This window comes from Vipera ursinii (genome assembly GCF_947247035.1).
Source record: "Vipera ursinii genome assembly, chromosome: 5".
NCBI classification, from domain to species: Eukaryota; Metazoa; Chordata; class Lepidosauria; order Squamata; family Viperidae; genus Vipera; species Vipera ursinii.
The window spans coordinates 67,720,637-67,792,725 of NC_139518.1; the positions used below are offsets into that span (position 1 = coordinate 67,720,637).

General features: G+C 41.7%; 1 protein-coding gene across 3 annotated transcripts; it reads left to right on the forward strand.

Annotated features, from left to right (window-relative positions):
* Positions 1-1,444: 1,444 nt before the first annotated feature.
* Positions 1,445-56,400, forward strand: PWWP2B (PWWP domain containing 2B). 3 transcript variants are annotated; one of them, XR_014492734.1, is made up of 7 exons: positions 3,880-4,915; positions 5,040-5,464; positions 31,430-33,086; positions 43,718-43,978; positions 50,872-50,992; positions 51,789-51,919; positions 56,040-56,400. XR_014492734.1 is itself a non-coding variant. In XM_083364544.1 (4 exons), the coding sequence occupies exons 2-3, from the start codon at positions 5,322-5,324 to the stop codon at positions 33,066-33,068; spliced, it is 1,782 nt and encodes a 593-aa protein (XP_083220670.1). In that variant the 5' UTR covers positions 1,445-1,483; positions 5,040-5,321; the 3' UTR covers positions 33,069-33,086; positions 43,718-45,093. The 3 variants fall into 3 exon arrangements, 2 of the variants coding, with proteins under 2 accessions (XP_083220670.1, XP_083220669.1); XM_083364544.1 differs by lacking the exons at positions 3,880-4,915; positions 50,872-50,992; positions 51,789-51,919; positions 56,040-56,400 and adding an exon at positions 1,445-1,483 and having other exon boundaries at positions 43,718-45,093; XM_083364543.1 differs by lacking the exons at positions 50,872-50,992; positions 51,789-51,919; positions 56,040-56,400 and having other exon boundaries at positions 43,718-45,093.
* The last annotated feature ends 15,689 nt before the right edge of the window (positions 56,401-72,089 follow it).

Below are 72,089 nucleotides of genomic sequence, written 5' to 3' on the forward strand. Positions count from 1 at the left end.
ATGTACAAATGAAACTAGCTGAGTGGTCCTTGGTGTTCTCTGAGCTAGGTTGTTTTCTTGCAGACATTTCATTACTCAAACCAGGTAACATCACTGATGATGTTACCTGGTTTGGGTAATGAAATGTCTGCAAGAAAACAACCAAGGTCAAAGAGCACCAAGGATGCCTAGTTTCAACCCTGAACTACAAAGATTCTCCTTTATTGGAACCAGCTGATGCCTTAATAATTAAAAGCAGGGCTTTTTTTCTCATAGACCGCTCAGAACGGAGTTCCGGCACCTTTTTTGGATGGAACCTTGTAGGGTAGGCAAGGCGGGTTGTATGACATGTGTGAGTTCCGGCACCTTTTTTCTTTTACAAAAAAAGCACTGATTAAAAGGGATATATAAATAACAAACCAAAGGAGTGACCTGGCTAACTTTCCTACATTGGTTACAAAAGAGACAGTTCTTAAGGATTTTGTGAGAAGGGACAAAGGAAAACGAAAATAAATCAAACTCTAGGACAGTATTTCAAAGGATTAAAGGTCAAGGTGGTTAAAAGTAAAAAGAAGGAATATAAAGTAGGTTTATTTGATCAAGGTTACATAGTTATGTTATCTCTGGTAATATTTAATGGGCTTTGGTTAACTAGAACTCAAGAATGAGATTTGAAGGATTTGTTTAGAGATAAAAGATAGGATATGGGAAGAAGAGATTATTTGTTGTATTCTGATGAGTGATGTCACTAAAATTGTTTATACTTATGATGAAGAGAGAAGTCATATATATTTTTTTATTATTTTTCCTATTTTTCCTCTTTCCTCACTATTTTTTCTTGTTATGCCTTCCTTGTTTTTAGTTTGTATTAATTCTTGCCTTTTTAACCGCAATGTTCAATAATTAAAAAAAAATATTATAAAAAGAAAGGAATTGTTGGGGCAGAGGGAATGAAAGACTCTTGACCAGCTCTTTTTAAGTTATGATCACTGTTAAAGAAAAGAAACCGGAGAGGAGAGAGCGACATCGGCGGCGGGTGAGGGGAGCGGGAAGGTGGTTCAGAGCTTTTCCACAGCTCGAACAAGCAAGCCTTCGGGATTCACTTAAGCCTTATCGTCTGAATACACAAGGATTTCAAAGGGGGGCGGCGATGGTTTTGCAACGTTTTTATTCAAGTGCTGCAGCCAGCGAGACTGCCGCCTACCCCCTTGGAGCATGTTTCCAGAAGCATCCAGGAGGCCTGGAATGTGCCTTAGGTTTAAGGTGACTGTTGCCCCTGCCTCCGCCCTGCTATCTGAGGTTACCTCAGCGTGTCAGCTTCGGCTCCAGCAGCTTGCAAAGGAGGCGACTCCAAGGCTGGGCAGGAGCCACTTTGAACGAGGAAGTGCCGCGAGAGATCGCTAGGCGGCGCCTGACGGAAACCATCAGCCACACATAGTAACCTCCGCGAATTGTCAAAACATTGCCATGGTTAAAAGGGCCGGAGAGAGAGACAAGTGATCAGGTAATGCGAGCCACAGACTTTTTTTTTTCTCCCCTTCTTCCTCCTCGTTGTTTCGGTTTTTCCGACCGCTTCTCATTTGCGAGGGTTTAACGTGTACCGGTTGGGGTGGTGCGTTTTGCTCGTTTTCCTCACCTTTCTTTTGGGAATGCATCCTTCGTTGCTTCTTTTTCTTTGATTTTTAAATCCACAGCCAGGCTGTTGAACCAGGTGGGAGTTCTTAGGCATGAATGAAGCAAAGCTTTCTCTGGCCCCTCCTCCCCTTCTTGAAGAATGAAACAAAATTAAGCCTTAGACTATAAATGTCCTCCCATTTGCAGGCTGGAGTTGATTTTATAGCTTGAAGAACCCACTAGGAAAAAAAAACTGACGGAGAAAATACAGTGACTATAGTGGTCACACTTACTAAAGATTTAAAATAGGGGAGTGTGTGAGCGTCATCTGGATTCAGCAAGCAGTGGCTTTGCTTGGTTCTGTTAAAATTATGTGGCAGATAGAGCTTAAAGGGGGAAAAAGATTGAAGGAATAAAACCTTTACAGATATTTCAAATAAATTGAAACACATTTTCTACACTGTCCAGGATTTGCTTCACTCTTAACACCTTAAGCTAAAAGTAGACTGATGAATCCTCAATACATTTTTATATTGCATGCAATGTATTTTTTTTTAAAGAGGATAATCTAAAATCTACAAATCATATTGTCTAAATTGAAATGTGATGGTTCTTATGCCTTTCCCCCCCCCAATCTCTGCTTTATATCAATTAGTTTGTGTTTTGAACAAATGTGTTTAGGGTAGTGAGATTGCTTTAAAGATAAAATTGCTTTATTTATTTCCTTTAAAAAATTGCTTACATTTAATAATGCCATTTAGATCTTTCTTTAACATGGAGTCGTACATGCTGGAGATAAAATGCTACATTTCCATAAAGTTTTTAGTCCACATCAATGTCACTCATCTGATAAATTTGATTAAATATTGCAGGAGTGAACAGATTTTTGACAATACTGTAGATTTGTATTTAAAGAGCTAATTCAGCACTGGCAGAAGCAGGAAAAGATTGGTGACCTTGGACCTCTTTTGAATGTAAAGGGGGAGGGGGAAGCAGCTCTCCCCTCTTTGTGGCACTGTGCTTAAGCCTGACAAAATAATCCTATACAAGACCATGTGATTCTATGTCATTCAGTTCTAAGAAAGATTTGGATCCTTCTTCCAAACTCAAGCAAAAATCTTCAAATGTCTCTAGGAAAAAGCTTAACCCTTCATAGGTTTAGTGAAAAAACATGCACATTTCTACTTATTTTTGCTATATTACCATCCAAGGTAGAGAAATGGATCCAACCTATTACAGTTTTAATTTTTCACCCACTGATTGTAACATAAAAAGATTATAACATAGCAACATTTTGGCTTATACATTTGCTTTATAATATTATGGAAGAAGGATGGTCACGTTAACATATTATACTACTTCTGAGTGATTTATGAAGATAAGGCTGTCTGAGCATTTTTCTTGCACTATTACTGCTGACCTACAATACTGTCCCTCCCCCCCCCACACACATACACACTTTTCCTCCTTGAAAATGATAGTGAAGCAAGGCCAACATAAATCCTATTATTGCTACTTCCTGAACCAAACCTATAAATGACAATAAACCATGAAGTCCAGAGTCATATAGGAATACTTTGAAATGTTGCAAAGCCATCTTTGGAACTGCTGTATCACTAAGCATTCTTCATGAGGAAACAATTTGAATACATTGGTCCTTTGTAGGAAGCTTTTACCATCAATCTATAGAAGTTGTGAAAGGTCCATTTCTGGAGATTTTGAAGAAACAATGGAACATCCACCTCTTGTAGATGATTTAATTGGTTTTCCTGCATATGCCACAGAGGTGGACAAGTTGATCCTTGTAACTTTTTCCAATTCTGCACTTCTAAGATTATATAACAGAAGTCAGAGTCCCTACAATTGCCAGACTCCAAAGACATGATCAACTTTTCTTACAGTGTTAAAATCAAATCAAATACAGTGCTTCTCATGCACCCTTTCCAGTTCTAGATTTATCTGTAACACAATGACAAGACCTATATACAGACTTTAGAAACAAAAATCTCAGAACTATTTTTGCAGTAAATCCTTCAGAACTCAGTAATAGTTAAGGTGCAAATTACTGGATTATCTTTTGCCCCCTGAATATTTAGGACTCTGTGCTATGCTGCCTCTTCAGAATGTCTGCTTTGAAAATCTCCTGAATTTATAGAAGAAAAATTACCTGGAAATCAATTGCTTCCTGTTTCTACTTGCACACTTAAATATAGTTATTAAGAAGCTCACTGAATACTATAGGACTTAGCAATGTAAGTTATATAGCCAAGTAAGTACTCATAGAATGGTACTGATATATTTCCTGTAAAAATTACAATTCTAGTCAAACTTGCTGAAATGTAAGAAACACACTGAATACTATAGGACTTATCAATATAAAGATATATAGCACTGGACACAGTGGAACATAGATCTGGAGAGAGAACTGCTCATTAGTCAGTTTTAAATATACGGCACAAAAAGAAAATATCACTGTTCCTTAATCTTGATTTCCAAGTATAGAGTTGTTCACATATTTTATTTGGGGATGATATTTAAAGTAATTGGAAACAGCTTATGCATGAGATGAAACACATCTTGTCTGAAATTTTATAGAAATTAGGGAGGACGGCCTAAAGAGCATGGAAATTAACTGAACTCTTCTGGAGTAAGTAGGATAAAAGCTATTCATGGCTACAATCCAGTCCATACTTCCTTGGAAATAAAATCCACCGGTTTCCTTCCAAATACGCACATACTGTACAGGCATGTATGCGACACACATATTTAGAGACACACAGAGGAAGTGTTCAAATTAATCCGCTCCAGATTTGGCTGAAACAAAATGGACTCAGCTGGCAATCGGAATGCAAGGGCTGAGCCTATGTTCTGCTGGTAAAACCAAAAAAGATGGTTTGTCGGTATTTTTTATTTATTTTTTATTTTAATTCCATTTATATCCCGCCCTTCTCCGAAGACTCAGGGCGGCTTACAAGCTTAGCAGCAGCAGTAGTAGTAGTAGCCACTATCAGAGACGGAAGAAGACATTTTACTTTACTTGGGAAGGGGTCTAGAAATCTGGATGCCGGAGTAGCCCGTGTTTTACCCACCCGCTCCAGGTAAAACACTCTCTCCTTTGCAGCGGGACTGGAAAAGAAAGGCATCCCCGCCTGCTTAAACCAACAGAACGGCCCGAATTTAATCTCTTGGCTTTGCTTGACTGTCAGCAACAGTACCGGGACGGAAGCAGTTTAGCCTGGATAAATCGCTTGACCCCCTCCTTGTAGGCGTAAGCGTGATACTTCTCAAGCGTGGGCCAGACGGGAAACCTCGTTGCTAAAGGGTAACTCCGCTTGGTAAAGCTGGAGGAGAGGGGGTGTGGGGGGGTGGTGGGTGGTGGGGGTGGGGGTAGGAATCCAAACACCACCTGGTTCCATAAGTAACCCTAATGTCGCCCATTGTTTCAGGATTCCGCCGTGGAACGTTCCCGGGAGGGAAGCCTTGTGACGTCAACGCACCTACTAATCCTCCCGGTTGAGGGGGAGCCTGGAGCCATGAGGTCATCGAAGCGGCCAGTGTAACTATCCCGAGAGCAGCGCCAGCGCCAGCGGCAGCAGCGGCGGCGGCGGCGGCAGCTTCAGCGGCGGGGGAGGGGAGCCTGCCCAAGCCAAGGCCGCCTTGGGGATCTCGCAGCCGCACTCCAGCTGCAACCCGAGGCTCTGGCAAAAAAAAAAAAAAAAAAAAAAAGCATGGAGGAAGCTGACACGAAAGAGCTGCAGGTCGGCTCCTGGCTGCCGGTGCTGGTGGAGCAAATGGTGAACGATACCCTGGTGGTCACCTTGAGCTGCGGGGAGAGGCGGTTTACCGGGATCCTTCTGGATTGCACTCAAAAGTAGGAGCGCGAATCGCTTGGGCGATGATTCTCTTTTGCCCTCTCCTTCCCCCACCCCCCCCCGTCTCCAAATAGAAAAGAAAATATAATTTCGGGAAAGGAAAGAGAGAGAGAGAGAGAGAGAGGAGGGGGGGGGAAATCGTAGCTGAGAAGTTGACCGTCCCTACTAGGCCTTGGCTGGCTGGAGGGCGAGGACAGAGCAGCTGGGCGAAAGGCCGGATTAGGCCATAATCAGATTAAAAGAGTTGCATGGCTCATTGCATGGGTGGGGGGGGGAAGGGAGAAAAAAAATCAGGGAGGGGAGAGGAGTTAAACGGTCACGTCGATTCTCTCTCTCTCTCTTTCTCTTCCTCTCCCCTCCTCTTTTTTATTTTTTTTTATAATGGCATATTTTAGTTTCATTTTCTGTTCGGAATCCAGCGTGGAAGAAAAGGTTCCTCTTTCTTGAAAAGAAAAAAAAAAGTCAGCTTTCTAGTTTGCGCCACTGTGCAATCATGTCCTCCCTTCAATTGACGTTTTCGAAGTGGCTGTGGTGCTTTTCTGAAAAGACTGCTGAAATGAGCCATATTTTCCTATGGGGTTAGGCCCTTAAAAAAAAGGTGTGTCTCTCTCGCTAGAGTGTGTTTGTGTGTGTGGGGGGGGGAAGGGAAATTATTGTCTTTACCTTTCAGGAACAGACTCCAGAAGAAGATCAGGTCGCCTCCTTTTGCAAACCTTACAACTTTGCTGAAGTTTTTTTTTTTTGCTCCCCTCTATTCTTGAGGAGATTTCATTGGTGCTACATATATGGACTACTGCTGATGTAGCACAATAATGTTCTCACGAAGACACACGTTGCCATAATTACAGATTTCTTTTGTTTAGGAGATTCTGCACACTTCAAAAAGCTTTTTATCTTGAGTTGAAACTGCCCCAGCTTGCCATTTCCCCCCCCCCCTTTTCACATTGAGCAAGAAAGATGGGCCTCCTTCAGAGAGGGCTTGCACGCCTGAGAAACATAAAGCATACATAAATGCAGAGTAACAGCAAAGCTTATTTCCTTTCCTGTTTTGCAGTTCAGGATATATTCCCTTATTTAATGAAACAACCAGTGCCTATAGTGTGGTTGAGTTAATAATGTAATACTTCCAAAACTGCATCTCTCTCATGTAGCTTCCAAACAAAAGAGTTGCCTAGATTGGCTATTACAGGAGATGTAATAGTTTGATAAAAGTATACAAATAGCTCTATAAAGGCAGAATATCTGAAAAGGTGAAACTTGGCAAGCTGTCAGCGCTAGAAAAATGAACTTAGCCTACTTAGTGGCCGTCTATTTAAAACATTTTGTATTGTTTCTTTCTGAACAATTGGAAATAATCTTTCTCCCTGTGCTTGGTATGCATGCCTTCCGTACAAAACAAAATTTCAAATCTGTTGGCAGGCAAGATTCCCAAAGCCTGGGGTTGTCTCCTTACCAGTGAATTTTCTGAGTAGAAATTATAAATAAATGCCTGCCACTTTTGAAGGCCCCAAATTCATTTTTCTTAATGAGGACTCCATCTTGGCGACAGCTTCTCCATTTCCTCCCCCCCCCCCAGCAACATGCATTCATTAGCCTTTGACAATTATCTGCAAGGATTATCTAATTAGCAGATACGCCAGCGTCCATTAACAGTAAGCAGATGTAACTTAACGTAGGGCTCCTTATAAATTTCAAACCAATAAGTTTGTATGTAGACATAAATTTTCTGTTTAAAATGTATGATAATATGTTTAAGCTAACTGGGAGTGCTGTGTTACTCTCCTTTCCTCCTGATGGCTAAGTTAATGTTGCTGATGTTGTTAAATAGGCACCAAAGCCTTGCTGCAGCTGTATTGATTTCTTTCTGGCACTTGAGACTGTGAAGCAAATTAAAATGGCATGATGCACTGGGAATCTTTGCATATGAGCAGGTTTGCCACAAATTGCAAGGATGCAAAAACTAAGGAGAATTAAATATATATATACTAATTTTCACAGGCCAAATACAAGGAGAATAATTATCTGCTACATTGTTATTATGAGCTGTGTTATGCTTCTGTATCAGTGTATTCCTTTCTCTAGATGCGTGGCTCATAGATTTGAGAGTCTTTTTAAGATCCATATGGTTAAACACTCTGTGGGAGTGAAACAACCAGGGAGCTGGGGCAGAGCCCAAATATGAGTCCTTTTCCTCTCTCGTTATTCTGCAGGAAAAAGGTAACTCTTACCTAACATCCCTTGCAAGGGTGGTTTGAGTTGAAGGTCTAACGCGAAGTTAGCCTTATAATGGGCTAAAGCCCTAAGACTGCAAATTGTTTGCCCCCATTTTAAATGGTGTGAAACCATTGGTCTTGGCAGTTTACTTATTGCTTACTACTCCAAGGGACAGCATTTCTCTTCATGTAGGAAAACCCCTTTTTATCACTACTGCTCAGGTCTTTTTATCTGTAGAGTCCCAAGACAAGGTATACCGTTAGCCCCTCCCTATGCTATATGAGCAGTTTTATACAGTTTTATTGCATTATTGCATCCACCATCTTAGCTCATTTTATATTTACTGGATACATAATAGTTTTCCAGAAAAAAAAGTTTAAGGAACATCTGTGCTGACATTCCTGGCTTGGCTGGAGAATTGTTTGCCTTTGAGGAGACCTTCCTAAATAAATTGGATCTTTCAGTTCCTTAAGTGGAAGGCTTAAATAGCTTTATCTCATGATTTCTTTTCCAAACCACCCAGACAGTTCAAAAGCTTGATGTGTATCCATTCTGAACGTGCTTCCCCTCCTCCTGGTTTTTCTAACCTCCATCTGATCTTTCTATTTGGAAGGATAAGTTGCTTCAAACTAGTTGAATATATTCCTTATCAGATGGTAAAAAATATTTCCACCCAGCTATTTTTAATATTCTAGAGTCACTCTGCTTATTAATATGTAGTATTGAATGTTGATCATGCATTCCCAAATATTCCAGTAAAGCCAGAAGCCTAGATGGTTAAATGAAATAAGGGAGAGGAAAAATCTAAAATAGACAGCATTGAAACAGCTCAGCAGACAGTAAGAAATTAAAGGCAAATTAGAAGGAGGGAGAAAGAGGCCTGGAACATAAATCAATGCAGATGAAAGCAGACTAACAAATTGTTTGAAAGGAAGTATCTAGAAAGGAAAATTAAAAACTCGGGAATGAAGAGCTTGAAGTGTTTAAAGGTAACATTCCTGAAAATGTGGAAAACGTTAAGAGTTTGATTTAGGGAGGAGCTTGTCCTAGAACATTTTTTTTAAGATTTCCAGTTCAATAGCAGCATATCAATATTTGTGAGCCTGTTCCCATCATACTGCTGAAGAAGCCTGAAATAATAGTGGATGGAGATGGAACTTCATGTAAAATCAGTTCCTGCACTACCAACGCCTTATTTCCAAATATCTTTACTTAACACCACATTCTACTTAAGGGGATCATAGAAGTTGCCTTGCAGACGTGTGTGTGTGTGTGTGTCCCCTTTATTACCCACCAAGACTGTCCCTTACAGCAGACATGTCAAACACAAGGCCCGGGGGCCAGATCCGGCCCGCGAAGTGGTTTCATGTGGCCCGTGAAGCCATCCTGGAAACAGTGAGGGAACGGCCCCCACTGCCTTGGCCCTGGCCCAGAGACCCTCCTTCTGCCAGAGACCCTCAGATCTGTCCCACTCCTGCCCAGGCCCCCATAGGCACCCTTGATGCGAACGATGTAGAGCTGGCCACGCCCACCCAGTAGGCCATATGCACTCTAGCCACGCCCACCCAGTAGGCCACGCCCACCCAGGCCACACCCACCCGGCCCCCTGAGGGCAACCACAATGCTGATGCGGCCCTCAATGAAATTGAGTTTGACACCCCTGCCTTACAGGGATCATTTGTGCCTACGCTCTGGCTTGTTCATTCCCCTTCCTTCAAGAAGCTGTGAGCAATTTTGCTGGGAAGAGAGTCAGCCTTCTTCCGTCTAGCAATCTATTGCCGACTGCTGGTTTCCCATTATGAGAAAGGGTGACTTCAGGCAGTCATGGGAAAGGGGAGGATAGGAAGAGAAAAAAGTGCCCTCCCTCTCAGCAATACTTGCTCAGTCTTTTCTTCCTGCCTGCTAATTGCAGAGGGAAACAAACGATCTTAAGCTGGGTTATTGAAAGGAAAGAAAAAGCAGGAAGGTTTTTTTTTATAGCCCTGCAATCCAGCCCCACTACAAGCTGCTGTCTTCTTCATTGGGTTTAGCAGGAGAGAAATTAGGGAAGTGGTCTCTGTTAGCCAGCCTGATTAGCTGGCTTCCTGGGAGAAGCTGGTAGTGCTTTGTGTGCCAGGATAAAAACTACTTTGGGGGTGGGGAGGTTGATTTAGGACTAAATATATCTTGCTTAGTTAGCCATGCTTTAGTGGGGCTTTCCCTCCCCCTTTTTTTTTTGATAAAAATTCGGAGACAGAGATTAATTGATTTTCTGCAGGCTGGAAGTATGGGTGTGTTGTTGATTCCCAAAGAGAGGGCTTTGTCCTTCAGGTGATTTAATTATGCACAGGACTGTTTAAATTGCATTTAACTAATAGTAACTGATATTAGAAGGAAGCTTTTTCAGTTGCTAACCATTCTGGATCTCTGCTGGTAGAGAAATTTGCATCTGATGTTGCTTTCCCTTCTGGTGAGATTCCATCTCTGGCTGTCTTTTCATATTTCAGCGGTGATTAAGAATGAAATAAAATTCTACTTATTTGTATATTGTTCGGGACCCAGAAGACATGAGTCTGCTCCCAAGTCAGCTGTTATTTGGGGTGGATTTCTTGATCACAAGAAAAGGGAACAGCAAGTTCTCCTTTCACAAGTGCGTTGATGTAGAGCAGGGGTGTCAAAAAAACTGCCGGCCCATGGGCCAGTTGCATCCTGCGGAAGCTGCGCCCCCTCCAGCTCCGGCAATGCAAAAAAAGTTACGGCACATCATGTGATATGGTGAGTTTGTCCCCCATGATATAGAGCAGTGATGGCGAACCTTTTAGAGACGGGAGTGCCCAAACTGCAACCCTAAACCCACTTATGTATCGTCGGGTGCCGGGTGGGCGTGGCCCATTGGGTGGGCGTGGCCCATTGGGTGGGTGTGGCTGCAGTGGTAACGGCAGAGTGGGTGGGCCTAAAAAGTTCAATCAATCAATTCCAACTTTGTGAGATCTTTTTTTTTTCCCCACAAGAAGTTGAAACTGATTGATTGATTGAACCTTTTTTTTTTTTTTGCACAGGCGGCGGAGGCCTAAAGCGAAAAGGTTTTATAAAACCCAGCTGAACGCCTAGGACTGGGGCGACAGCGTGTGTGCCCACAGAGAGGGCTCTGCGTGCCACAGGTTCGCCGCCACGGATATAGAGGGCACTAAGAACCCAGATTTCTGTTTCTACCTTTCTTCCAACTTCAGGGTAATCCTCAACTTATAACCACAACTGGGACTGGAACTTCCATTGCTAAGTGAGGCCATAATTAAGCAAGTCATGCCTGATTTTATGACCTGTTTTGGCACAGTTCGTAAGTGAACCGCCCTAGTTAATCTGCGGTTGTTAACCGAATCTAGCTTCCGCCATTGACTTTGCTTCCCCCATTGACTTTGCAAAGGGTGATCGCATGACCCCGGGATATTGCAGCAATTGTAAACACATGCCTGTGGCCAAGCGCCCAAATTGTTATCATGGGACTGCAGAGATACATGTAGTCCTCAACATACAACTGTTCACTTAATGACCATTCAAAGTTACAATGGCACTGAAAAGAATGACCTATGACCATTTTTCCACACTTATGACCATTGCAGCATCCCTGTGGTCATGTGATTTACATTCAGACACTTGACAGCTGACTCACATTTATGACGGTTGCAGTGTCCCAGGATCACGTGGTCCCCTTTTGCGACCTTCGGACGAGCAAAGTCAATGGGGAAGCCGGATTCACTTAACAACCGTGTTGCTAACTTAATAACCACAGTGATTCATTTAACAGATGTGGCAAGAAAATGGGGCACGATTCACTTAACAAATTTCTCCCTTAGCAAAATAAGTTTTGGGCTCAATTGTGCTCGTAATTTGAGGACTACCTGTACTGCAATGGTCATTACTGCAAGAACCATTGCTGACTTTTTTCAGCCCCGCTGTAACTGAACAAGTAGGGGATGTCTGAATAGCTGGTGCTTTTGTTTTGCCTATCACAGCAGTTCCCAAACCTTTCTATACCCCGCACCCCTAGAACACTTCTGGTATATTCTCGCACCCCCTTACAAAAGTTCGAAATAACAGCAACAAATTATGCATATATGCTATAATTTTGAAATTTCTAAACCCGTCTTCCCAACCCCTGGAATATCGTTTTACACCCCCCAGGGGGTGCAAGCACCCCTGGTTGGGAATCCCTGGCCTATCGGAAGACCAGGAAACAAAATTTGTTGGATAGATCTACTATCATTTGTTATACGTTGGCCACATGTGAAAATATGTTGAACCCATTTTACATCATCTCTAGAATTTTTTTTAAAGAAACCATTATGCACAGATATTTTTCTGCATGACTAATGTTTCACCAAAAATAAGAGGACAATGAGGGAAAATGAACTACTGTGTCCACCTATTCCTTCTTTGGGCTAGACTAGTTTCAACAGCATTTGCTGATTCTATGGAGAAAAACAATAATGGAGATTTTCTCCTCTTTTCCTTGGATGCTAGATTTCTAAAAACAATCTGCAAAAATTTGATCAGCAGTCAGATAACTCCTAACCTTACCTGAACTGCAGCATGCCTTAATCCACCATTATTGTGAATAAACTTGTAAGCCCTTTCTGTTCATGTTTCCTGGGAGGTAATTATTGCAACTTACTCCCAAGTAAATGTGCATAGGATTATAACTTTCCTGGTGCTCTCTGGTGGCTTGTGAATTCTAGGAGCTGTCAGGTTATAAGCAATCAAGATCTGTCAGGTTATAAGTAATTGGTATGACAATGGGAAGGTAGCAACAGAGTAGCAGACAAAAATAACATGCATATTAAATTAAATGACAAATGTAGCAGGGTGGCGGAATCATATACAGCAGTAAAGAAGTAGAAGCTTTTGTTCCCCCAGCCAGAAAGGGATTTGTGAAAATATTTAAACCAAGGGTCGGGGAATTTATGGACTTCCAAATGTTGCTGAAATACAGTTTTCAGCAGCTCTAGTCAGAGTAGCTAATGATGCTCTTAGTATCGGGCAATTACTGGAGGAACACATATTCTGATCTTCTATAATCTCAGTCTTTCCAGTTCTAAGCCAAAATACTAGCCGTTGCATCAAAAACTTTCCAGGTGGGTAGTTGATTTGTCTATTTCAGCCTCTGCTGACCTACTCTCCAAATATGTTGGACTGTAAACCTACTGGCCAATGGATGGGAGTGACGGGAAATGTAGACCCACCCATCTAAGGTGGGCAGCTTGAACTATAACCTCCACCCACAGAGGTCACACTTTCCTCCTGCATATGCACAAGTTACTCCAGGGTTTATCGTTGTGATAGGCTTGATTCCTGTATCTTTTTCAGGAATTCAGAAATTTGTACAGTGAGCAGGTTGGACAAGGATGGAGGAGGTGGCATCATAGCATCCAGCTGGAGATAACATGCCTACAACATACAACATGTTTATGAAAATGCCTGAAGGGAGTCCTCATGTGCTAATAAGCATTCAAAATGGACATGCATGCAGTTGGAAAAGTAGTCACACACGCACACCTTCATATGTGCGATTGTTGTATTTTGTTAACCAAGTCATTGTTTATAAACACTGGTGGGCTTATTGTTATGTCTGAATTGGATCCCATTAGATTCTTCATCTTAACTATTTTCCCCAAACTGACACCTTACAAATATATTGGACTTCAGCTCCCAGAATCTCAGCAATGCCAGTCTGTCTGGGGGTATGCCAAATTGAAAGAGATTAGGTTTGTGCTGCATGTGAACCTAGTCATTGTGTAGTGGGAAGAGTTTTGGGAAGCCTCAGCTCTAGTCCAGATTTGGTCATAAATCTCTGTCACCTATGGCTCGTACTAACCTGCCACATCCTAACACACATCTGAACAGATTGTTGTGAAGACAAATAATATATTGACTTACCATAAGCTATTTTGAAGGTGAGTTAGGACATCATTGTAATAAATCAGTTCTTATGCTGCAAAAAGCTGGATAGTGAGTATATTCTGAATATTGTTTAGGGAAGAGTGAATGGTCGTTTTGTCACTGTCTGCTCTCTCTTACTTCAGTGCAAATTCTACAATACAATACAGATCTGAAATCCATATCAATGAAGGCATTTCAAAATCGGCATCTTCCTTGGGTGATTAAAGCTGTGAGCAATGAGGGCAGGCGAAGAGGTTCCTTGATTGCCTTCAGTGTAGATTCTCTTGTGTAAACAATAACCTTGTTGGGCCAAGTCATTTTTTTTTTAGAATTTAATGATGTTTTGAGTGCTCCTGTAAAATGGCTGCCATGTAGGATTACATATTCATAAAATGGCTGTCCTGATGGGTTGATAACCTATCAGGTTATTCTCTGCCACACACTGGCTCCATACGACATTCCTTGCCATCCATATTTACCTTTCTCTTTCTTTTAGAGGTGAGCTCACACTCACCCAAAATGCTTAACCTTTTTAGCTGATCAACCCAACCTGTCTTATTTTCTTTACAGTGTCTGTGGCATCTCCTTCTAGCCCAGGACGTCCATGGTATACATATGGTATTGGACGGTGGCCCTCTGCTTTGCAACATGCATGCCTCCCACTTTATCTTTTTTTTTTAAGTGAATCTTTTAAAGATAAAATCAAATGGGACGGGGAGTCTGGGATACAGTGAAGGAACTATCCTGAACACATGGGCATCTGGTTTGCTTGTCTTTGTCACAGTGGAACAATTGTGAGAGAGCTGCTTTCAGTGTGTGTGTGTCTCTCGGTGTGTGTGTACTATCACAGATACACACAGGCACACATAATACCACTGCTTAGGAAGAAAAAAAAAGCCAAGGCATCTGAATTCCACGGGCTGAAATGTTTGTAATAACGGTGTCAGTACATGGTTTAAGGCACGTTTCTCCCCCCCCCCTCTCTGGATGAGGACTGCAAGCTTTGAGAGCACAACTTGCAACCTTTACGGGCAAGCTTGATTTTAACTGCTACTCACATTTTTTGACATAAAGGGCTGAACAAAACGGCAAGCGGGAAGTCAGGCCGAGAAGTGGGAGCAGATGTCTTTAAAATGAAGGATTGCTCTTTTTAACAGATATTTGACACATCTTTACCTCACATCTGTGGGAGGGGAAAAGGGGGGGCAGGATAATGAAAGCGTCATCAGGGTGTTAGAATCAGAGTGGTAAAGGCACTTTGATTTGGTTTCAGGAGTAGATGAGGTGCTCTTTCGCTGTGCTTGCTCCTCCTCTAGATGATGCTGAGCTCCAGACAAAGTTCCGAGTTCCAGAGAGGATTCCCATTGGGAGAAGCTGCTCACCAGAGCTTGTGATCCTGGCAGTTGAATGAGAGTCCTAGTATTGTCTCGGATCACATAACAATCTTGGATGTTACAAGCGTTAGTAGCAGTGATTGCGGAGGGATTTACTCCTTTACACAATGTCAGTGGGGAAGCTGGTGTTAAGTCACAAGTCGCTGTCATGTGATGTTGCACTGAATGATAGCAGCAGAACTGCCATTGTAAATCAATCACAGTCATTTGATGTTTTGCTTAATGACCTGTCACTTAGCTAGGAAGTTGCCAGACCCAATTTCTATTGTTAAGTGAGGACTAAGTGTAATAAAGCATATAAAAATATTCAAGAACAGAATTTCAGCAGAAGATTCAGGGATTCAGAATTCAACAAACGTTTATTTATGAGCGCATTTAAACCCGCAAACATTGATATATACCGATACCTGTATGGTACTGATTTTATGACTGAGGCTGGTTAACAGCCATAACTGAACAAGTTCTTGGGTACTTGTACTAAGCATGTCCTATCAGGTGAATGTACAACATATCCCAGGTAGATGTAGCTATTTCAGCAGAAGACTGCATCCAAACAGAAAAGTTTGAAATACTTGAAGCGTCATAGGAACAGATTGAATATACATCTTCAGTTTCTGAGAATATGAAAAACTAAAAATGGACTCTCCACGCCCTTGTTCTTCTGATTATCAGAGCCATAGAAGTGCCATCAGAAGAGCTCTCCTCCAAAATACGTGGTTCCTTGAGGCTTCATATTTTTCACACTTGTTAAGTTCTGATCCTTGTCGTGACCCAGTAGTAATGGGTCACTGTTTTCTTCCTAGGCTATGGTATCTGTCTGCTCAAAGTCTTCTAACTCAGCAGCCCCCAACTTTTTGGGTGCCAGGGACCAGTTCCGTGGAGAGAGGTTTTTCCGCAGACCGGAGGACATGGTTTCATGTGCTGCTTACATCCCGTGCGTGCCGGGCTGGAGCTTCACTCCTTCACATGGCCCCGATTCTGGTGTGCTATGGACCAGTGCCAGTCTTGGGCTTGGGGACCCCTGTTGTAGCTAATGGTGGGATTCAAATATGGGAACAACCGGCTCTCTGTGTCAGTGCCGCTTGCGGAGGTCCATTCTGGGCCTGGGCAACAAAGAATTAGCTACCAATTCTGCCGAAGTGGTGCGAACCGGCTGAATCCCACCACTGGTTACCTCCCTCCTTTTGACCCTGTTTTCTCATGTAAAAAAAAAAAAGCTGATTTTTTTGCTGCTGCATCCCCTCTCCATGATCGGACAAAACACTCCAGGTTTAGTGGATGGCTTAATCATGTTGTATGTCAATTTCATTTAGTAGCTCTTAACTGATGGGATAAGTTAGAAGGGCTGTGAAAGGCTCAGGGGGCTTCAGAGTAATCATCTTGGACTGTTGTTATCTGACCTGGCATAAAACAACATCTCAGGCTTCAACTACTGGTTGAAAATATTGAAAAGGGGTGGAATGTGATTGTCCTACATATTTTGAAAATAAAGTTGGAGGGGAAAAAAAAGAATGATTGCCTTCCAGATGTTTTGGGTTACAACTCCATGGGCCATGCTTGACGGAATTAAAAGACCTATAAATAAAATATCTGGAAGGTAGCAGTTTTCCTATCCTACATAGAAGTGTATACGTGGCTGCAGATGCATGTAGTGTGCATGCATCATTTTTTCAAGGTAGTGCCTTCCTGCTTAAATACAACATAGGACTTTTTTTCCAATTTCACCTATCTTTGTTATGACCTTGATAATATTTCTTTTGTAAGTTAAGACGTGGCTGAGTGGCTTTTTCTGTTGGGTGAAACTGTACAATAGTACTGATGTCTTCAGAAGCAGTTCTGAATCTAGAAAACAACTAGATTTTGTGCAAAGAGAAGAAAAATAAAATCAGATTTTGAACTGGCAAGTAGGCATTCTAAGCTCGTGATTATTGTACCTTAAATATTAATTTATTTGCTTAATTCAGTTCTGTTCTATGTTTCCCCCCCAAAAAATTAATTATTTTGCAAGAGATTGGGCGGGGGGGGGACATACGATATAACTGAAAGCAAATTGATTTGTGGAAAAAGGCTTTCCAAATCAACGCTTCAGGTATTATTCAATGCTAAAGCGAAAAATGCGTTTGGATTAGACAGGGAGCTGCAACAGAGCTGGCCAGCTATTGGTAGATGGCAAGAAGTGCATTGGTGCATTGTGTGATGTATCCAAAATGGGGCAGAAAGAGTTCCTTGGAGGTGGTTCTTTTTATATCTTACATTCAATTGTCAAATGTCTGGTACTGTGATGCTTCGTATGTTTTCTATCACAAATAGAAAGTTATCATGTTGTTGATTTCCTTCATGACCTCTCGGATAGACTACTGCAACCTCTCTACATGGGGCTGCCCTTGAATACCACTCGGAGGCTCCAGCTGGTGCAGAATGCGGTCGCGCGAGTTGTGATGGGGGTCTCCCAATACCCCCATGTAACACCTCTGCTCCGCAAGCTGCATTGGCTTCCAGTTGTCTTCCGGGTGAGATTCAAGGTGCTGGTGATGACCTATAAAGCCCTAAATGGCATGGGTCCGGGTTATTTACGGGAGTACCTTTTGCCGGCGTTAACTTCCCATCGTCCTGTGCGCTCCCACAGAGAGGGCCTCCTCAGGGTGCCGTCGGTCAGGGATTGTTGACTGGCAGCCCCCAGGGGGAGAGCATTCTCTGTGGGCGCGCCTGCCCTCTGGAATCAGCTTCCAGTTGAGCTTCGGATGGCTCCCGACCTTGGCTCTTTTCGCCGCGACCTGAAGACTTGGCTATTTGAACTTGCTGGCCTGGACTGAGGGATTGGGATTTTAGATCTTAAATTTAAAAATTTTAAATTTTGGTACGTGTTTTATTGTTTAGGGCCTTTTTGGTATAATTTCATTTTAATTTTTGTATATTATGTGTTGTTCATAGTGTGTTAATTGCCCTGTACACCGCCCCGAATCCCTTGGGAGAGGGGCGGTATATAAATCCAATTAAATAAATAAATAAATAAATAATTGTCATGAGGGGCCAGGAGCCCAAATCATTGCAGTTTAGATATTGTTTAGGTAGTCCTTGAATCAAGGGCCACAGTTAGGACCAGAATCTCAGTCTTTGAATGAAGCAGTCATAAGCAAGACATCATATGATAGCTTCACTCAGTGACTGCAAACCCAGTACTCCTCATTGCAGTCATTAAGTGATTTGTGGTTTGTTAAGTAGCAGAGTCCTAGGTAAGGAACATGTTTGTTTAGGGGAGGGCGATCCTAGGAGGCATACAACTGTCTGTCTGCTCAGGAGATGCAAATCCTTCCTGCCAAAATCCAAGAAGGACTTGAGCTGAGAGGCACTGGAATGCAGGCCTGCCACAATTCCCTCCCCCCCCCCCCCCGCCAATCTCCCAGGAGACTCTATTCACTTAACAATCCCCCTGAGGCACCTTTCCTTACCTCAGTACCACTTTGCTCTGGAGCTGAAAATCCTCTCAAGCTTGCGGTCTTCCCTGACCTCTTCCCCATTGACTTCTGGAGGGAAATTGGCAGAAAAGATTGCAAATGGCGATCACATGATCACGGGGGAAACTTGGCAACCCATCACAAGTGTGAACAGCTTGCTAAGTACCCAGATCACAATCACCTGACCGTAGGTGTGCATGCAACATTTTGCATGGTCGGAAGTGCTTTTTACCTGGCCATAAAGCGCCTTTTCTGAGGCCACCGAATCCTTTTTCACCTTGCTGTGTTTATGAGTGTCCAGTAAGCTCAACTGAAAATGTTAGGAAAGCAAATTTGATTCCTTGGTGAGATTGTAGGTGTCAGGTAGAATGGGTTTGGAAAGAACCAGGATATGAGGATAAGTTGTATTAATCACCTTAATTACAGGCTATACGATGCATCTTAGCAGACTAATTTTAAGGAGACATTTTTATGGAAGCCTCTTGATCTGTGTTACACAGAAATTCTTTCCCTAGGCATAGAAACTATGCATCTGAGTGTTGTTGCTGGCTGAGTTCGACCCTTGAATTGCAGATCTGAGACAAAGTCATTGCTGCAGACCCTCCACAAAGAAAGCTGAGGCTTCAGATGCTGCCAACACAGTCAGCCAGTCCAGTGTCTTGTCAGCTGTTTTCTCTCTGTTGTACTAATATTGCAACAGCTTTTAAATTTATTTATTTGTTTGTTTGTTTGTTTTGATTTATATACCGCCCTTTTCCCGAGGGACTCAGGGCGGTTTACAGGGCAAATTAAAACAGTACAATATATACAGGTTAAAATAAAATTAAATTAAGTAGCCCCAAAATAATTAAAACCTTAACCCAAAACCCTCAGTCCAGGCCGGCAAGCTCGAATAGCCAAGTTTTTAGGTCCTGGCGAAACGAGCGAAGGTCGGGGCCCATCCGGAGTTCCACAGGCAGCTGATTCCAAAGGGCAGGCGCACCCACCGAGAACGCTTTCCCCCTGGGGGCCGCCAGCCGGCACTCCCTGACCGGCGGCACCCTGAGGAGGCCCTCCCTGTGGGAGCGCACAGGACGATGGGAAGTTGATGCTGGCAGCAGGTGCTCCCGAAGATAGTCCGGACCCATGCCATTTAGGGCTCTATATGTCATCACCAGCACCTTGAATCTCACCCGGAGGGCAACTGGAAGCCAATGCAGCTTGCGGAGAAGAGGCGTTACGTGGGAGTATCGGGAAACCCCCATCACAACTCGCGTGGCTGCATTCTGCACCAGCTGAAGCCTCCGAGTGGTCCTCAAGGGCAGCCCCATGTAGAGAGCATTGCAGTAGTCTATCCAGGAGGTCACAGGCACATGAGTGACTGTACGTAAGGCGTCTCGGTCCAGATAGGGCCGCAACTGGCGAACCTGGGCAAAAGCCCCCCTGGCCACGGCTCCTATATGATCTTCCAAACTGAGCCGTGAGTCCAGGAGGATGCCCAAGTTGCGGGCCCTATCTACGGGGGGGTAACACCTCACCCCCCATAATTAATGATGGAATAGACTGGTTAATCCGAGTTGCCGGTATGCACAGCCACTCAGTCTTGGCGGGATTAAGTCATTCTTCTATAGATTTGCAGATTCCTTTTTTTCTCTGTAAAGGATGCTTTATTCAACTGTCTGAAATATATAAGGAATGCCGCATGGGGACATGTGAATTTCAATAGAATAGCAAGTCATTATCAAAATAGTGGATGCAACGTGAAAAGCATAAACCAGGTGCCTAAAATGTAGATTAATAGGTTGGTTTTTCAATATTGATGTGGTAAAATCAAGACTTCTGAAATAATCACAAAAGCAGGAGAGCATCTCAAAAACCTTACAAACCCAAATTGCCAGTGCAGGATATTCTGTACCATAACTCCTTGGAACCCACCTCAGACCTTTCACTGTTGTTTCATTGTCAGACCTTTAATTCTTACAGGGCATTGATTCTACAAATCCTGAACCCTTTTATTCAAAACCTGTCCTCTGCGCCAGTGTTAATTAACCCATAGAAGACATGCTGGCTGTTCCCAGCCCTGTCCTTATTATTTATTTATTTATTTATTTATTTATTTATTTATTTATTTGGTTTATATACCGCCCTATTCCCAAAGGACTCAGGGCAGTTTACAAGGCAAAATTTAAAAACAATCCAATATAAAATTAAAATAAAATTAAATTAAGTCTAGCCACAAAAATTAAATCACAATTTAAAAACATTAAACCCCTCAGTCCAGACCAGATAGCTCAAAGAGCCAGGTTTTTAGGTCCCGGCGAAATGAACGAAGGTCGGGGGCAGTCCGGAGTTCCATTGGCAGTTGATTCCATAGGGCAGGCACGCCCACAGAGAACACCTTCCCTCTGTGGATCGCCCGTCGGCAATCCTTGACTGGCGGTACCCTGAGGAGGCCCTCCCTGTGCGAGCACACAGGACGATGGGAAATTTATTTATTTATTTTATTTATTTAGTTACATTTATATACCGCCCTTTCCCTGAGGACTCAGGGCGGTTTACAGGGAATTAAAAAATCCACCATACAAAAGTTAAAAAACCAAATTAAAAAATATTAAATTGACCCTGTACACTTAAAACCCCAATTAAAAATTTCTCCTCAGCCTGGGCCCGAGAGCTCAAAGAGCCAGGTCTTCAGGCCCCGGCGGAATGATCGGAGGTCGGGGGCAGTTCTCAGCTCCACCGGCAGCTGGTTCCAGAGGGCAGGCGCCCCCACTGAGAAGGCCCTATCCCTGGGTGTCACCCGCCGGCAATCTCTTACCGGCGGAACCCTGAGCAGACCCTCCCTGTGGGAGCGCACTGGGCGAAGGGCGTTTGATGCCGGCAGCAGGTGTTCCCTCAAATAGCCCGGACCCAGGCCATGTAGGGCTTTATAGGTAATAACCAGCACCTTGAATTTCACCCGGAGGGCAACCGGAAGCCAATGCAGCTCACGGAGTAGAGGTGTTACATGGGAGTATCGGGAGACCCCCATTACAACTCGCGCGGCCGCATTCTGCACCAGTTGAAGCCTCCGAGTGGTCTTGAAGGGCAGCCCCATGTAGAGAGCATTACAGTAGTCCAAACGGGAGGTCACAAGCGCATGAGTAACTGTGCGTAGGGCGTCTCGGTCCAGATAGGGACGCAACTGGCGCACCAGGCGAACCTGTGCAAAAGCCCCCCTGGTCACGGCTCCTATGTGGTCTTCAAGAGTGAGCCGTGAGTCCAGGAGGACGCCTAGGTTGCGAGCCCTATCAACAGGGGGTAACACCTCACCCCCCATTGTTAGAGGTGGAATAACTTGGTTAACCCGAGATGCCGATATGCACAGCCACTCAGTCTTGGCGGGATTGAGACGAAGCCTGTTTCTCCCCATCCAGACCTGAACCGCCTCCAGGCACCGGGACATCACGGAGAGGGCATCACTGGGTTGGTTCGGGGTGGAAAGAAAAAGTTGGGTATCATCAGCGTACTGGTGATACCCCACCCCAAAACCACGAATGATCTCGCCCAGCGGCTTCATATAGATGTTGAACAGGAGAGGCGAGAGGACCGACCCCTGAGGAACTCCACAAATGAGAGACCTCGGGGCGGATCTCTGCCCTCCTGTCAACACCGACTGCGAGCGGCCCTGGAGGTAGGAGGAGAACCACCGTAGAACGGTGCCTCCCACTCCCAACCCCCTGAGACGCCGCAGCAGGATACCATGGTCGATGGTATCGAAAGCCGCTGAGAGATCTAATAGGACCAGGACAGAGGAGGAACCCCTGTCCCTTGCCCTCCAGAGATCATTCACCAGCGCGATCAATGCCGTCTCCGTGCTGTGTCCGGGCCTGAAACCCGATTGGTACGGGTCCAGATAATCAGTTTCCTCCAGGAACAGAGGGAGCTGATGCGCCACCACACTCTCAACAACCTTCGCCAGAAAGCGAAGGTTGGAGACTGGACGGTAGTTGTCTAAAGCAGCCGGGTCCAAAGCAGGCTTCTTGAGAAGGGGTCTCACCACCGCCTCCTTCAAGGGGGCAGGGAAGACACCCTCCTTCAGAGAAGCAGTTATTACTGCATGGAACCAGCCTCGTGTTCCCTCCCGAGCCGCATAAGCTAGCCAGGAGGGGCACGGATCCAACAAACAGGTGGTGGTGCTCAGTCTCCCCATGATCCTGTCCACATCATCAGGGGAAACAGGGTCGAACTCAGTCCAGATAACGTGCTCAAGACCGCCTGATTCCTCCACATCCTGACTCTGCCCGGTCAGAGTCCAGGCCGGTCCGGATCCGAGCGATTTTGTCCGCCAGATGATGACTAAACTCCTCGGCCCGTCCCTGTAAGGGATCCTCTCTCACCTCCTGGTTAAGGAGGGAGCGAGTCACCCTAAACAGGGCGGCTGGGCGATTATCTGCGGACGCGATAAGGGCGGCAAAGTAGTTAGACTTCGCCGTCCTTATCGCCGCAAGATAAGACCTTATAAAGGTTCTTAACTGCAATCGGTCGGATTCGGATCGGCTGGATCTCCAACCGCTCTCTAGACCTCGTCTCCGACGCTTCATCTCCCGGAGCTCCACAGAGAACCATGGGGCCCAACGGGATCTGCGCCGGGTCAGAGGTCGCATGGGTACAACGCAGTCAAGTGCCCTGGTGGCAGCCGTTTCCCAGGCTTCCACCAGAGCATCGACTGGGCTGTGGGTAAGGGTGATAGGTATAGGCCCAAGCGCCCTCTGGAATCGATCCGGGTCCATTAGGAGCCTGGGGCGGAACCACCTGGTCGGTTCCGCCGCCCAGCGGCGGGGGGTGGCATGACGGAAAACCAGCCTCAGGAGGTGGTGATCTGACCATGACAGAGGGGTGATGGACGGGGAGCCCCCTCCCAGATCATCCAACCACTGTCCAGACAGGAATAGCAGGTCGAGAGTATGATCCCCCACATGAGTCGGGCCCTCAATAACCTGGGTCAGGCCCATGGCTGTCATGGAAGCCATGAACTCCCGAGCTAACTCCGACGCCCCTCCCAGTGACGGCAGGTTGAAGTCACCCAGGACTATAAGCCTGGGGAACTCCACCGCCAACCCTGAGAGGGTGTCGAGCAGCTCAGGCAGGGCTGTTGCCACACAGCTGGGCGCCAGGTATGTAAGCAACAAACCCAACTGAACCCGAGAACCACATCTCAAGAGGAGGGATTCACTCCCGGCCATCTGGACAATGGTGGCCTCCCGGGGACACAATGTCTCCCGAATAACCACTGCCACCCCACCACCCCTGCCCTGAGCCCGTGGCTGGTGCAGCACCCGGAAACCTGGCGGGCATAACTCGGTGAGAGGCACCCCTCCCTCCGAACCCAACCAAGTTTCCGTGATGCACGCTAGATCCGCACCTTCCTCCTCGATCAGATCATGGATGAGGGGAGCTTTGTTAACTACGGATCTAGCGTTAAAATAGACCAACCTGAGCTCAGGGGCCTGATCACCCTCATCCCCGGGTAAGAGGGTGCTAACCGGAGGGTCGGAGCGCGCCACCGCTCGGAGATAGCGGGGGCGCGATCCCAGGTGTCGATATGGCCCTCCGCGCAAACACCTGCTGCCATTCCCTAGCGCCGTGGGGATTTGAAGCCCCATCCCCACATTCCCAGGAACCAGCATTCCCAGACGCTGGCAGCAGGTGTTCCCTTACATAATCCGGGGCCATGCCATTTAGGGCTTTATAGGTCATCACCAGCACCTTGAATCTCACCCGGAGGGCAACCGGAAGCCAATGCAGCTCGCGGAGAAGAGGTGTTACATGGGAGTATCGGGAGACTCCCATCACAACTCACGCGGCTGCATTCTGCACCAGCTGAAGCCTCCGAGTGGTCCTCAAGGGCAGCCCCATGTAGAGAGCATTGCAGTAGTCTAGCTGGGAGGTCACGAGCACATGGGTGACTGTGCGTAGCGCAATCTTTTGTTGACATACTATATTTCTCTTACTATAATTGCTCTGCTTGGACATTGTTTTATTTCACCCTGGTCCTTGCACGGTCACTGTGCTGGTACTGCAAGACAGTTGACAGTTTGGCTCTGTTTAGGGTCATCTCCCATCTCCCCCTACCCCCCAATAAAAGTTCATTGCAGCTGGCCAAAATGTGAACTGTGTGATGTATGAAATAAACTAGTGGGTTAATGAGATGGCACAAAAGAATTATATGTCAGTGAGAAATAAGAAGAAGCTAAGAGGAAAAGGAAAACAAGGCATGTGATCATTTTGTAGTCCAACACCACCAATTTTGGGCATGTGATTTCTCCACTGAATACATTCCTTGATCCAAGTGTGCCAGCTCCTGTTTCTGCCTAACAGAAAAGACATTTAGTCTGTTGTCTGAGAGAGCAGTTTCTTTGCCCCTAGATGATGAACGCAGAGCTTTAGCTGATGACCATGTTTGAGAAACAGGGCTTAGAGTTTGGCTTACATTTTAATACAGACTGTAAAACAAAGCTTCTAATTGAGATGGCGTCTTTTTATTAGATAATGATGGTGAAAATGTTGAGTATTCTTTCTCCCTTACCAGTATGAAAACACCATACTCAATTTATGAATAAGATGGAAAAAACAATATTAAAACACCATACTCAATTTATGAATAAGATAGAAAAAGATTCCATACAGCTTAATATATGTTTATATCACACGGTCATGAATGATGTGAGGGTAGGCAATGTGGAAGAACATCTGAGTTGGTATAGCCCAATCAACATTGCCTATCTTCACATCATCCATGACCGTGTGATATGAACATATCAAGTTGTACGTACTTATGGGTTAAGTACAACTGGATTAGGAACACCAATAGAACATAATTTTATCTTAACTTTCCCCCCAAATATTTATATTGTAGCATGTTCCAAATCTCAGTTAAATTCATCAGTAAATTCTTTGGGTTGTATTGAGTTAGAGGCACGTTTGGAGTTTGTATAATGTGATTGGGCTTTAAAGTTCACAATTGTTGCCAAAAGATCTGAGTTTGGAGTCCTCAGTTCCAGCAAGCATTAAAGTTTCACTAGAAAATGTAGTTAATAGGTCATCCAAGCTACTTCCTTCTTTTATCATTGCTAAGTGCCAAATTGCTTCCAAATTAAAAATTGCCTCCTCAACATTTCAACCATTACATCAGGGGTCTTCAAACTTGTCCCTTTTGTGACTTGTGGACTTCAACTCCCAGAATTCCTCAGCTGGAGTGTCTAGCTGAGGAATTATGGGAGTTGAAGTGCACAAGTCATAAAAGGGCCAAGTTTGAAGACCCTTGCCTCAGGGGAGTCAAACTCGTGACGTCATACGACATGTGATGTATCGCAACTTTTTTCCCATTGCCGGCAATGGGGTGGGCGCAGTTTTAGTGTGATGCATCCGGCCCGTGGGCCGGCAGTTTGACACCCCTGCCTTACATTAATGTCATTGCTGTGTTGAGACTAGTAATGGATTATTTTGAATTTAAACTAAATCCATCATATATTTCTGTATAGAGTTGGTCATCCTTCTTTGTAAAGCTCATTGAGAGTATTGCTATTTTTGAAATGGCTTGAGCAAAAATAAGGAAGATGGTACAGGTAATCTTCATCATACAACCATTGGTCTAGTGACAATAGCATTGAAAAAAAGTGTCTTAGGATCATGCAATTGTCATTTGCAACCTTCCCAGCTGGCTTCTGACAAGCAAAGTCAATGGGGGAATCCAGATTTGCTTAACAACTGCCTTGCTGAGCCCCAGAAATGTTGGCTGCAGTTGGGGTTGTAAGTCAACGACTACCTGTATATTGTGTTTTTAGATACATATCTTGGCACCTCTCTTTAAAATCCACGTTCCATTCAAAGGTAATACGGAAGCTCCCTTATGGACAATGAAAACTCAGACTTTTTTATAGCATTTCCTTTGCAGTTGCCAAAATGAATTCTATAGTGTAATTTTTCTCTTAAACTCATGCTACTTCAGGTCAGGTTACATTCCCCAGTATAAAGCTGTTTCTTCTTCCTATTGAAATGCTGTTCCTCCTGTAACATTTTAATTTGTTCATATTTATTTATTTATAGGGCTCATAGGCTTCTCCAATTAGCTGATCCAGAGTAATATGCAATTTCCCAATGCATAATTTGGATTAAAAACAACAGATACAAATGAAATTAAAAGCAGCACCGTATAATGTAATCAATTATAAAGCAGATTCCTGATCAGACTTTAAAAACCAACTCATATTCCAGAGGGATAGTCATTACAACCCCCCGTGGTTGTTATGACAACCTCTACCAATTTCCCCCCAGTTTTCTGAAGACCAGGAGGAAAGAGACCAATCACTTGTCGAGGAAATGTTATTCCTGACAGTTGGAAACAATGTGCTTCCTTGGCACCTGAAAGTGGTAATTTTGAATTTAGGGGGCACTTAGAGGATCTGCCCTCGTAGTCTTTTTTGGGGGAGGGTAGATATTACTGGGAACAGGCAGTCCTATAGAGAGCCAAGCTCTGAAGCAGGGTGGACTTTCAAGGTGACAACCAGCACCTTGAAATGTACCCAGAAGCCAATTGGCAACCAGGCCATCTCTCCAAGTATTGGTGTTACGTGGGGGTCCGGAAGTCTACCCATAACTGCTTGAATTGTTGCATTCTGGGCCAATTGTAGGCCAGCTGTAAGGGCAGCCCCACGTAGAGAAGATTACAGAAGTCCAATTAAAGGATGGCAAAAGTATGAATGACGGGAGACGTTCGCAGGAGAAGTTTCTATTTATTTATTGGTTAAATTTATTGGCCACCCGTCTTACAACAAGGTAACTCTGGGCGGCTTACAGTTACATCTAAGATAAAAGATAAAAAGTTAAAATCAAACAAAACCAAAGGCAGAGGTGGAGTGGGGGAGAGGTGGGATCTGTTATTACTTAGTCAGCCATCTCCATTGCACTGTTCCCCTACTGGGACCCCAAGCCGACTGGCCAAGCCACATCTTTAGGCCCTTACGAAAAGATAGGAGGGCTGGGGTCAACCTCACACCCAGGGGGCAGGATGTTCCATAGGGCAGGAGCAACAGCAGAGAAGGCCCTCCTGCTGGACCCCACTGGCTGGAATAAATGGGCTGACAGGACCCGCAGCACGACTCCTCTGCTGGCATGAGTGGTATGGGCCAATCCTGTACAATTGCCACAGTACGATGGAGCCTCTTGGCCACAATGGCACCTGAACCTTAAGCAGCAGCTATGAGTCCAGGAGGACTCCCAAAGTGCAAATCACCTGCCCCAGGGAGTACAATCCCATTCAGAGTTAACAGCAGAATCTCCTTGGAGTTGGTGGTCTTTCCAAGGCGAAGTCACTTTTATCAGCCTGGTATGGAGTCTCGACTAGTTCTTCCCCAGCCAGGCTGGGAGAACCTCCAGGCACCCAAACAGCACTTTTAATAGCGCTTATTTGATGATTTTGAAACCAGTCCATGTTGTTCCAGTCCCTTCCCCAACTGCCTCGAGATGATCTTATATGTGTCTGGAGGTACTTTTTTGATGAGATCTGTATCGGCATCCACTTGAAATTCTTGAAGTCAACAGTCCTGCTGCAGTACCTTTAGTTAACCAAATAGCTTTTTAATTCTGGGGAAAAAAAATTGTCCCAAGCATTTCAGATGCATTTAATTTGGCCTGCTTTTCCATTGAAAAAGATGACGGTGATCCAAGTCTTAATTTCAGGCTATATCATGGACTTAATTAAAAGCTTACGCCTAAAAATCTGAACTGTCTGCAAATTCTCAGCTGCAGTGTTTTGTTTTTCCCCCCCAAACTATACTTGCTATTTTCTTTAAAAGGTTCTACTGTGATCCCCCCAAAGTAAGACCTAACCCCAAAATAAGCCCTAGCTTGATTTTGTGTGTGTGTGTGGGGGGTGGGGGGTGGGCCTAATATAAGACCTACCCCCAAAATAAGCCCTAGTTTGGGGGCAAGGCCCAAGCCTAAAAATCAAGCTAGGGTGGGGGTAGAGCTTTCCGTTGTAGCCAGGCCTCCCATGGATTAACAGTTGCTTTGCCGGCCCACTTCTTCTGCGGCCGAAGGAGCAGCTTCATTCTGCAGCTGAAAATGGCTCTCCGGCCTGCATTTCACATTCAGAGGCCTTTCCGGAAGGCCTCTGCAGCCAAGAACCGAGCTACGGATTGAATCTGTAGCTCGGTTTTCGGCTGCAGATGCCTTCCGGAAAGGCCTGTGACTGCAGAATGCAGGCCCAAGCTCCATTCTCAGCTGCAGAATGAAGCTGCTCTTTCAGCCATAGAAGAAGCAAGCTGACTGGGCAAGGTGAGTGGAAAAGATCGCCCCCACTTCTTGGAAATAAGACCTGTTGCCTCTTTTGGAGGCAAATAAAAAATAAAAAAATAAGACCAGGTCTTATTTTTGGGCAAACAACGGTATCAGAAAGTGTTATTTTATAAGCCTTATTTTCAACAATTGAAGTCTGCTTCCTGTAGACTGATCTAGCTCAAATACAGGCAAATGAATCAGCATCAAAGGGGAAAAGTTAAGTTTAAAGGAAATGCTTATGAGAACTGGTCATGTTTGTTACTGGTTCCCTGTGTACAGCAGAGATTGCTAATAGGAATTCTGTCAGACCTGTCACAACTTAAACCTCTAGATAGAAATGATCCTTGGCTCCCTTTGTTGAGAAATTTATAGTTTTATTAGAGGTTGGGTATTGCAGTATTGGGGACGCAGTGGGTTAGGACGCTGAGCTTGTCGATCAGAAGGTCGGCAGTTTGGCGGGTCGAATCCCGAGTGCCGCGTAACAGAGTGAGCGCCTGTTACTCGTCCCAGCTTCTGCCAACCTAGCAGTTCGAAAACATGTAAAAATGCAAGTAGAAAAATAGGGACCATTACGGTGGGAAGGTAACAGCGTTCTGTGCACCTTTGGTGTCTAGTCATGCCGGCCACATGACCACAGAGACGTCCTCAAACAAGTGCTGGCTCTTTGGCTTTGAAACGGAGATGAGCACCGGCCCCTAGAGTCGGAAACAACTAGCACGCATGTGCGAGGGAACCTTTACCTTTACCTTTTATTGCAGTATTGCATAGCCAGAACTGAGAATCAGGCACCAAAATTTGTAAGTTCTACTTTTCCCTCCCATAACTATTTCTCATTGGCCACCCCAGTGTAAGCAATAAGATTCATGCAAGTTGTTTTCATAATGGTCAGTCCAGCAGGGTTTGCAGCCCACTCCTCCTCGTAGCTGGGTGACCTTAAGGCAGCGTATGGAAGAGATACAGCACTATTGTTTTCCCAAGCATTCCCCCTTCATTCTTCGTCCCCACAGTTCATGGTAGTCTGTCATAGCAGCGAAACACAAGCCATCATAAAGTGGCAGCTGACAAATTCATTTGAAAAGGAGATAAATGTTTGTGTGGGGTTTAAAACATTTTCTCACCACATGTAGAGTAAATGTCTGTCTTGTTTATGAGGGGGATGTCCAAACTCCCCTTCTTACACCTTTGTTTTCCCTTGAATTTCCCTTAAAGGACCCACATAGACAGTGAAGTTTGATTGTTTAATGACTTTAAAAGTTGGACTTCAGATGACACATCTCATGGTAACTGGTGTGGATTCAATATGAAGTGCAAGGGGTGTGGTCCTGCTAGCAGTCACAAATAGGGACATTATGGATTGGCTTTTGAACAAAAGAATACACTGCAGTTTTGCTCAAATCTTTTTTCTAGGTTGCTCCAATATTGCTCATCTTTGTCTACCCTGGTATAAAAGCAACAAATATGAGTAGAATTTAAGTTTTGTGATAGGGAAATACCTGTTTTTTTCTATAATAGAACTTGATAACCAGCTGACTAGGTGCTATAGTGTTACAGAAGTGGAATAATTTACTACAGGTAGTCCTTGACTTACGACCACAATTGAGTCCAAAATTTCTGTTGCTAAGGAAGACATTTGTTAAGTGACCTTTGCCCTAGTTTACGACTTTTCTTGCCACATTTGTTAAGTGAATCACTGCAGTTGTTAAATTAGTCACACTGTTGTTAAGTCAATCTGGCTTCCCCATTGACTTTGCTTGTCAGAAGGTTGCAAAAGGTGATCACATGATGCAACTATCATAAATATGAACCAGTTGTTAAGGATGCGAATGTAAATCACATGACCATGGGGGTGCTGCAATGATCATAAGTGTAAAAAATAGTCATAAATCACTGTTTTCCCATGCCTTTGTAACTTCAAATGGTCACAAAAAACTGTTGTAAGTTGAGGACTACCTGTATAGTGTAAGTTCTGGTTAGCAACTACTTTTCTTTGTTGCAGACAGCTACCACTTTAGAAATATTTCCTCAAGTAAATCATTCCCCTGATCTAAGACATCGCAATGTTTTCTTGCTCTCTTATATACCTTCATATCTTTGTTTGAATACCTGTATATAAAATAGGCACCTTGTATTTAATCAGGAGCCTGGTAGCCATAAATTGCAAATTTCTACCTAAGCAAGATGGATTAATAGAAGGAAAAAAATGGAAATGCTACAACATGGACATTGGGCTATTGCAGGAAGGATAAAATTGGTTTTAAAAGAGGTAATTAAATAAATAGATTACCTTTCACTCCCATTAAGCTATTTTTTTAAAAAAAAAATCAGGCTACTGATTCCTCAGATTTTTCAGATAAACCCTTTTATACAATAATCTTGTGGCATTTTAAAGAATAACACATTTATTCATTTATCTATCAAAATATACTGTCTAATATAACTTACAGACTTACTCTTGTGTTATTAGACTTCATGAACCGCAGTCCAATTTCTCACATGTTGAACTTTGAAACTGGAAATCAAGCTTTTTTAAGGTTGTGGAATGAACGTGTTATTTCATGTTTGTAATTGTAGAAGTTTAATGTTGACCGTTGTCATGTCCTGTATAATCTTAAATGGAAAGTACAGTTCAATCTCTTCTGATGTTGCCCTTTCTTTCCTTTCCTTGTTTCTTTCTGCAATGATCTAGGTCTGGACTATTTTGCGTTCCACCAGCTTCCTTACCAAAGACAGAGGATCCTCTTAGCCAAAATTGCACTAATGGGAAGACTGAAGACAGACCATCCATAGAGCTGGAGGCTGACCAGTGGTGTTCAGAAGGAAAACCCACCAAGGCCAATGGAGAGGAGCAAGTCCCACCCCTCTTGCCTCCTCCACCAACGGGCAGCGTTCCTCCTTATCCTCCCTATTTTGAAGGAGCCCCCTTCCCCCCTCCATTATGGTTACGGCACACATATAATCAGTGGGTACCTCAGCCACCTCCAAGAACTATAAAAAGGACAAAGAGGCGCTTGTCCCGGAACAGAGACCCTGGGAGGCTCATCATGAGCACAATTAGGCTGAGACCGAGGCAAGTGCTTTGTGAGAAATGCAAGAACACTCTGAATCCTGAGGAAGGTATCAAAGCCCATCAAAATGCAAAAACCCAGAGGAAACTAAGCATCCAAGATAAGGAACAGAAAAGACACAGTGAATCTGAATATGTAGAAAAAAAAAGCAAAAGAGAAAGGCGAGAGGAGGAAAAGTTTTCCGGGGAACAGCTGCAAAGGACTCCAGTTATAAAAATATCTTACAGCACCCCTCAGGGAAAAGGTGAAGTTGTGAAAATTCCCTCCCGCATCCATGGTTCCGGGAAGCCATTTTGCCCTCAGCGACTTCTCCAGAACGGTGGGGAGGACCAAGAAGAGGCCCAAGACTCAGAACAAGATCAGGAAAGCAAATGTTTTATGGACAAGCAGTCCACTGGGCACCATGCTTCCATTCCAAAGCTAAAGTTAACTAGGCCTGTGCATTCCAGTGCAGATGTGCCCCCTCCCAAAATCCGTCTGAAGCCCCACCGGCTCAGTGAGGGGGATAATGTTTCCATTTACAAAGCCGAACTTATCGATGAGATGAATGTTCTTCCCAGTAGTGGAGAGTCTGCCGCGGCAGCTGCTTTTTACAGTCAGTCTGCAGAACGGAGTCTAGCCGAAATGTCTTCAGGGAGTTCCTGTGACGATGATGACTTCAAAAGGTTTCCTCAAGGCAAAGATGGACACGACAGCTTGGCTTTCCTCATGAATTATCGCAAACGGAAAGCAGACTCTTCTAGCTTGTCCGTGTGCAGCAACGACAGCCTTGATGAATCTAAATCTTCCAGCTCAGAAGTACCATCGCCAGAAATATGTGACTTTTTACCTGGGGATGATGCCTCTGTCTCCTCATCTTCTAAAGATGACCGTAAAATTGTGCCCCCACTGACAGTTAGACTACACACCCAAAGTGTCTCCAAATGTGTGACTGACGATGGTAGGACTGTTTCAGTCGGAGATGTTGTCTGGGGCAAAATCCACGGCTTCCCTTGGTGGCCCGCCCGTGTTCTTGACATAAATCTTGGCCAAAAGGAAAATGGAGACCCTTCCTGGCAGGAAGCAAAGGTTTCATGGTTTGGTTCTCCAACAACGTCTTTCTTGTCACTATCAAAACTATCCCCTTTTTCTGAATATTTCAAGCTACGATTTAACCGTAAGAAGAAAGGGATGTATCGGAAAGCTATTACAGAAGCTGCGAAGGCAGTGGAACACTTGACTCCAGAAATAAGAGACCTCTTAACACAATTTGAAACATAATTTTGTCTTCAAAAACAAGTAAGTTATGGAGGTGCATAACCCCCTCGTAGTATAGCAATTGGTTTAAAGTTACATGTGTTGGTTTGCTTTTGAAGGTTCAAGAGGATACTCCTATTTCGGGGGGATGGGGGGGAAGAACACACTAGAGATACGCTATTTAATAGTTTCTCAAACACACCAGTGTAGCTACTGAAAATCATAAGGCTTATTCCTAATTGCTAAAAAAAAACCATCCAGAAGCTTCTGTATTTGAAATACAGCCGCATTGATGTAAGACTTCATTTTTTTAAAAAAATTGAACAGATATTTATTTGAGTGTCTTGTTTAAATGACTTATCAGAGCTATATTTTGTCTTTTTTTCTTCATCTTGTTTTTTTATCAAAGTGAACAAAACATCAATTTGGAAAAAAAATTGAACATACGTTCTGGCATGTTCTTATGGTAATTGCTTTGTATTGATTCTATGTTATGTGACAGGCAATATATTTTAGGGAATTCCTTTGTTCCTTAGGCGTTGAGTTTGGATGACCATAGAAATAAAAGTTTCCTTTTAAAGAATAAAAAAATGGGGGCCTGATTTTTTTGAAGCAGATTCTATGTCTTCCACATTTTGTTCAGGCTTTTCGCCTGTGCTACATAATTTTGGCATGCTTATAAACCTTTGCCATAGAAGAATGTGCACATTAACTTGAGCCATAAAAAATAGGGGTAAAGGCTAATCTATTTCTGACAAAGAAAAGGATGAGGGAAGTCTTTTTCAGTGATCTAGTTTTCATAGTTTATTCAACATTAAGAGAATTTAGTATTTTACAATTGTCTAGATTTCAGTTCTGGAAATCAATCTTTAGGTTATGCTTGAGTCTGGATTCTTGAATGTAATGATGAGCTTGCTAAGACAATCACAATTTCCATCTCTAGCCAATTAGAAGTCAGTAATTAAGACTCTGGGGAGAAGATTTGAAACTGGAAGAAAGAGAGATGCTTCTGGCATGGCTAGTGATGTATGGGTCTTTTTTCTGAAAACCTGAGACTTTCAAAACATCTGATACAATCTAATTAGCATGTTCACAGCCTACTTCCACATTACGTTAAAGCGGTAGCTGAATACAGATTCGAGGTGTTGGATTTCATCCATTTTTAAAATTTCTGTCATTCTCCTCCCCCTTCATTTTTTCTTTTTCTTTTTAACAGTTGTCATTTTTTCCTGAACTAGAATTCTGAAGAACTCAAGCTCTGCACAGTGTTTACTAGTCTTGAGTTCACCATACTTGTCAACTTCCCTCCGCCCAGTACGCTCCCACAGAGAGGGCCTCCTCAGGGTGCCGCCGGTCAAAGAATGCCGACTGGTGGCCCCCAGGGGGAGAGCGTTCTCTGTGGGTGCACCGGACTTATGGAACCATCTTCCGGTAGAGCTCCGGATGGCGCCCGACCTCCGCTCCTTCCGGCGCGACCTTAAAACCCATCTCTTTAAGGAAGCGGGCCTGGCCTGATGGGATGGGGTGGGTTTGTTATTATGACTTTAATTTTAAATTTGTACTATTTGTACTATGGGCATTGTTTAATCATGTTTTAATAATTTTAACTTTTGTATTTGTCTTTTACGTATTGCCCTGTTAACCGCCCTGAGTCTCTTGAGAGAAGGGCGGTATATAAATTAAATAAATAAATAAATAAATAAATACTTGTTCTAATGTGAATTAGCGTGAATTAGCAACACAATTAATTTAGGTCTGCTTTTTAATTACTAAGGCCAAAGATTAAATTCCTGGTTTAAACATTTAATATTGATTAGGAGACAAGCTAAACCTTGAGTATTGAACTCAAAACAGAACCAAGGAAAGATTAGCAATATTTTCTTCAGGAGAAGAAAATTATTTTTTGTCTGTGTTTTGTGTTCACGTGGTAACTTCTTCACCAGTCTCCTATTATGAATATAACCACTTCCAGAAGGAAAAAAAAAGTTAGCTGTTTCGTTACACTGAAAGAGTTCATTCTGTAAAAAATAAATTTTTGCTTCCAGGGGTACAAGTGATGGTCTAAGTCAGGGGTAGGCAACCTCGGCTCTTTTATGACTCATGGACTTCAACTCCCAGAATTCCTGAGCCAGCTGACTCAGGAATTCTGGGAGTTGAAGTCCATGAGTCATAAAAGAGCCGAGGTTGCCTACCCCTGGTCTAAGTTGAGACAAGGAAATTGAAGGAGCATCTCAGCTGCATGGTTGTAATGATACACGTGAAGCAACTCTTAAGAATAATTCCTTGTACACCAAGGGTCTTTTCCTATTAGCAAAGGCTGGCTCTTTGGTCACTTGGCTTAGAGTAGAGCCTGGCTGGCTCAGAATTCTGGGATTTGTAGTCCACAAACCATAAAAGGGCCATAGTTCCGTCACCCCGGAGGAACCTGCAGATGGCATTGTAATGCTCAGCATGTAAGCATTAAGATGATTCCTCTTCAAACTCTTAAAAGAGATCTAGAACTAGAACTCTGTGAGAATCAGGTGGTTTATTCAAAACTGATCCTGTGATAAACTGAGAAGAAATCCTTTGGTAGGAAGCAAGAGGTAATTGCAGCTCCCTGAACCACGGATTTGTAATTTGTAACAACCAGTAGCATTTTGAAATGTAATGATTACTGCTGCTGCCCAATTTCAAAACGTACATTGTAACTACCAGATACTAAGAAGAATGCAGGGCTCTGTGGGAAGAAATGACGATTAGTGCTTTAGCCCGGGGTCTCCAACCCCTAGGCTGTGACCCAGTAGCGGGCCACAGCCTGTTTGAAACTGGGCCGCGGGAGAGGTGGGCAAGCACGCACGTGTGAAGCTCCACTCGCGTGAGCAGTGGGCAAGTGCGTGAAACTCCACTTGCATGAGTGGAAAGCACTTGCGCTCCATGGAAGCTCTACTCACGTGAATGGAGCTTCGCACATGAGCACCCTCTGCTTGCACGAGTGGAGCTTTGCACATGAGCACAAGCGCCCTCTGCTCGTACAAATGGAGCTTCACGCATGAGCCCAACCCCCCCTCCCTGCTCACACATGGAGCTCCATTCATGTGAGTAGAGGTTGTGCGCACCTGCCACTCACACAAATGGAGCTCTGTGTGTGCATATCTACCTGCCACTCACATGCCCGGCCCATGCGCCAGGCTAGGCTGCCAAACTGGAAAAGTTGGGAAGCGCTGCTTAGCCAATGGTGGAATGAACTTAAAACAGGCTTTGAGAAAAACAGAGAGGCAGTAATCTGAACAGAATTGTTTTAAGAAAAGCAAGTTCTTCATTTCATTTTAACCTTGTGAGGTTTTTTTCCCCTTAATTCTATGAAGCAAGATCAGTATGATTGCAATTTCTGAGAATCTTGTCCTACTTTGCAAATATTAAGTATCTCTTAAGGCTGCAGTCGTATTTTTGCCTAAGTTAAAGAGCTGAAATGAGTTGGTCGTTACTGCAGTTTTCTTACCAACGTTACAGAAATGCCTTTCTTTGGGATATATATTTATTTATTTTCCAGTTTAGCTTATAGCCCTGAAATTACCTGGTGTTTCCCACCCAAGTATTAACCAGGTACACTTCGGTTAGTCTTTTTGAGATCAGCTAAATTGGCTAAGCAATTTGTATCATCAGATAATTTTTAAAGTCAAGGGACATTCTACTGCAATATGGACAGAGCTGGGGAGTTTAGAATTGTATAGTTGGTTTTTTTTGCATTTGCAAAGCACCATTAAATATATTTAGTTTTGCTGTTAAAAGTATAAAATGAGGACAGATGACATTGCAATTGTTAAGAACTAGCATTAGGCAGCTATTGTTAAAGGACTGGAGGCATCGGGGTTATTTATGTGGAAGGGTATAAATAGTAATGCTAAAGTTCATGGAAGGTTGAGAAGTGAGAGGTAAGGGATATTGAAAGATACCCTGAAATGTATCTCTTGACTTCATAAATTATCTGAGGATAATGTAATTTATGGAATTTTAAAATATCTGTACAGGGGTCCCAACACGCTACCTGCATGGAAGCACAGCTATTGATTGATACACTGGAGAGCCAGCATGGTACAGTGATTAAGGTGTTGACTGGGATTAGAGAGACTCTTGAAGTCCAGAGTTGGCCTTAAAAGTTCCCTAGATGACTTTAGACCAGGGGTAGGCAACCTTGGCTCTTTTATGACTCATGGACTTCAACTCCCAGAATTCCTGAGCCAGAGTTGAAGTCCACGAGTCATAAAAGAGCCAAGGTTGCCTACCCCTGCTTTAGAGTAATCATTCTCAGCCCAACCCACTGAAAGAATTGTTGTAGGTAATAATTGAAGGAGTATATATTACTTTTTGGCTACAGGAGGAAAGGTAGGGCCTAAATGAAATAAATATATGTATGCAAACATTTTGAGTTTTACTTTTTATTTTTAACACTCAAGGAGTATCCTAATTTGAAGGCCTTGAAGGGATCAAAATCAGAACTCTTCCAGAAGAGTCAAAATGATTTTGTACATTTCTAAGGATAATTCTGGTAGGGGAGGATCCTAGCCACTTTAGAATCACTGGGTTAAAGTTTAATACTTCCTTGGCTCCAAATTAGCGGAAGAATGGGGAGACTGAGACTGTGCAAAATACTGGTTAGGTGTATTTTGCAAAAGAAGTTAATCTGAGCAATGTCTCTCCTTCCTTCAAATATTAAAGCAGCCACATCCCTTGAAGCTTCACATGGCTGCTTTGAATTGCTGGTGGTCACGGCAGAAATGCTTGTACCTGCTTGCAACAGATTGCAGGAAATGGCATATGCATTAAACTTTGGATCTAGCAGTCTAAAAAGTGTTCACCTGCAATATAAGAGACCCAGCAATATTCCTGGGGCTTATAGTAAATTTTTTAAACAAAGAACATTGTACCAAAGAAACATGGATGTGAGGTCATCTGGCTGCGACCTCTGTCACCCCATTGATTGCCAGGGTTGATTCAGCTTCCTTCCTCACAGCTCCACGTGCATCTCTTCCAATGCTGCATACTTGGTGGAAGAGGGCGACCATCCCAGACAGAAGGAGTGTACCAATCTTCAGTCAAGGATATACAATAGCTGCACTCCCCTGCTAGCATCTCTGCCCTTGAAGACCACTCGGAGGCTTCAACTGGTGCAGAATGCGGCCGCGCGAGTTGTAATGGGGGTTTCCCGATACTCCCATGTAACACCTCTACTCCGCGAGCTGCATTGGCTTCCGGTTGCCCTCCGGGTGAGATTCAAGGTGCTGGTTATCACCTATAAAGCCCTACATGGCCTGGGTCCGGGGTATTTGAGGGAACACCTGCTGCCGGCATCAAACGCCCTTCGCCCAGTGCACTCCCACAGGGAGGGTCTGCTCAGGGTCCCGCCGGTAAGAGATTGCCGGCGGGTGACACCCAGGGGGAGGGCCTTCTCAGTGGGAGCGCCTGCCCTCTGGAACCAGCTGCCGGTGGAGCTGAGGACTGCCCCCGACCTCCGATCATTCCGCCGGGGCCTGAAGACCTGGCTCTTTGAGCTCTCGGGCCCAGGCTGAGGAGAAATTTATTTTAATTGGGGTTCTTAATAGTACAGGGTTGATTTAATATTTTTTAAATTGGTTTTAACTTTTGTATGGTTGATTTTTAATTCCCTGTAAACCGCCCTGAGTCCTCAGGGAAAGGACGGTATATAAATGCAATAAAATAAATAAATAAATAAATAAATAAATAAATAAATAAATAAATAAATAAATAAATATCCAAAAGACACATGGTAGAAATCATAGGATCCACATTGCTGACTGGGAATTGAGGTCCGCACATCTTAAAAGTTGCCAAGGTTGCAAATCAATTAAAGTTGCCCCAAAACCAGCAACAGAAGTTCGGATTTTGTGACTTTTATAGTGCATCTTTTACTCAGTGTTTTTTGTTACATGTGTACTCTAAGTCCCAGAATTTTTTCAGTGTCTTAGATTGCACATGAACATTTTTTAGACTTCTGGATCTTAATTTTTTTATTGTTGTGAGACGCCCTGAGTCCTTAGGGAGAAGGGTGGCATATAAATTTAATAAATCCTAATCCTAATGTATATGTGTGGAAGAGAAGAATTTCCTAAAAGCCAAAGGTTATCAATATAGATTCAAATGATCCTAGTGAAGACTCCCCTGGTGCATGTACTTAAAATTGAGGAATAAAATATTACGAACACAAGCTGTCCAGGAAATTTGTTTTCAGCACAGTAGAACATGTAGCATTTGAAAACCAGCCTTGCTTTTTTCCCAATTTTTTTTTGTTAATACAGTAGTTTCAACCAAAGTTGAAGGAAAGAAGTTCTTTCGATTGTTCTTATCGTGAGTCACAAACTCTTGCGATTTACTGATAGATCCACCCTCTTCCTGACGCTGCTTTAGGCTCTTGTTTAGTACCATAACTATGTGTCTTGAAGTTGAAATGAGCCATGGAAGCTGGATGTTCTCTTTGAAAATGGTTTTCTTTTTGCCAATGATGTTATGTATATCTTTGTGCTCCCAGATTCGTGTCATAGCCGACAAGACCTGGTGTTAGTAATGAAATTACTCATGGTCCAAACCGTGAAGTTAGCGTTTTAATGTCACTGGGTTCTAATGTTTGGCCACTTCTGTCTCAGCAAATTTACAAAAAATACATATTTGTCTTAGGCAGTGGCCTGACTGTTCAAGACTTTTTGATACTTGAAAATAGTGAAAGTTAAGGGCATGAAACGAGGGTTGCTTTCTCTTTGCAAGTCAGAAACCTGGTTAAGCTTACGAAACAAGTCTTTCCTTTCTATTCTAGTTTTGAATGTGCTCACCACTAAAAGTTTGGTTTCAACCCTATCCTATCAAAAACATGTCCCTTTTTGAAACCCTTAATGAAAAGGAGGACATTTGTGCTGTTATAAAATTAAGTTGTTACTAAAACAACAGGGAAGACTTGACCTTTTCTATTACCCAACATTTACTATACATTAGCATTCCAAAATATAATTCAAGCATTCCAAATAGAAAGAGCTCTCTGTCTTTTCCCACGTTAGGAAGGCTTCTCGAGATGAGAGGAAAGCACTCCAGTTCAAAACATGACGGCCCTAAAAGATTGCTTTTGACATGTCTCCAGAAACTAGGCCCGCAAAGTTGCTGCCTTTGCACGAAGAAAAGGGCTCCAGCTGCTGGTGGCTGCCACCTCAGGGAAAACATGGAGACAAGGAGAGGCAGGAAAGAGGGAAAGAGCAGGAAGGGTGAAGGATACCTCCTCCTGCGTTTCTCCTTCTCTCCAACAACGTGTGGCTGTTTTCTGGAGAGGGGAGAAACCTCAGAGCTTCTCTCCAGCAAGTGCAGAGGCTTGTTAAGAGAGGAAAAGAAGGTGCAAAAGAGGTTACTGTTAGGAAGAGCAACTTTTTTTTATTCCTTCCATTAGGATGCTGTTTGTGCTGGAGCATCCAAAACTGGTGTCATGGTTCGGATAGAGGAGAGCAGTAGAAATAAGAACTCTGAGGCAATTGCTTTCCTCAAAGAACAATTTTAATGGCTACACAATTATCAGCACGAACAAAGACTGAAAGTCCCCCCCCCCAAAAAGGTTACAAAGTAAAAGTTGAACTCCCCACCCCTTAAAGGTAAAGGTAAAGGTTCCCCCGCACATGCGTGCTAGTCGTTTCCGATTCTAGGACCCGGTGCTCATCTCCGTTTCAAAGCCGAAGAGCCAGCGCTTGTCCGAGGACGTCTCCGTGGTCATGTGGCCGGCATGACTGGACGCCAAAGGCGCACGGAACACTGTTACCTTCCCACCGTAGTGGTCCCTATTTTTCTACTTGCATTTTTACGTGCTTTCGAACTGCTAGGTTGGCAGAAGCTGGGACGAGTAACAGGCGCTCACTCTGTTATGCGGCACTCGGGATTTGACCCGCCAAACTGCCGACCTTCTGATCGACAAGCTCAGCGTCCTAACCCACTGAGCCACCGCGTCCCACCCCGTGGTGTGTCATAAATCACAATCCCCAATTAACACCTTGGCGGGCTCTCTTAAAGGTCGCTCCAGCCTGCCAGACAGTTAAGCTGCTTGACCTTGGTTCCCACAAGAAAGTTATTGTTTTGACTAAACTGTAAGAATGCATCTCCCCCCCTCCCATTGCTGAGGTAACCGAAAACGAAGTGAAGATGGCTGTATTCAGAGCATTTGAAGGCTTGACAACTGGCTAGGAAGGGTCTGTTCTCTTTGGCAGCTAAAGCAGAAATGACCATAGATCATGGAGCTCTGTGGCCACGTGGGAGAGACCTGCAAGTTGCCAGTTTTCCTCCACCATCTTCCTCCATGCAAATCAGGAAATCTGGAAGTTAAGAGGCATCCTTGTAATTTCCACCAACGTGGCTTTGATCTGGCTTCAGCTTGGCATCCAGAGAGAACCTGCCTATAAGGACAAGACTTTGTTGGTAGCTGCTGCACCTTTATTCCACTATTTCCTGCATGCTTAAGAGGTTTTTTTTTCTTTTCCCAAAGATGCCTACTTTTGGAACATTTAATATGATTAAAAAGGCAGTTTTTAAGAATAATTTCCTTTTCAAATTATTTTCTTTCCCCTCTTTCTCTCAGTTCTCTGATTCATGGGCGGCTTATATTTTAACAAAGAAAAGGAGGAAATGTGAGTTGTTATTTCAGCAGAAGTATGAAAAGCACACAAAAAAGCCATCTTCGTAAAAATGCTTGGATAAAGTTTTGTTATGAAAAAGTTGAGCATTTCAGTTTAACTGTGCTTGTTATTTCCTTATAAGTTCATCTAAGTTTGTTTGTTCCTTGTTTCTTTGGGGCAGAAAAAAACGAAAATGGTTTATTATTTTCTTAATGATTAACGCCGAATAATACTTGAGGATCTTGTGTAAAATATTTGTGTACTTTCCAGTTAAGAAAGTCTTATTGCTGTTCATGAAGAAAAGAAATTGAAATCCATATTAACTCAATAGTTTTGGAAGTTCAGAAACCCATTCTTTTATAAAGCTTCAGTTAGCTTAATTAAAGTAGTCCTTGACCTAAAACCAGTGACTGTTCAAAGTTACAACGGCACTGGGGAAAAATGACTTATGTCAGGGAATTACACAGCAGGTGTCCAAATGAAGTCAGAGAAGCTGATACGGACTTGTAGTTTTATTTAAACATATATAAGATAGTCAGGCAAACAGGAACATCATGAGATAACTTACAGGGCACACAGAAGAAAAAAAGGCAGGATAACAGCTTCTTATTACATGATGCAAATCCAAGGAAACAATCAACTAAAAGTCTTAAGTTTCATTATGAATCAAATATGGATTAATCTTATTTGGGTGTAATATGAAAAATATAGTGGATTTACCTAATAGAAATGCTTGCATTTGTGCAAGTGCCCAGTCTCTATTTTTTTGCTAATCTTCTGCTCTGCTCACATTTTCTGTTGCTTACAAAATAATGATTGTTTAAAGCTCTCCTGAACCAGTTGGATAAATGGACAGGAGGGCTTACAGCAGGAAAAGGAGGTGGGATTGGTGAATCTTATCCATGTTTTAAAAAATGAAATTGCTGCTAGTGCAAAGAAACTGTTTGATATCACCCATAATCAGATGTGGATAATTCCTCTAAAGAACAGCATCTGGGCACTTGATATTTAGCTGAAGCTTCAAGATGAGACTTCATACTGTATGTAGGCATTAATTTCTGTGTGCTATTTTAAGGAGGAAACCGAACTGTTGTTACCACAATAATAAATAATTTTGCAGCATTTGTATCGATAGTCCTCAACTTACAAAAAAGTTTGCTTAGTGACCATTCAACATTACAACGGCACTGAAAAAGGTGACGTAAGAGCATTTTTCACACTTAACGACCATTGCACCATCCCCATGATCACATGATCAAAATTTGGATGCTTGGCAACTGACTCATATTTATGGCAGTTGCAGTGTCCCGGGGTCATGTGATCATCTTTTGCAAAGTCAGTGGAGAAGCCAGATTCACTTAACTTATTACTAACTTAACACCTGCAGTGATTCACTTAGCAACTGTGGCAAGAAAGGACGTAAAATTAACAGAAATTTTGTGCTCAATTGTGGTCATAAGTTGAAGATTGCCTGTCAGTGGAGAAGCCAGATTCACTTAATGAACATATTACTAACTTAACACCTGCAGTGATTCACTTAGCAACTGTGGCAAGAAAGGACGTAAAATTAACAGAAATTTTGTGCTCAATTGTGGTCATAAGTTGAAGATTGCCTGTACTTCAAATACCTTTCCACTTTTTTTTTTACTTAGGTATAGGTGTAGCAAAGGACTGGGTAAAATCTCTTTTCCTGCTTTTTTTTTTTTAAAAAGGACATGAGAAAGCTGGATTGCAATCTATTAACTCAACTTTTCCCTATCAAGGAGAAGTCAGTGGTATGAAAAAATTCTAATTGCTGCCTTGATCAAGCTGGGTTGTTCTTTTCCCCCCGTTCCCTAGCAGATGGCACTTCAACTTTAGTTATCTAGGATGAGCCAGGTTATTTGATGAAACTGTAGCTGTGCCTCTCCAGTTTTCTGTGACCAAATTAGACTGAGGTTTGGAGCTATATTTAGATAGGTTGAGTGATCACTTTTTGTACTCCAGGACTATTTGATGCAGTTCTGTGTAACCTCTCCCTCTTTCACTTTCTTCAAGGTAACAGAAGACAAGAGCACAGCTGTCCTAGAGTTTCACCAAGTCTGTAAACATCCTGACACGCTTCCCTCGGAGAATCGTGAGGTTTCATTGCACAAGGTGGCAGGATACGTTTCCAGACTGGCCTTGCTCATCATCTGTGAAAGAGAGCTGGCACCTGGATTGCTTAGCAAGTCTTCCAGAGGCTGGTCTGACCAAATGTCATACAGCTACTTAACACAAGAGAAGCAACTTGACCAGTAGTATCTCGAAGAATTTGGGGTAGAATGAAATACTACACCTTGGAATGTATTTATTACCTATAAAATGTTAGCTACTCTTTATAATTTCCCCCTCTACTCCTTCCTTCTTCCTCCTCTGCTCCTCCTCCTCTTCCTCCTCCTCCTCCTCCTCCGTTAGATAAACGTTGCTGCTGCTTTTCCGTAACAAGATTTATCATGTACTCTTGTTTAATTTTAACAATGGAAAACTGTTGACTCCAATTATGCACATTCTTGAGAAGGGATACGCAATAGAAAGAATCAGTGTAGTCTTAAAAGTAAAATGGACTCACTTGTGTCTATTAAAATCTGAAAACTGTTGAACTCAACTTCCTTGGATGACTTTTATTATGAAAAATATGCTTGAACTCTTATTTGCCTATTTTAGGATTATACAATCTGCCCATTGCCTTCAGACATTCCATGAGTATCGAGTTAGGCACCATATTTTTCAGGCACAGTCATAGCAAGGAGACAAATGTTCTGTGCGGTTGCCTTTTAAAATAATAATAATTGTGCCAAGATTTCTTGGTGCAGACCTGGGCAGCATTTTAGGCTGGGAGAGCATTGAAAGGGTTGAACGTATATTGTAAGTCCTCTAAAAATAACGCTTGCGGTGAAAGACTTTCCTATTTACAAAATGGCAACAATGCTAGGCATGGCTAGCCACAAAGCACCGTATTGCAATAAAGCATTCTACTCTCTACTACTCCAGGAATTCTTTCCAAGAATTCATTATAGTCTAATCTTTGCAGTCATTGCTGAAAATAAATACAGTGTTTAAATGCAAGAGATCAGTTCCCAATTTTAAAAAAATCTGATGGGACCAAGTACTTAGAAGACATCAGGAAAGGGAACTGGGGACTCACTGGTGCTCATGGGCACCACTTGCCTAACCAGAAGCTAGAGTATTTTAACTTCCTGAAGTGTACAAGTTCAAGGCTTGGACAACAAACAGATTTTGTTAGCCTAGTGGAAGCCTTTTTGTTGCTATGGTTGAGTTCAGCCATATCCTCTCCTAAAGTACCGGTTGCCATCATGCACCCTGTGCTTCCCTACAACTCCCAGAATTTCCAGCAATTGATGAAAGCACCAGACATCCAGCCATGGAATTATTTAATCTTTTGCTTCTACAGTGACATCTATCCCATTCTTAACTGCTTTTCAGACTAGGAAAAAGAACTGTAAGCCAGCCTTCTGAGTTTCTCCTGTTTGGAAAAAGCCAGGATCACTGTTGGAATTCTTGAAAACATCCAGCAGTCAGCCCTATCTGGGTACAGATAATGATTTTGGTGACTGAAAGATCTAATCATCTCAGAATTGCTTGTTGTTAGAATAGATAATCCATATTGGATGGGCATTTTAGACGTCCACAGTTCTACACAATTGAGAAATAATTCTCATTGAATTGTAGGGAATTGCTAGTATATACAAACAGGAATATAGGAACATCTGTATATTAATTTACACAAGTGGGAATATATTGGTAAAATGCTATGCAGTGCTGTGTTAAATGACTGCTGATGTTTAGTTTTTATTGTACAGTATAATTTTATAACATCTTACTTTGGGGAAACTTAGTCAATGAGAAGGTTGAAAATTGCTATATAAAACCCCCATTTATAAGAAAAGTTTCTTAGAAGAAAACCCACATTTTATTTATTATTTATTTTCTAGATTAGGGTAGGGATATGTGGTTCCAAATTACAAAATAGTTGATTTAAAACAAAAAGCCAGGGTAGGATGTAAAACATTCAGACCAGTTTGAATTTAAAAATTTGAAACATGCTGCCTCAAGTATTTAAAGCAACTGTTTTCAGCTTGAAACAAACATGTTTTGATCATTTGGAAATCTATCAAATTAAGAGCATGAATGCATATTTAGAAATGTTTTTCTACATCCTTACCCAAAGCTTGTTTTATTTGGGCAGGAAGTGTAAGAGAACTGAAATAATAAACATGAAATAGAAGAAAAACTAAGAATCGGCGCTGAGAACAGGAGCAAGCAAACTATAGCCCTCCAAATGACACTTTCATCATGTGTTACCATTTTCATGCTGTCCAGAACATTTAATCATAGTTTAGCAATTTCTAAAAGGTTATGAAAAACAGTGTAATTATTCCCAGAAGATTTTGTGCCATCCCATTCTGAGAATTAATTTCATCCAAACAGCTGAGATACCTTGAACTCATTTCTCTACTAGGAGACTTGAGTCCAAAAATGCATAAACGGTTCAACTCATCCCCTTCCATGGGAAAATGGAACGGTCCACATTGCTTTGCACTTTACTACTAAAAAGTTATGATAATACATAGCATTTAAAAAACATAGAAACATCTACTGTGTTCCTTTCTTGACAGAGTTATGATAAACTGCCCCTTGTGAACCAGGTTTGCATTCAACATGGAAAACAGTCAATCAGCAATTCTGCACATCTCGAGGGTTAAATGTAAAAATAACATCAATTAATCCTCTGTGTTTTTGCAGACATTGTTCATAGGAGGAAAATGGATTCGTGCTAAATTGTACAGAAACATTGCCTTTGGTCAAATTAAGGTTGGCTGATTAGTGATGCATATTATTTGGAGCTATTATTAAATAGTGCAGTCAAGTATTTGTTGGTTTCAATGAGATTGTTCATATTGTTGTCAATTTGTGCCATCTCCTGATTCAGGTCCAAAAAATGCTGCTCATTACAACCTTTTAAAGTTTTGAAGAATTGAAACCTAGGACTTGTCTCTGGGGGACGTTACCTGCCTCTATATAAGTTTGCCTGTCTTTCAGTTCTATGTGTAGAGAACAGGGGTCTTCAAACTTGGCCTCTTTATGACTTGTGGGCTTCAACTCCCAGAATTCCTCAGCCAAGCATGCTGGCTGAGGAATTCTGGGAGTTGAAGTCCACAAGTCATAAAAGGGCCAAGTTTGAAGACCCCTGGGAGAGAACATGGCATTCTGTCCCACCATTGCAATAGGCCAGGGGTCTTCAAACTTGGCCCTTTTATGACTTGTGGACTTCAACTCCCAGAATTCCTCAGCCAGGCACACTGGCTGAGGAATTCTGGGAGTTGAAGTCCACAATTCATAAAAGGGCCAAGTTTGAAGACCCCTGCAATAGGTAGTGTGAGACCTTCTATCTAATCCTGAAAATAACATTCTTCTATCAGGCCTTTAATTACAGCTGTCTTTTGCTAGTATGCTTTTATCATTTTTTGTTTGGATTGGTTCGGCTGAGAGCCAAACTGGATTAGGAGAAGGGAAGTCCAGGTACTACTCTTGCCTTAGGCATGGCAGCCAGCTGCATGATTTGGGGCCAGTAAGTCTGTCTCAGCACCAGGAAGAAAACCATGGCAAGTGACTTCTGAAAATATTTCCAAGACAACTGCAGAGACATGTTCCTGTAGTTGGTAGGAGTCAAGGCTGATTTGAAGCCAAGAAGGGAAAAAAATGGTTTAACTGCTCCTGATTTCTGATCAATAGATTGCTTTTTGTATTTTAAAAAAGTGTGGAAATTGCTCTGAGAGCCTTCAAGCAGAAGGCAATATATTAAAAATAAAATGTTTAGAACAAAGCACAAAGTGGAGACAAGCGATAACTTGCTCAGATAATGGATGATGATTAAAAAAGAGAATGCTGCATTGCAGGGTGCTCATGCCACCGTTGTCTCTTATAATCAGGTTTGGCAGACATTTTGCATTGTTTCCCAAACCTGTTAGACTAGCAGTGAAAGTGTGATAAAATCAATGTATAATATACCTTGGGAAGCAATCGCAGTCACTTTCTGATGTACGTAAAACTGGATTGTATCACGTCTTGCTTGCTGGAAGTTTATTTGACCCCATCAGAATTCTTACTTTAGCAGGATCATCACAGCTGGAATTGTACAAAGATTGCTGGAATGACTAAAAGCATCCCTTTGGTTACAGTCCAAGTTGGCAATCATCAGCCTTCTTCTGCTTTCAGAAGTTACAATGAGACCAATGTTTCTGCTTTGGAGAACTCACTGACTGCACTGATAATTGCAAGTTTTGGCATTAATGAAACACCAGCCTGCTATTCACCAAGCTTATACTGTTGCATTTTCAAAGAATGCTCAAAGGATCATATGGTTTTGCTGGAAAGATAGCATATCAGCTAGCAATATGGAACTAAGCATGTTAAATTAGCCTGCAACAATGGGCAGGCTGCTTTAAAAGTATTCAACTCATGGAAGATAGAGATCTGAGCACAGAGTGATGATGTCTGAATGAGACGACAGAAACATTTTTAATAAAAGGGGATTGGCAAGGCTTTAGTCATATAGAATAGGAGAAGAGCAATGTTACTCTTTTGCTTAAAAGTTCTCAAACAGACTTAGCCTCATCTAACTAAAAATAATAATATAATCTTATATGTGGTGTACTTTTAATTGTGTTACCTTTTCTGGCTCAAGAGTGGTTCCTCCCAAATTGCACACATTTTATGAGGCATGCTAGTCCTTTGGAGCAGACATGTCAAACTCGTGACGTCACGTGATGTGCAACGTATCGGGATGGTTTTGCCATTGACGGTAATGGGGTGGGTGCGGCTTCCGCATGACGCATCCGGCCCGTGGGCCAGCAGTTTGACACCCCTGCTTTGGAGAAATCTCAGTCATTTTCATAATTTGCAAAATGTCTGGGATTTTTTTATTATTATTATGACTTTTGGGTGGCTGGTGGCCTAAATTTGCATTCTGGCTAATATTTTGGTGGAACTATCTTTACATGCAATTATTGATAACAAAAAGCAAAAATGTAGTGGGCTGTACATGAAGCTTCGATGAAAGGAAGGGGATGTGTATTGATTCTTTTTTTAAAAAAAATGTAGGTGTTCTGAGCAAGCTGTTTTTTGCAAGTAGTACTTAAGCACAAAAGGTCTGATTTAAAGCTGCAAAATAAAAAGAAACTCAGTTGGATTTCTTGTACGTGGAAATATATTTCACTGCTCCATTTTGCTAATGTAAACTATTTCCTGTCCTTTGATTGAATAATTTGATAATACATTCTGTGGCATCAAATAAAATTGAGTTTGAATATGAAGAGGCAGTTCACAAGTTAGGTTAAGGTGGAGAAGCTGAGAGCTACAGAAGCAGGCTGAAGCGATATTGGCTCAGGTCCCAGGTTCTGACCAAGTGAATTGAAGTTTTAAAAAAATTAGTGGCAATACACCAGTTCAGGAAGTTCTCATATAATTTAGAACTGAGTTTGCAAGAGAAGCTTTAAAGAAATTACTTTTCTCAGCATTCACTAATCCTGAAAAAAGTATTTGCTATTTAATACGTCAATTCAAATAATAGCTGAAAATAAATTGGATCTCTGCCACCTTACAATGTATGTATCTGTATATGTGAAACTGTGTTTGTGTGTCTCATGGGAGTCACCCTGAAGCACAGAAAGACACATGAATTGTAAGCAGTTCTTGTAATCTCTCTAGCTGGAAAAAAATCTCTGGAATGATGATAGGAAAGTTGCTGACATTATCTGTAGTTTATCTATTACATTTTCCACAATGAATAACCAAAGATCAGCAGGTCAGTTATCAGAACAATGCATAATGTATAAGCTGATGTTTTTTAAAAGTTTGTTTTGATTTTGGTTTTTCAAAAACAATTTACGGAGGGAGTATTTCTTGCAAATGGGGAGAGCGTTTAATGAAGTTGAGCATGCATCTGAAAAATCAGAAATCAAAATAGAAGAATTTTTTTGATCGGAAGGAAGGTGAAAAGATGGCAACAGAAAATGTGTCTCTGCAACTCTTGGTTCACATAGAAGAGATATTAACTTCGCTATCAAATTGGAATCTGAACTTTTGTCTTGGTATTCTTTCTGCATTGAATAGTCTTGTTTAGATCCTAGAGTTGGCTTGATCATTGATAAGATTTATATCCATCAAGGCTTCCCGAGAGCTTATATTTTATCCCATTTCTCATTCAATTTTTTTAAATTTCCATTGTGCAAATCTCAACTGTGGAGATAAATAAACCGAAGATGGAGGATAGCCGTTCCCAATTGAGAATTGACCAATTTGCTGCTCTTCTTGCAGCTCCAGGAGCTTTGGAGATGGGATGGAGCAGATTTTGAAGGTGCTGCAACTAAATGAGAGAGCTATCAAGAGGAGAGTTGAGCTTCACAAGAAGACATCAGCTGATGCAACATTGGACTTTGCCATCTTATGCTTCTTAAGTGATTTTTCAAGCATCTATGCTAGTTCTCAGTTTAGGGAGCCTTGAAGCAGAGGTTGTAAATTACACCACAGACTGGATAATTAGAATGCAGTACATAAAAGCCATCTTGGAAAGAGCAGGAACTTCAATTACCTCCATCCTGCTGTTAAAATAACAGAAACAACTGTTGGGATTATTTTGACTTAAATCTCTTGACGTTTTCATAGGGAGGGTCTCTCCTATTCCTCCAGGCTTGATTTCATGTGAAAGAATAGACCCAAATCTTGATGTATCACTTGGTATGCACTTTTTTATATTGAGTAGCAATTTGAGCACTAAGCTTAAATAAATAAAAGCAAGTTCCAGATTTATCTGGCTTTGTGGTTATTGACGAGTTCTATCCAAACATTTAATAACTAGTAATAAATTGCATTTCAATAGGTTAGGTTGGTTGACTTGTTTGGGGAGGATATGTCCATTATTCATGAGTTGTTAATGGGTTGTTAATATTTATACACAGAGAGAGAGAGAGAGAGAGAGAGAGAGAGAGAGAGAGAGAGAGATCTGTTGGAGGTGTGTGTGTATTAGCCATTGCCTATCCCTTGCAGGATGAAGGCCACTTCCGCATGTTTCCAACCAATACGGCCCTGAGTATTCTTTTGCCAGTTGGGCCTGCAATACTTGCTGATGTGGTCGATCCATCTTGTTTTAGGTCTTTTTCGTGGACGCTTTTGATCAAGTGGGATCCATTCTATGACTGCCTTGGTCCACCTGCCCTCAGTTCCTGCTATGTGACCAGCCATTTCCATTTCAATTCTTTTACTCTCTTGATGGTATTGTATACTTTTGTTTGTTCTCTAATCCGTGTGCAGGTCTTTCTATCTTGTCTTGTAATGCCGAGCATGTATCTTTCCATGGCTCTTTGTGCCACTCGTATCTTTGTGTGTGTGTGTCTGTGTATTAACCTAACGATATAAAAGCTACGATACACACACACAAACATCCATACACACACTAGATAACTAAAGTTTTTGTCATAAAACTCACCGGAACGGAGTGCTGGCATCTTTTTTTGACATATTTTCCAAGTTTTAAAAATTTGATGTTTGGTTCACATAGACTTGAATTACCCTGTTGAGTGTAGCAGGTCGGCGGCAAAATCATTAAAATGGTGCATGCGGGCTGCTTGTGTGTCAAGTTCTCGGCTGCTCAGCTTGGGGCACTGCTCGGCTTGTAATTGGTCCTGTGGTCGTGCACTGAGTGCTTAACTGCAGGCGACGACCATTATGTTTTGATACACAACTGACATGTGGGTGTGTGTACAGTGATTGACTACATGTGAAAGGTAAATAAAAGATTAACAAGATCTGAGTTCCAACACCTTTTTTCTTACAAAAAAAACACTCTGTGTGTGTGTATGTATATGTATATGTACACACATACATACACACACACTATCGGTACACACACACACATACACATACACACACATACAACAGAATGACAGAAATACAACCTACTATATTACAGATATTAAACTAAATATGACAAAAGGAAAATGATGTGGAATATATGCAGTAGAATTGCTTCCATCTTGTCCAATCATATTCTCTCTATTACATTTTCTAGAATCAAGTTTCTGTTTGTGATGTCCAACTTTATGCTGAGGTTATCTGAACAAATCCAGTATAATGAAATGCAAAAGCACTGCAGCCTTCACCATGGACCCATTTGTACAACACATTTAATTGGGTCATGAGGTAAACATGTGAACTCTTAAACTGGATGATTGACTTCAATTAACCCAGATGGGATAAGAATAAAAACAGGCCCTGGCACATTGAAGACTATGTTCCTTGGATCCTTAGCCCCATCCCACTTCTGACAGAGGTCAATGCCATTTTGTTCCATACCCCAGTCTGAATCCTGACTGAAAGGAATCCAAATACATCACTTCTCTGGAGCTATCACACTTTGTCTACAACCTTAATGGTACCTTGAATGTATCAGGGATGGGTTATTTATGAAGCATGTATGTTATAACAAGAAGAAAAATGGTCAAGCATGGTTTGCAGGGGTATGGAGAATGGTGTTGATATAAACCACATTTAGTTAGATTGCCCCGTTTCCCCCTCTTTTCTCTTGCCCTCAAGTTTCTTTTGCTTACTAATTCTTATTCTTTTTCTTCACAGCAACATAACTTCTTTCTCCTAAAAGGAATAGCATGATGGACATGTAGTTATGCTTCCCACTTTTGAGCAGAGGAATATGAATCATGTCAGCTATTTTGCCCCAGTAACTGCCCCACTCCAAGTAATAAGCCAGGTCTGGCAACTATGGATCAGTGGTTCTCAACCTGTGGTCCACGGACCCCTTGGGGGGAGCGATGTCACGGGGTCTGTGAAGGCTTGAAGAAATGTTATTATTATTTAAATCTTGAATTAAGTCCGTGGCCACAAAGATATTTAAAAGGGGTCCATGGGGAAGAACAGGCCGAGAACCACTGTGTTAGTAGAGAGTGCGCTTTCTCACGTATTAATATATGCAAGCACAACCCAGCATTGAAATAAGTTGGTAGGCCTGCCATCTGCCTGTTGTCTTTAGGAGATGAAACAGAAGATTGCACAGAGCATGCTTCCAGAGCTACTAAAGCCTGGGGATTGGGAATGTCTTAAAAATGCATAAATGCAAATTTCTGATGAAGCAGAACTAAACCTACATATTTCTAACAGCTACCTGAGGACTGGGATGGGTGCTGAATGTTTTGAATGATATCCCTTTCCCCCACTGCTACTATGTAAATTGTATAGATTCACTGCTGTTAAAACTAGTCTTTCTTGCTCATGTCAGATCTGAAAACAATTCATTTTGATTAGGAGTAAAGGAGCCTGACAATTTTAATCTGTGTTTAACCCTTCCACTTTAGCATTCATTTTATCCCCATTCGGTGTCAAACAGTGCATTGTAGACCCCTTCTGTGCCTTCTGTCTTTTTTATATGTCCACCAAACATAATAAGCATTTTCATAGAACATTTCTAACGTGCTGGTTTGAAAACAGTTTCTCTAAACCAGGAGTGTCAAACTGCCGGCTGTGGGCTGGATGCATCATAGCAAAACTGTGCCCACCCCACTGCCGGCAATGGCAAAAACGTCACGATACGTTGCGACACGTCACGTGACATTGCGAGTTTGACACCTCTGCTCTAAACCTGTTTGTGTATCAAGGAGTCAAGATGGTGGTTGGCCTTGTATCATCAAAGCCCCGGCCTTTTTCAGAGCTTTTAAAACAGCACAGCTGGCTCCTACTTGTGGGCTGGGGGTTGAGAGGGGAATAGCACTGCAATTTTGCTTTGAAGGGTTGGAAAACTGCAAACGTCATCAGGGGAAAACCTCTCTTCCAGTCTCTTGCCTCCACTACACGAACTGAAGTAGGCCAAAATCTCACATTTTTTCCACTCTGCCTAGGCAAGCTTGCTGGCTAGAAATCTGAACAAATGAAAATGTACGATTGAAGCATATATTATTCCTGTCAGGGCCTTGGTTTTACCTGTGCATGTTTAGCAAAGTTAGTCTGGGCCTTCCTTTCTGGACCAGCTGGATAAACAAGCTTGTCCAAGCAGAGCAAGAAAAATATGAGCCGTTGCCTATCTCTTGTTTGTGGCTGAATTGGCCAGATAACAACCTGTTGAAAACTACTGTGGAGTTGCTGTCATGAGCAGGTGTGAAAATTTTGCTTTAATGTTTGAGAATGTCTTTTGTGTGCTCCTGCTTTTACTAAACTTTAACATTAAATTATCCTCTGGATTGTGAAGTCCTTAGTGTTCTCTGAGCATGTGCTTTGTCTGCACATGTTACCTATCAGCTCTGATGAGATAACCTAGTCAAGTAATGAAATATCTACAAGCAAGCAACCAACTCTGAGAACACCAAGGACTTCACAGTTCAATATACATAATTTCTTCTACTGGTATTTTTTGAGTGTAGTAATAATAATAATAATAATAATAATAATAATAATAATAATAATAATAATAACAACAACAACAACAACAACAACAACCTGGTTGATAGCTAGGATGCTGGTAGCAACCCGTGTCAACCATTAGTGCCAGCAGTTTGAGTGTTCAGTTGACTGAGTTTCATGTTTTATGAATAAAACTTTTATAATAATAATAATAATAATAATAATAATAATAATAATAAGAAGAAGAAGAAGAAGAAGAAGAAGAAGAAGAAGAAGAAGAAGAAGAAGAAGAAAAAAGAAAAAGAAGTTGGAAGGGACCTTGGAGGTCATCTAGTCCAACCCCCTGCTCAGACAGGAAACCCTATACCATTTCAGACAAATGGCTGTCCAGTGTCTTCTTAAAAACTTCCAGTGTTGGAGCATTCACCGCTTTTGGAGTCAGGTTATCATATGACTTTTCTGACATGACATTCAAAGGCTACAACCATACATATTCATTCATCCAGATTTCCAGCTAGCTTTGTGGTGGCTACATCATGTTCTTTTATTCAATGATTGGTATTTCAGTGAGCACCAAATTTGATCAAACATACCGGTAGTAAATTTCAGATCTTTCTCAGAATGTTTTGGATGCTCAAAAATATGGCATCTCTTTATGCTAGAAACCAACAGGCTTGTATCATCTTATGCAGTTTCATTTGCTATGGTTATTTGTCCAAATAGGTGAAGTATGAAAAGTAACAAGATTTTTCAGAATCGATGGCAAAACAGAACTTCTGATTTGTAGATATGGAACTGGAAATGATGGCAGTAGACTCTTGGAGAACAACAGGATTTTCCATGTTGAGTGTTCTGATACAAGCCCGCATCATCATTTTATTAACAATCTGCATTAACTGAGACTATAAAAGTACAAACAAAGAAATAAAAATTATGTTGGTAGAGATGTGTTGCCAGAACAACCTTGTGATTTGGACTTGGGACCCTATTGTAGGCAAGAGGGAATAAACAGCCTTATAGTTAAAAACACTATTGATTCTCCCAAACCTTATCAAAGGTATAAAAGCAAGTCTGAGTATATTAAAACAACTAAAGGCCATCGCTTGTGAGAGGAAAGTAATGTGGAATTTTTCTGTGAAATACAATGTGAATTTCATGAGGACTCAGAATGTAGAATGCTGGATATCAGCCTAAAGTCAAAAGGAATGGATTGCGTAGTTTCCAACTGTAGCCAAAAGACTATTGTGCAACAAGTTTTTCTTGCCTAAGAATCCAAATGATCCATTTTTCCTCTCACTCCTGATCTCTTTAATTACATCAGAGGCCATTAGCATTCACCCTTCATGATGCAGAAAGCCAAGTCAACTTTCACCCTAACATTATTTCCTGGAATGATAAGGGTTTTTTTCCCTTGCAAGTCAGATGACTGTGTGGCAAGCAATGTAGCCTTCCTTTCCTTGTGCATGTTGCATACTATTTTTCCACTGTCAAAATTCAGCTTTTTCCCCCTTTCTTTAATGGAAAATGTTTATTCAACATTAATATGTATCAACTCTTCACTTTGCCTTGCTTTTTTGCTATCTCAGGAAGAAAGTGTGCCCTCATGGAAAAAGTTTGCAACATTGGATCATTAGTAGTATTATGGCCTATAAAGTTATTCACTGTTTGGGCTCTCTGTTTTCAAGAAATTAGTCCTGGCTAGGCTTAGCATTACTAAGATTTGCTATTACACAATAATATGGTATTGGGATTGCAGCTGTGGTTCCCAGCAGCCCTACAACATCCTGGTCACAATCTTCTAATACTTTCCTACGTGGCAAAGATAGCAATCATGCTTTTAGTAAAAAAAAAATCCTTGAAATATTTTCTTTGTCCCATTTTGCTTGTCAGTGATCAATTTAATGCTTATTTCCAGAAATTGGTGCTGGAGAAGACTCTCAAGGGTCCCTTGGACTGCAAGGAGATCAAATCAATCAATCCTAAAGGAAATCAAACCTGACTGCCCTTTGGAAGGACAGATATTGAAGCTCAAATACTTTGGCCATCGTTGAAAAAGACCCTGATGCTGGGAATGAAGACAAAAGGAGAAGGGGATGACAGGGGATGAGATGGATGGTGTCATCAACTCAATGAATATGAATTTGGGCAAACTCCAGGAGAGGGTGGAGGATGGGGCAGATTGTGGTACTATGGTCTATGGAGTTGCAAAGTGTCAGACACAGTGACTGAACAAGTGCAGAAATTGGAAAAGTGTGTGCATGTGTGCACGGATGTGTTAGAGAGAGAGAGAGAGAGAGAGAGAGAAGAGAGAGAGAGAGAGAGAGAGAGAGAGAGAGAGAGAGAGAGAGAGAGAGAGAGAGAGAGAGAGAAATATTTGGAGTTTGCTATAAAATTGTGGTTGGCACATTCTCATAAAATACCGGTAAGCTAAATTATAGGTATTCCTCATAATGTTTGTTCTCTCTCTCCCTCTCTCTCTCTCTCTCTCTCTCTCTCCCTCCCTCCCTCCCTCCCTCCCCCCCTCTCTCTTATTATATGCATGGTTCATTCAATTTTACAGTGTGTTTGAAATCCTACCATGCTTTATTATTCCTTATGTGCAAGTTATTGGATGGCAAACCGGTGCTCCTTTGCATCCTGAATATACCAGGATGTTTCAAGAACATGCTTAAAAGCAATTATATTTTTCAAATACCCACTTACTATCGCAGTGAGTGGCTCTAAGTAAACCATGAATCAATTGCTAATTAACTCTGTGTCTTGCCTGCAACAAAGCAATTGGTTTTACTTCCTGCTTCATTGCACACTTCATGCATATATAAATTGCTCTGGCTTTGTTACTCATCTTCTACCTAATTTGAGCTGCTTCCAAACTATTTATCTCTAAATTGTATATTAGTGATTGGTGATCTCTTATTCTTCCCGGAAAACCATCTTGCCTTAAAACGTACCAGACTGAAAAGGAAAGAGCCTGTTCTAGTTCTTAATCACAGCTAAGAACTGCAGTCTTTAGACATGCAGATGGTTGAGCACATGTGGTTCTCTTCAGTTGTGTTGGGGACCAACTCTGTCCAAATGGCTGTCTTTGTGTGTGTGTGTATATAGGACTTTGTTTTAGCTGGGAAATATGGGAGTTGAATATGATACATATGAAAGATACCGTCTTGTGTTCTAAGTCTTTGTGGTAGCTCATGCTCAAATATTAAGATAATAAGAATAGTTAGGGAGGAGAAACCTGTAGACGTGTGGAGTTTATATGAGATTACTATCATGATAGAAAAGCTACAGAAAAGAACACGTATTTCATCAAAACTGGAGGCCAGAAAAACATCCCAAGCTTGGTATACAACTAAGGAAAATAAGTAGTCGATTCTTCTGAATCTTTGTGGTTGAGAAGTTGCTCAGCCTACAGATCCACAGGATTCTAGAAGAAGCATATTGTCTGGATCTTTTTCAGTTAAGGATTCAGACCGGTTCTAGCCCTAAGACAGCCCTGACTGCACTTTATTGATGACCTCTGGCAGATTCAGGATGATGGTACTGCATCCATTTTGCCCTCCTTGATCTCTCAGAGGTCTTCAGTGCTATTAATTATAGTAAGATGACCAGCTCAGGAGGTTGGGAGTAAAAGCATAACCATTGTAGTGGTTCCCTTCCTTTCTCCAGGGTAGGTACTATTTGGTAGAAATAGGGGAGGTGGGTGGAAAAGAGTTGTGTTTATGGCTTATCAGACAAACCAGAAATTGCTTAGATTTATTCATTTATTTAAATCTAAGAAACTACTGGTTTGTCCAATAAGAAGCCACAAACCGAGTACAAATTAACATAACCATATCAGAAACAAAAACATTATTCTTTTGGGAATCCAGAGTGGTGTCATTCCAAAATCCAAGTTCAGGACAATTTTAGAGACTATTTTAATTTAAGATCCTTATGCTAAATATTTCAGGATATCATCAAGATATGTTCAAGTGAGAAAGGGTATTTTCACCAGCTGCAAGGGGAGGAAGGAAGGAAGAGATGATGGAGTTGTGGACATTTTGTGAGGGGAAAATGAAATTTTCATTAAGCACGGTTATCTAGTAATCTACATTTTTTTATTAAAATGCTGTTATGATTTGTATTTTATACCTATTGTGAAAATTTTGTTTGATTTATAAAGTTTTATGGCAATTTACACTGCTGCTTTGAAATAATTGACTCATGTTTATTTTAAAAAGCTCTTGTGACAGCTGTAATATACAGTATATGCATTAGATCAGACTTTCCAAATGCTTGTGCTGAGTGGAAGGCGAAATCCAATATACACTGAAGGCATTTCACTCAAGGATTCTTTACTTTTTCTGCATCAGTCACAACCAGGTGAGAAAGTGTTTTGATTTCTTTCCTTGCTCCAACTGCACACCTTATTAATTCCACCACCACCCCAGAATTTTTTCCCCAAATTCAATTTTCCAAGTTTTTTCCATTCTGTACACCTGAAACAACCACTCATTTTCGGCTAGCATATTTAGGTAAAAAGAATTAGCCTGTTCTTAAAATAGTTTTTTTTAAAAAAAAAATCTGGAATGAAACAGGATATTGTGAAATGGATAAGCAGCTAAGCTCATATGCATATTATGGGGATGAGCCTTCTGCACCTGTACGTATGCACATTTTTCAAAAGCCCATGTGGCGCTCAGCCCCAGCAGTGTAAATTGCCATAAAAAGGAATACTCTCTTCGCTAAGTATGCACTGCAAAATCCATGCTATTAATCCATGGCTTAGTGTGACATGCGAACCAAGGTGGAAACACTTCTGAGAAAAAACGCTAAACAGTTTTCTTTGAGCCACTTACTTACCTGGGGCACAGTCTAAATATAGAAGTTGCTTTCCGGCAGGAATAATTTTCATTCCACAAGCAAGTAATTTTAAAACGGTTTCAATGTATTAAGCTTGACGGGCTAAAGTAAGTAGACATGATGAGTATTTTGGAATCTGGACATGTAGGAAGGTGCTACAGGTAGTCCTCGACTTACAACAGTTCATTTAGTGACCCTTCAAAGTTACCACCATAAGTGACATGGCTATTTTTCACACCTATGACCAGGGGTCGGCAACCTCGGCTCTTTTATGACTCGTGGACTTCAACTCCCAGAATTCCTGAGCCAGCATAGCTGGCTCAGGAATTCTGGGAGTTGAAGTCCACGAGTCATAAAAGAGCCGAGGTTGCCGACCCCTGCCTATGACCGTTGCAACATCCCCACAGTCACATGATCAGAATTCAGATGCTTGGGCAACTGGTTCATATTTATGATGGTCCTGAGACCTTCTAACAAGCACAATCAATGGGGAAGCCAGATTCACTTAACAACGGTGTCACTAATTTAACAACTGCAGAGATCCACAACTGTGGTAAGAAAGATCGTAAAATGGTCAAAACTCATTTAACAAATGTTTCATTTAGCAACAGAAAATTTTGGGCTCATTGGTCACCACAAAGTCGAGAATTACCTGTATTTTTAAGAAGGTGCACATGCATATCTTTATACATATACACACTGTTGACGGACACCGACACATTGTAGAGTAATCAGAAAAGCAACAGGAGTGAACAACTGAAAAATTGGCTAGGACAGATGGTTTTTGAAGGACAAACTGTACAATATTTGTAGCTCAGGATTGAACTGTGAGATCCTTGATGCTCTCTCAGCTTGGTTGTTTTCCTGCAGACATTCAGAAGAAAATGTCTGCAAGACAGCAACCAACCTCAGAAAGCACAAAGGACCCCGTAGGACAGATTGTTTTCTGTCTCAGATAACAAGAAGAGGAATTAGGCAACAACGGAAAAATGGGTAAAATATTGTGCAGGGGGGGGGGTTGAGAGGAAGGAAGGGAAGCCCATTGGTAGGCAGGGGAGGGACAGAGAGTGATGTTTGACAGGAGGTAAGAAATGTGTCAACAATGAATAAAACAAGAACGAGACTATGTGAGGATAGACATGGACACACAAAATGGCAGACAGGAATAAGAAGATTGAAGGAGATGAGGTATGCAATTGCACCTGTGCTAAGCCATAAGTTAGGGCTTACACATCATAGTAGCTGAGATCATTCCATCTGCTAAGCTGAATCAAACATACTGTACGCCCTTATGGCTGCCTGTCAATCTAGTTCCTTTTTTTCTGGAACAATGCGGGAAACAAAATGGGATGAACAAAGGGAAAGAGAGGGTGTGCAGTTCACACAGAAGAGCCAAATTAACACAATGTGTAGGGTTGGGACTAAAAAAAAATCAATAAAAACTTTACCTCCTTATATCTGGGCTTGGTTCAAATCCCACATTTATAAAAGGATGGCAGCATTTGGTTGTTCAGCTCTTGCTGAAATCAACTAGGAAGGAAAATCTGATTTGGTTCTTTGTTTCAGCATAAACCATTTTCACCATTGCACAAAATAGCTATAAGCTGTGACTATTTTCTTCCCATGATTACAGCTACATGGATTGATCACGAACAGTGATCTGTTACTCCTATAATGGTAGCATACTGATTTTCAATTTGTTTTCTAGGGGATTCTCATTACTGTAACATTTTACTTACTCTTCTTAATTATTGTTAGTATTTCATTAAATAAAAATAAAAAAATGAAATACAAAGAAATCAGTGAATACAAAACACATTATTTGTCAATGTGCATTTAAATCGTATCTATTTAGTCATCTTTTGTGGGAGACTCAGATTTTCGGCTGTAATTTTTGTGGTTCATAGATGGGCACATTTATCATTCCAAAGCTTTGAAGTCTTTTGAAAAAAAAAAGGATGAAAACAATTTCCCTTAAGTTACCTGATGACATAAAAATCAGGTTCAGCCAACAAATGAATGACAATGAACAAAATGTACAAAAATGGAAGACATGCTCTGCCTGCAGATATGTTTCATAAATCTTGTTCTATAGATGTGGAGTTGGCTTTAATGTTTTCAACAACCTAAGCTGAAGGTTCTATACTGTACATTTATTTAGGAGTAAGTTGAAGAAATCATTGCCTCCAATTTTTGCATGAAATTTTGTCATTTATTTTTCTTTGTCCTAAATTTAATGTCTCACAAAACAGGCAATGTGTTCATGTGAAAGTCCACCAAAGCGTGTCCAAGATTCTTTAGAAGGGGATGGAGGATTGAAGCAGCTATTAGAGGCAATTGGTAGAATGGTCCAAAGGCTTCACATCTTATGTGGTCTGAGCTATAGTGATGATGACTTTCAACTTCAGCTTTTTAGTATCATAGGAGGATGTTAGATTTTAATGCTCCTTTTGTCTGGTCACTCCATCTATCAGATCTCTCATATACCACATTCAGCAGGGAGGAAATTTGGGATTGCTTCAAGCCACTACACACAAGTGGGGATAGATCAAACTTAGCAGCGATGGTCTGGTGGTCCATCTCTTGCCAAGCAACCAGCATTCCAAATGAGAAAATGTTCTGTAGGGCAGTTATGGGTGGACTCTTAAGAATAAGCTCCCTCAATGGACTGTTCCTATATGTCACTTGGGGACAAAAACTGAAGGCTAGTGCTGTACAAAGGGTCTAGGACAATTTTCCACGGTCAACTTGCCATGGTCAACTCGCTGCAGCCAACTTGCCACAGGACAACTTGACATGACTTACTTGCTGCAGGACAACTCACTCTGGAACAAGAGTTACACTAATATCGAAGAAATGGTGTACAAGCATCATTAAAGAAATTATGCAAAAGGAGGGACATAATGGAATGTGAATGGCAAAAATTAAAATATTTTTATTTTTTATTTTATTTATTTTAAATAATTAAATCATATTGTTGAACTGTCCCATGGCGAGTTGTCCCATGATAAGTAGGCCACGGTGAGTTGTCCCCAGTGAGTTGTCCATGGCAAGTTGTCCCATTCCACACACAAAAGCCTCCTCTCTTATATATTGTATACTAGATCATTCAGGGTGCTCTGCATCTGACGTTTGATACCAGATACAGCAGAACCATCATGAAGACAATTTTCTGGACAGCAATCAAGAAGAAGCTTGGTCATTGCTTCTTTTTTTTCCTCCTCTTTCCTTTTCTATCAGTTCATTGCTAAGGGGAACTTCATGTGGGCAACTCAATGGCTTAGCCTCCTCAAGAAAGCAAATAAATGTATGCACAATAATGTTTTACACAGAAGGGAAACTGGAGTTGGGACTAGTACAACATTGAGGACTGGAGGCTAATAACATATAAAGAACGGTTGCAGGAATTGGGTATGTCTAGTTTAATGAAAAGAAGGACTAGGGGTGACATGATAGCAGTATTCCAGTATTTGAGGGGCAGCCACAAAGAAGAGGCAGTCAAGCTTGTTCTGCAAAGGTAGAACAAGAAGCAATGGATGGAAAATAATCAAGAACTGAAGCAACCTAGATCTAAGGAGAAATTTCCTGAAAGTTCAAACAATTAATCAGTGGAACAACTTGCCTCCAGAAGTTGTGGATATTCCAAGATTGGGTTTTTTAAAGAAGAGATTGGATAACCATTTGTCTGAAATGGTATAGGGGGTTGGACTAGAAGACCTCCAAGGTCCCTTCCAACTCTGTTCTTCTGCTAACATTGACTTTGACTGCTTTATTCAAATATCAAGGAGATTCTGCTCTGTGCACCCTTATGTGACCGATTAAATATTCAGAGGGCATATAAGTGAACGTGAAGACACTATTTAAGATTGTTTGGGAAGCTTTATACTCTACCTCGTTCTGTGCCTGTCTTCTGCTTAATGTTTGCTGTGTTGGGTTTGGGAATGTGTACATGCCTGACTCTTGTCCTATCACAGCTTTTCAGAATGTATTTGTGTGGTTTTGGCCCACTCGGGCAATACTATATTATTGCTAGCCTGTAACCATCCTCATGTTTTTCTACTTATTTCAAGCAAAAATTGTAATAAGCTGCATTACTTAACTTAAAAATTATTTTAAAATTATTTGAATCAAGACAGCAACAAATCCAACAGGAATGAGAAAACATAACAGCCAATCAGTTGTCTCTGTGTCTGTTTTGTTTTGAATGTTCCTTTCTCCAATCTTTGTATGTTAGCTAGCCGGTAGCATTTGTCCCCTCCTTATTGATTCTGGGTGGTGCTGGATGCAAAACTTGAGAGAAAGAAGCTGATTCCAAGTTTCCATTGCCTCCTAAAGCCATGAAAACCAAGTTTTTTTTCATCAAACTATTGAAACTATTCCAAATTTAGTTCTCTAGCTATGCTGCTGAATTTTTCCACTCAGACATTAGGAATAGGGCTGGTTTGTTCTGAACTGAAAACAAAGGATGTGTTCTATTCCAGGCAATTTAAGCATGGCTTTTCCCCTCTTCTGATGTTTGATGGAAAGCTCACTTCTTCAGAACCAGTGTGAAAACAGGCAAATACAGGTAGTCCTCAACTTGGTGGAGCAGTGGTCTAATGCCTCCTTAAGTAACACCAGCTGCCTGCAATTAGTGCAGGTTCGCATCCCACCAGGCTCAAGGTTGACTCAGCCTTTCATCCTTGCGAGGTAGGTAAAATGAGGACCCAGATTGTTGGGGGCAATTAAGCTGACTTTGTAATAATGCCGCTTGTGGGGTGTGTGAAAGCCCTAATAAGCAGGCATATACATAGAATGAAGGCTACTGCTAAGCTTGTAAGCCGCCCTGAGTCTTCGGAGAAGGGCGGGATATAAATGGAATTAAAATTAAAAAATTAAAATTAAATTAAAATTAATTTTGGTACCCAAACTGGATTCTAGTAAATCTAGCATTCTCTAATAATAAATTCTGGGTTCTAGAGCCCCTATTTGCATGGGCTGATAGGTATGAGATGGGAGACACTCAAACCAGGGAGTTATTTTAAGTACTAGAGGAGATTTTCTTTTTAAAATCATATTTAAATGTTACCAATGAAGAGTCCTTGAGATAGGGTTAAGCTAGAAACTGATGCATGTGTACTGGTTTGCTGACAACCTGAATGTTTTCCTATAAAGCAATCATATCATGAGAATAGGAAGCGTGAACTTCCAATGGATACATTTGAGGTTTTGTGACCAATGCCAATCCTACTGATAAATACTGAACTGCAGGAATTTATAGAAAATGTAAACAAACTTCATAGTATGTAATCTGATTTGGGGGTGGGGGGAGGTTTAACTTTAAATTCTGTTTTCAGTATTAGAAGTCATAGCTGTCTTGTACACAGTTAATCTAATAGCTTTATAAATGTTTCCATTTTAATAAAGCTATCCGTACCCAATCATTATTTACCAACAAGAACACTATTTTCTGGAGAATTCTCCATTATACAACATCTCTGTTTTTAACTACATTGTACCCTCCTCAGAAATGCGTTCAGTGGAAATTATTCAGCCATAAAGCATAAAAATGTAATCCTGATTATTTTATCCTGAAGCGAAAGAAATAAGGCACACCTACTGTTTTACCACAGGTTAACAGCACAGGCACCATTCTGAGTAAACATATGCAAGATTACACCACAAACATTTGTCCTACTCAAGATCATTAAATTTACTGTTATGGTCAGTGAACACCACACCTTGGATAGGAACAACTGCAAGAAAGGTTGCAAAATATAAGAATACAATATACAACGAGGCCCTTCAACTGTGTGTAATTCTCAGGTTGTAAAGATGCCTTAATATGAGATTATTATACATTATTTAGATTTCCAAAATATTTCTCTGCAAGTTTCTCCTGTCGTCCATGGTCAGAAACAAACAATGTATGGATAAAAATATGTCATCTGAAATAGATACAGCTGGAAGAAAGCAGGCTTAGTGGGTGACATGCAATAAATAATAATCTAGAGGTGTGTTTCTTTAAAAAAAATTCTTTCAGGACCCCTCCCACTTCAAAAATGACCCCAAAAGACTATTTGCTTTTAAGGGTTATGTTTATCAATATTTACCATATTAGAAATTAAAATTGATGAATTTGCTGTCACTATTGCTTCTCACAGTTGTTTCATGGGATCTCAATATTGTATTGTTCAACATAAACTGGCAAATTTTGATTTTGCAGACCCCTGAGATGGTCATGGGGGACCCCTAACTGTGGTTTTTCAGACCACACTTTAAGAAACACTGTCCAGAGGCCTGTGCCGATAGTGGTTAATATATGAGGACCAATGAGGATTTGGGAGGAAGGAGTATTTTTTTTCTTATTTTTTAAAAACAGTGTTCTATTATTGTAAAATACAAGTATATATTATATTATTGGGGAACAGTGGCATTTTACAGCTAACGGTAAATGTGAAATTAATAAACAGCCACTTATATAATATGGGTGTTGTTTAATACTTAATACTAAGGCCTCTATACTATTGTTATATATTGTTTGTGCATATTAAAAAAGAAACAAACACCAACAAAATAACCAAAAAAAAGTAAAAAGAGTTATTGGCTTCTAATTCACTCCCCACACACACTTTTTAATCCCTCTATCAGTTGTGGTGTTTATAAGCATTTAAGCTTCCCACCATCACTTAAAAGCCCCACTGTAAATATTTATACTTGTCATATTGCATAATATATTGTATATATGACATGGTCTGGGGAGGAGATGTTGACAACAGTTAGTCCTGATTTATGACCACACGTTTAAAACAGTTTGAAGTTACCTCAGAAAAAGTGACTTATGATCTATCCACGAAGTTACACCCTGTGTACCATTACCATGATCACGTTACAATCTTGGGGCTTGGCAACCGGTTAGCATTTACAAGGATTCCAGTGTCATGTGGTCAATTTGCGACCTTCCCAGATGGCTTCCAACAAGCAAAGTTAGCTGGGGAAGCCAGATTCATTTAATGAGCATGAGATTTGCTTAACAACCATAGTAAGAATGGTCCTAAAATCAGGTTGGGTCACATGATGACCATTTAATGTAGCAATTCCACATATATACACACACACACACAATATGTGTATGTGTATGTGTATATGTATTCCTTGACTTACAACCACAACTGAGCCTAAAATTTATGTTGCTAAATAAGATATATGTTAACTTAGTTTTGCCCCATTTTACGACCTTTCTTGCCACAGTTGTTAAGTGAATCACTGCAGTTGTTAAGTTAGTAACATGGTTGTTAAGTGAATCTGGCTTCCCCATTGACTTTGCTGGTCAGAAGGTCACAAAAGGGGATCACATGCAACCGTCATAAATATGAGTCAGTTGCCAAACTTTGGAATTTTAATCCCGTGACCATCGGGATGCTGCAAGAGTCGTAAGTGTGAAAAATGGTCACTTTTTTCAGTACTGTTGTAACTTTGAATGGTCACCAAATGTTGTAAGTTGAGGACTCTCTCTCTATATATATATGTATCTTTGTGTGTGCATGTATGTGTGTGTGTACACACACACACAATTTATGCTAGTAACATTCATAAGTAAAAAGACCCAACATAAAAAACTTTGAGAAGATCCTATAAGAAAAAAAAATGTATTGCATTTCAGAAAGTTAAAGACTGACCCCTTTGTCTGAAGATATATTAAATTTGCCTTATTAAACAGAGCGTTGCTCTTTTCCAGGCCAGATCTTAGCCGTAGGTACCTGTGTACCTCAGTCTATCCTGCAGTGGATGTCCTCTGCTCAGCGGCATTTACACCTTTGGGGTGGGCATGGTGCCAGTTTCAGTAAAATGTTTTAGCAGAGCCCTGAAACATCAGTCTGTGAAACTGGCATTATACATTGATGAATGTTTTAATAAAGAAACCGCAGGCTAACCTCTGCTGCTCTCTCGAGATTGAGTACAGGGAACATTTTCATATTTCAAAAAATATTGCGTGCAGGGTGGAATTTGGCCATTTCACCACCCTGTCTCCTCCCATGAGTCCATTACCTGTATTTTTATTTTTATTTTTACTGTACAGCTAATCTAGCCGTGTCAGAAAGAACAATTCTGCCTACCAGGAAGAATCTGGCAGCCCCTTTTCTGACTAACGAAATAAAATTCCTCCTAATTTTTTGCTTTACAGACCAATATGGTTCTCTTACTTTACCTACCATTGACCCTAGAAAAGAAAGGTGACCGTTATTAAAAAAAAATCAGCACAAATCTGTACAATAAATGAACCCCAAACTCTTTATTGGCACATCGAAAAGGAAAAGATTGCAATGATATCACATGCTAAGAAAACTGGAATGATTCAGAGTGACAGCTGAATGTAGTCCCTCATTAATCAACAGAATTTGTGTTAATTTACAACGGTTTTCCTTTTGTTGATGGCTGGATTTTCTCAAATTTAAAATCGGTTCAGCTGTCTGTCACAGCAGGGGCCGCTTCTTAGCCAGCTTTCACTGAAATTGAGAAAGCTAAGCAGGGTTGGACATGGATGAGAGACCACAAGAGATCTCCAGCATCCAAAACAGACTGTGAAAAAGGGTGTCTGTTCATCACATAAGACAATCACAAAGAACTTCCATGATTTTGCTGAAGAAACTTCATGGCCATGTCAAGTGCATCTTCCAGGAAATTATGCAGGTAGTCCTTGACTTACGACAACAGATGAGCCCAACATTTATGCTGCTAAGTGAGACATCTGTTAAGTGAGCTTGGCCCCATTTTATGACCTTTCTTGCCACAGCTGTTAAGTGAATCACTGCATTGTTAAGTCAGAAACGTGGTTGTTAAGTGAATCTGTCTTCCCCAATAACTTTGTTTTGTCAGAAGGTCACAAAAGGTGATCATGTGACCCCGGGGCACTGCAATGGTCATAAATACGAGTCAGTTGACAAGCGTCTGAATTTTGATCGTGAGATTATGGGGATGCTGCAATGGTCATAAGTGTGAAAAATGGTCACAAGTCACTTTTTTCAGTGCTGTTGTAACTTTGAATGGTCACTAAATGAAGTGTTGTAAGTGGAGGATTACCTGTATTTCATTCTCGTACCTGTCTGTAGACAGCAGCTTAAATTCCCCTATTATTGGACTTTCAGGCTGAATAAACCTCTTCCTTCAAGGGAGTCAGTAGGGGTGAGGCTGATCTTTTCAGCTAAAGACAGAGAGAAGTACATTGTGAGGTTTGCCGTTTTATTCAGCTTCAAACTTGCAGTGCCTCGAGGGAAGGGAGGTGGGCACCTCAATGATTTTCTTCCTCTGAGTGGCAGTGTGCCCACCTTATTTTTTGATTCCCTCTTCAGTTGAAAGATTCATTCATAGGGGCAGATAGGGAATCCCATAAAAGTTTACCACCATAGAGTTGCTAGGAGTTTTCAAAGCAGACTCTGGAAGAAGGCCCATCTAATTTTGATTGGCCTGCAGTAGAGGGCTTGTGACAGTCTAACATTTGGCGGAGAAAGAAAAGGGGAGAGAGAGAGAGAGAGAGAGAGAGAGAGAGAGAGAGAGAGAGAGAGAGAGAGAGAGAAACATAAATGTCCTTTGCTTAGATATGGGGACCACCAACCAGAACATCTCCAAGTTGTTTGGAAAGTACTGGTTTCCAAGCGACAAGAGTTTTACGAAACTCTGTGCTAGATTTCAAGGGCCAGGTCTTTGCCAGTACCTGGTCGATGACTCACGTTACACCAATCTTTTTATCAACTGCACTGATTATAATTTTGCTTCCTGGTTACTGTTTGGTCTGTGGGAGTCATCTGAAGTGCTGGCTTGACCTTTGAGCCCTAAGCAAACTGACACTTAAAACTGAGTCCCTGAAAAGAGTAAATCCCTTTTATCAACAATCTAAACTTTAGCCATTTTTTTTATTATGCTAGAAAGTAGGCATACAAACATCGTAGCTATTCCTTCTGCTATTTATTTTTTTATTGTTCTAAACCATTTGAACCTCCTATTCCACGAAATATATTGTTTCACCGAGCCAGACAGTTATACTGTTTTCCTAGTTGGCTTGGGGAGGGATGGTCTGTCCAAGATAAAATGCAAGAAGGCTGACATGTTCATGTCAGGAAATGGCCATTTCTTGATTTCTGGATTTTCACAATTGCAGCAGGGCTGGCTGGGGAATTCTGAGAGCTGAAGTCCACACATCTTAAAGTTGCCAAGGTTAAGAAAGCTTGACTTTCCTCCCAAGTTCAATTTATTTCTGGGTGTCTAAGCTACCCTGAGGGACGCGGTGGCTCAGTGGGTTAGGACACTGAGCTTGTCAATCAGAAGGTCAGCAGTTTGGCGGGTCGAATCCCGAGTGCCGCGTAGCAGAGTGAGCGCCTGTTACTCGTCCCAGCTTCTGCCAACCTAGCAGTTCGAAAGCATGTAAAAATGCAAGTAGGAAAATAGGGACCATTGCGGTGGGAAGGTAACAGCATTCCGTGCGCCTTTGGCGTCTAGTCATGCCGGCCACATGACCACGGAGACATCCTCGGACAAGCGCTGGCTCTTCGCCTTTGAAACGGAGATGAGCACCGGCCCCTAGAGTCGGAAACGACTAGCACGCATGTGCGAGGGAACCTTTACTTTTACCTTTTAAGCTACCCTGGAAAAAGATGCTCTGGTCTTAAAGGTTCAAAATTAATACCCTTTTTTCTTGTTCTCTTTCCAACACAGATTTTTTATTTCCCATTAAAAAAAGCACAATCTGTCTTTCTCTTGTTTAAAAAAACTCAATTACGAGACCAGTCAAGGAAAATGGAACTACTGTATGTTATTATCCTTGCTGATGACTTATAAAAAGGAAATTGGTCAGTCCTTCCTTGGTCAAAAAGTATATAGGTAATCCTCAACGTATGACCTCAGCTGAGCCCAGTATTTCTATTGTTATGTGAATCACTGCAACTGTTAAGTAAATCGGGCTTCCCCATTCACTTTGCTTGTCAGAAGGTCACAAAAGGTGACCACATGATCCTGGGGCACCGTCATAAATATGAGTCAATTGCCAAGCATCTGAATTTTGATCACCTGACCTGCAACGGTCATGTGAAAGTGTTCATAAGTCACTTTGTTGTAACTTTGTAAAGGTCGTTGTAACTTTCAAGGGTCACTAAATGAACTACTGTAAGTTGAGGGCTACCTGTACTGTATGTTATGATCCTTGCTGACAACGGACTTATTAAAAGGAAATTTGTTGGTCCTTCCTTGTTCAAAAAGTGTGCTTCAAAGTTCCATTTTGTGGGCAAGGGCATCTCCCTCCCCAGAGCTGAATGATTGGAAGGGATCCATCCACAGGAAAACTGGATGGAATATTTGTCAAATGAAACTTCCTCCCCTTTTCCTACATTCATGTTCAAAGCAGTTTTGGAGCTCCCACACTCCGCATTCCATCGGCAGGCAGCATCTTGTTCCGCGCTGGAATGCTGGCCTGGGTTAAAACATCTGTGTAAAATTTTACTCTTAAAAAAAAAGAACTAGGCTGCCCTCCATGAAAGCTAATACAATCCTGGGTTGTATAAACAGAGGCATAGAATCAAGATCACGTGAGGAATTAGTACCACTTTATAAAACCCGAGTAAGACCACACCTGGAATACTGCAGCCAATTTTGATCACCATATCACAAAAAAGATGTTGAGAGTTTGGAAAAAAATTCAGAGAAGAGCAACTAAGATGATCAAAAGGCCTGGAGACTAAAACATATGAAGAACGGCTGCAGGACTTGGGTCTGGCTAGTCTAAAGAAAAGAAGAAATAGGGGCGACGTAATAGTAGTGTTCCAGTACTGGAATTGAGGGGCTGCCACAAAGAAGAGGGGGTCATGTTATTCTCCAAAGCACCAGAGGGCAGGACAAGAAACAATGGTTGGAAACTGATCAAAGAGAGAAGCAACCTGGAATTAAGGAGAAACTTCCTGACAGTGAGGACAATTTACCAGTGGAATAGCTTGCCCCCAGAAATCGTGGGCAAACTGGATATGTTTAAAAAGAGGCTAGGGAGCCACTTGTCTGAGATGGTATAGGTTCTCCTGCTTGAGCAGGGGGCTGGACTAGAAGACCTCCAAGGTCCCTTCCAGTTATTCTATTCTGTTCTGTTCTATAGACAGGGACACAAGTGATTGCAAAAGTGCGATTAAAAGCAAAGAAAAAAAGAGATTTATAGGAGCCGTCAGGACAGCGTGCATTGAAGCACAATTAGTGGCAAACAGCAGGATAAAATGAAAAAAAAAAGTTTGCTCTGAAAGTGATAGAGTAAAACATTCCTACCTCGGTTAAAGGGTATTAATGGTGTGTTCTTTGAAAACAGCTTTCACTTGCTTACCACATGTTTAACCGAGGATAGATAAAAGGATTCAGAAAAGGATCTCAGATGCACAAAAAAAAAATATTTTTCAGCATGGCTTGAATTATTTTAACATTTTAATATTTAACTGTGGAACCATCTAACCTTGAAAAGATAGGCAGGGACGTCACCTGTGGTTAGTAGGAACATTCACAGAGGGGGGGGAAGTATATATAAAAAAATGAAAATGGAAACTGGTAACAAATAAATAATTGACATGGCAAAAAGAGTCAGTTTTGTTTTGTGGTTAAGGCGCCAGGTTAAAGACCAGAAGCCTGTGAGTTCTAGTTCTGTCTTAGGCATGAAAGCCAGCTGGGTGACTGGGCTAGTCACTCTCTCAGCCCAACGCACCTCACAGGATGTTGTGAGGAAAATAGGAGGAGGAAGAATATTATAGTCTCTGTCTTGAGTTGTTTATATTTTTTATTTTTTATTTTAATTCCATTTATATCCCGCCCTTCTCCGAAGACTCAGGGCAGCTTACAAGCTTAGCAGTAGCCTTCATTCTATGTATATGCCTGCTTATTAGGGCTTTCACACACACCCCAAGCGGCATTATTACAAAGTCAGCTTAATTGCTGATTTTACCTACCTCGGAAGGATGGAAGGCTGAGTCAACCTTGAGCCTGGTGGGATGCGAACCTACACTAATTGCAGGCAGCTGGTGTTACTTAAGGAGGCATTAGCCCACTGCTCCACCAAGGCTCAATATAAGGTTAGGAACTTAGGATACAAATAAATAAAATAAAAATAACAGAATAAACTGTGTCC

Excerpts from the sequence above, each read along its gene's own strand:
- PWWP2B (XM_083364544.1), top strand. The coding sequence starts at position 5,322 with ATGGAGGAAGCTGACACGAAAGAGCTGCAGGTCGGCTCCTGGCTGCCG. Across the intron at positions 5,465-31,429 it reads CTTCTGGATTGCACTCAAAA|GTCTGGACTATTTTGCGTTC; the intron begins GTAGGAGCGCGA and ends GCAATGATCTAG.